General features: G+C 38.5%; 2 protein-coding genes across 2 annotated transcripts in view; both read right to left on the bottom strand.

Annotated features, from left to right (window-relative positions):
• Window positions 1-1,481: 1,481 nt before the first annotated feature.
• elovl6 (ELOVL fatty acid elongase 6) lies at window positions 1,482-31,002 on the bottom strand. The gene is made up of 4 exons (XM_036569280.1): window positions 30,715-31,002; window positions 11,331-11,462; window positions 10,322-10,473; window positions 1,482-3,045 (listed from the first exon to the last, which is right to left on the bottom strand). Exons 1-4 carry the CDS (start codon window positions 30,795-30,797, stop codon window positions 2,612-2,614), a joined length of 801 nt encoding a protein of 266 aa, XP_036425173.1. The 5' UTR covers window positions 30,798-31,002; the 3' UTR covers window positions 1,482-2,611.
• Window positions 31,003-54,777: 23,775 nt separating this feature from the next.
• The window catches only part of pitx2 (paired-like homeodomain 2), a 15,466-nt gene continuing 9,295 nt past the window's right edge, over window positions 54,778-60,948 (bottom strand). The window contains exons 3-4 of the mRNA XM_036569279.1: window positions 59,977-60,173; window positions 54,778-56,434 (exon numbers count right to left, since the gene is read on the bottom strand). Coding sequence (XP_036425172.1) covers window positions 55,895-56,434; window positions 59,977-60,173 — 737 coding nt within the window. The 3' untranslated portion in view covers window positions 54,778-55,894. The remainder of the gene's footprint in view (window positions 56,435-59,976; window positions 60,174-60,948) is intronic.

Raw genomic sequence — 60,948 nt, 5'->3', positions numbered from 1 at the left:
CTTTAAGACCAGAACAGAGCAGGATTACACAATAACTATGGCCACAAAACATTTCACTTAAAGCTGTTTGGTTGTCATTCGTCAGTCAGCTGTGCAGAGATCTTTGCATCATTGCTCACCAAAAACAGTGTGGACTGAGCAAAAACGTTCAGAATTTGTAAAAATATAATGAAAAAAGGACAAATCAGAGCGCTATCAGATATAAGCAGCTAAAAATTGTGAGTAAACCATAAGACAGAGTTGTAAGGGCTCCAAAGAGGGAGCTGCAATGTAAAAACTATAAGGATTGAAAGGGTGACATCAAAGTGAATGAAAAGTTAGGTGAGATGTAGAATGAGCTGTTGCTATTGGTGAACTACAATAGTGAACTGTATAATCTCTTTATATAAGTGAGCTATAAAAGATCTGCAAGAGTAAACTATTAGAGTGAGAGCTGTTGCTATTGGTAAGCTATAAGCATGATGTGTAATAGTGAACATAAGCTTAATATCAAATGAGTGAGCTGCAATATTGAATTGTACATGTGAGCTTTAAAACAAACTGTAAGAGTGAATTATAGGGAAAAAAGTTATAAGAGTGACTTGTAAGATAAGAGATATAGAAGTTATGATAAGAATACTTCTATAAATCTATTGGTGTGGTGCAAGACTGAGCTTTAAGAGTGAAATATGACAGAGTGAGCTACAATAGCGTTCAAAAGTTTGGAATCACTGTTAAATGACTGAAAACAATGATTTTGTTACAGATAAATGTAGAGCATGATTCTAATCTGCTCATCTTAATCAACTTCACAGCTTTCAGATCACTAAAAGAATGCCAAATAAAATTGTGTTAGATGTGTCCAGAGTGATGAATAGAGCCATAAGTGGCTCTAAATTGTCTGGAAAAGCTGAAGAAAGTTCTATTAATATGCAGAATGAATCATATTACAAAAGTGGAAATTAAATTTTAAGGCAGACAAGTTGACAAAAAAGCGAATATAAACAATTACGGTATCATACAGTATCAAATTTTGGCGAAAAGCATTACATATCACTGTTGGGATAAAACCTCGTATCTCCGAAAAGGTAACTTTATAGGATGAACAAAGACGTTCTTAACTTTTAATGAAAGTAAATGGATAAATAATTTTTTCCAAGTAATTTTTATTGGTCTGTTCATCATGAAATTTTAACACATCATAAAGAGGAACTGGCCTTTTCGAATGATGTACAAAAAAAAAAATGAAAAATGGCAAAAATGGAGATCCCAATAGCAGCAGTATGTTACTGCATATCAGACAACAAATTCTTAAACTGGCAAGTGATTGCAAACTTTAGCGCTAGTGTGTAAGAGTGAACTGCTGCTGTAAAAGCTATAAGAGTGGGCTGTAATGTGAGAGGGCTGTAAGAGTGGTCTCGGCTGGGAAGAGACGCTCGGTTCCTACAGGATCATCTACAGAAGCTTTAACATTCAATGCAAATGCACAACAGTACAACAGACACCATTCAATGACAGCTTTATTACAGTGTATGTAGACATGTTGCATGTTTAAATATGCTCAAAATTCCAAGTTCCTTCAGGAGGATCTGCTTCAGACCCCTTCGGCATTGGTCTTTGGAATAGATGACGGACACCGACCTCTAGCTGCAAGAAAGCACACCATGCCCCATAGAGGGCAGCATGGCCAATGACCCTTCGGCTCATAGAGGTTAAGTGAATCGCGTTGGGATAGAGAGCCGTGATGGTTGGATGATCAGTCTGGTCCAAATTGTCCTCTCAGCATCGTTTTGTTTTTCTTCTTTAGCACATGTTCGATGGCATTGAAGTTCTACGTAGCTACTTACGCACTTTTACGTCTATTGTGTTTCTTCTGTTTATTTATTTTTCGTCTTATTTCCTAAATGATATGCACATCAAATGGAAAACTGACCTGAGAGAATTTGGCGCTGCAATGCTGAACACGAAACATCCAGTGGCATTACATTTTTTTGTATTTTTTTTTAGCGCAAATGTTTCACCGGCCGTCCGTCGACATGGCTTTCGTACAAAACTACCTCTCACACTAGCGTCTAATAGATAAAAAAAAAAAAAAATTAAAATGGAACGCTAACAACATTAATGTTGACTTCAAGGACAAACATCGTAGACGTAACCACACAAATGTAGATTTCGTTCGTCATCTGTTTCGCTCCATCAATCATTCCCTTTGTTTTTTTCATTCTAGAACGTTCACGCTTCCTTAATCTAGGCTAGTGTATTTATTATTAAACTTCTCCCTTTTTTGTATTTATACATTATTATATTTTTTTAAATATAGAGAATAGCATTGGGCACATAAACATCACGTAAAGACACATTTTTGTTTTGTTTTTTTTCTTCAGTTATCATAGTAATAATTCATCAGTGCAGCTCAATAGAGCCCCCCGGTGGAGGGGAGGTTTAACTTTATGCGTTAGTAGTACAGTATGCACAAGCTTTAAACTGTAAAACCTCCAGTTCTTCATCGTTCTCCTCCAATCTTGTAAACCCTAACACGTTAAGACTCTCCTCACATTGGTCCACTTTTATACCCACTCACTCACTCACTCTCTCTCTCTCTCTCTCTCTCTCTTTTAACTTTTGGTGCACTTTACTGTTTCTTCTTGCTTTCCATGGATTTGGTCTTGGTGATGTAGGCCTCGAAGAAGAACTGACAGAAGAGCACGAAGTAGCTGAGGTACATGAGGGACGACCACACGATGTTCTGGACATGCGACGGACACTCCTGACCCTGCTGCATCCACGAGTAAACCAGATAGTTGACCACGCAGCCCATCACCATCTGTGTGATCTGCGTGATCGTGATGAACATGGCAAACTTGCGAGACAACTTGAAGCCTGCGGCCTTCAGCGCATAGTAGGAGTACATGACCGCGTGCACCAGGTAGTTCATGGTCATAAACCACCCACCGCCGGCCACCATGTCCTTATAGGAGTACCAGGAGTACAGCAGCACGGTGATGTGATGGTACCAGTGCAGGAAGATCAGCTTCTGCTTACGGAGGACGATGAATAGTGTGTCTCCTGGGAGAGAGAGAGAGAGAGAGAGAGAGAGAGACAGAGAGAGAGAGAGAGAGAGAGAGAGAAAGAGAAAGAGAAAAAAAGTGGATAAAGGGGAGAGAGAAAAAAAGGATAAAGAAAGAGAAAAAGAGAAGACAGTAATAAAGGAGAAGTAAGAAATATAAAGAGAGAAAGACATTAAAAGAAAGGGAGAGGTGGACAGTGATAAATGGAGCAGAGAAAGAAATGGAAGAGAGAAAGAACAAGGTGGGTGGGAGAGAGATAGAGATGCAGGGGGAAAGAAAATGAGAAAATAGGGAGAGGAGAGAGTGAGAGAGAGCGCGAGAGAGAGAGTAAAATATGAATGAGGGATAGAGAAAAGAAGAGAAAAGGAAAGTGGTAGAGTGATAAATGGAATAGAGAGAGTGTGAGTAAAAAAAGTGGGAAGAAAAAAGATAGAGAAAGAGAAAAGAGTAAAAGGAGAAGTGGGAAATAAGAGAGAGATAAAAAGAGAAAGGGAGCAGTAGAGAGTGATACATGTGGGAAATAAGTTGAGGGAGAGGGAAAGAGAGATAAATAGGGAAGAGAGAAATGTGAGAGAGAGAGAGAAAGAGAAAGAGAGAAAGAGAGAGAGAGAGAGAGAGAGAGAGAGAGAGAGAGAGAGAGAGAATATAAACTGTTAAACAATAGATAAAGACACTTAAAGAGGAAAGCACTGGACATATAATAATCAAGCATTGAAATTACCAGTTTTTGAAGTGGAACACCACCAATTTTCCTAAATTTCTGCATAATTAAAGGCTAATTAGTTAGCACAATGCTATTTGGCGTGGTATAAGCTTCCAATTATTTGTTAGCTACAGCAGCCTCGTAGCCCCATTGTGAAACTAAAAAAAGCAAACTTCATGTCTTGGCTGATCAACTACATTTGGATTTTTTCCAAAACTGTTGCCTTAAAGGGAAACTCCACAAATTTTCAAAATGTCTGCATAGTTAAATGGTTAAGATGAAAACAAACTCATTTAGAGTGTTTTGGTGTGAAATGCTTCGTTCTAGAGAAACTTACAGAGTTAGAGTTGTTCACAGTGGTGGTGATAGGAACCAGACATCCACCTCTAAAAGCTCCCTCACAGAAAGTTATTTCATGAAATGGTTATGAATACACTGCCTGATATCTGAGACATTGTTTTATGATAGTTTTTGAGAAGATTTTGGCCTTAAAATCCATTCATGGTGGAGGGACATATAACATGCAGGGTTTTGTGAGGCAAAATAGTCCCTAAAGAAATCCTATTATTTCAGATTTTCCACTATTTTACCATCATCAACATTCTATATAAAAGCTCAGAAGACACGTGTAGGTTCACTGTTGGTTTTGGATAGTAAATAAAAAGGCTATATTTGTAGTCATCCCTGGTTCCTATCAGCACCACTGTAAAGAGTCCATACAATCAACCATTTCACACCAAACCACTCTGAATCACTCTGTTTCCATCTCAAACACTGAATTATGAAAAAAAAAAAAAAGAGAAAATGAAGTGGTGAGATGTGCCAAAAGTGCAGGTTCTAAAGTTAAATCACAGCATATTTGTGTTTGTACATAGGAGATATTTTATCATGATAAAAATTAAAAAAAAAAAGTTACTGTTATGTGTGCAGTCTTGTTTTGCGAGGTGGAACTTGTCTTTCATATTTCTGCCATGCTTTTATAATTCTTCTGGTGAAACAAACAGGAAAAAAAAGGCCAGAAGTGGAAACTCTAACCTGTCCAAACAGAAAGTAAGTTAATTATATAACATTTAACTCTGGCCTTCTGAGGGTTAACCTGATATTATATTATGTTAACAGTTGTATGTATAAAAATACACCTAGCAACCAGTTACACATCTACTACCCTAATCTGACGTAGCAAAATCTTATCTCTGTCCCGCTCAGCAACTCTCAGATTTGTGACGCCATAAATGGGGCAAAGCGTGCATTTTATTTCTCATGCGTCTCACACAGCTGGATATTCTCCTCTGTTAAAGTTTATCGATGAGTAAACAGCAGCCTGGCAGAGCTTCTATTTGCGTAATGTATAAAAGGTTAAAGTGTGCCAACACAAACGTTACTGTAGATAAGCTGCAGAATGACTAATTCGGTCTTTCTGTCTACACAGCACTGAGAAATCTTTCTGATTAGAAAGGCACAATAAAAATAATTCAGGAATGAATCTTTATGATCACCATCGTCTCTCATTTCCTGCAAAAATGTGCTCTTAAACAGCACAGAGACTACAGACATGCCCGTACTTAAAGTGGAAATCCACCGATTTTCAAAATTTTTTCATAATTGAGTAGTTGAGATGTCATTGAATAGTGAAATGGTTCAGATTTCTTTACGGTGGTTGTGATAGGAACCAAGGGTCGCCATGACTACAACACAAATATAAACATTTCATTTACTTTCCAAAACCACCAGTGAACCTACAAGTGTTTTTAATATATAATGTTGATGATGGTAAAGTAGTGGAAAATCTGAAAAAATAAGTTTTCCATTTTGCCTCACAACACTCTGCATGTTATGGATCCCTCCACCATAAATGGAATTTAAGGCCAAAATCTTCTCGAAACTACCGTAAAACAATGTCTCAGTCATCAGGCAGTGTATTCATAACCATTTCATGTAATAAATTACAGTGAGGGAGCTTTTAGTGGTGGACATCTGGCTCCTATCACCACCACTGTGAACAATTCTGACTCGGTAAGTTTTCCTAGAACAGAGCATTTCACACCAAACCACTCTGAATGATTTTGTTTACATGTTAACCATCTAAACACATTTGAAAAATGGGTGTAATTCCCTGCTCAAAAGGGGAACAGCTTTCTGTATTAGGAGCTGCAATTTTCAGACTAGTAAAAAAAAAAAATAACATGCACAGCAAAGAATATGCTGTTTAAATGTCTTACAAACGTTTAATGTTGGAGTTTAAGCTAAACAGACTGTAAAAGTGAAAGTAAACCACTGTTAGTGGCGCTGGAGGTAAAAGGTGAATGTATATTGCTGAGTCAGGGCCCTAAGGTCACCATGTCCAATGCCAAGCGTGGGCTAGAGGGGTATAAAGCCCTCCAGCACTGGGCTGTGGAGCAGTGGAACTGTGTTCTCTGGAGTGACGGAGCTCCATACAAAACCTTTGGGATGAGTTGGAGTGATCCAGAACTGACCATTAAACATCAGTACCTGACCTCACTAATGTTCAATCAAATCCTCACAGCAATGTTTCAACATCTAGTGTAAAGCCTTACGGCATTTAAAATTGGCCATTTAAGCCTCACTTAACTTCACGGTACAGAACACTGTGAAAACATCGAGCTGTTTGCCTGACAGAACACACTGTACCTTCACACTGCAGGGTCCTGCAGAGCACACAGTCCAACAAAGCTATTGTTTTAAGCTTCATGGGACACCTTCATTGTTTTGCTTTACGGCTTTGTAAAGAACTCATCTTCACATGTGCACTGCTGAGGAAAATCCTCTGTGGGGAATTTTTTTTCTTTTTTTCGAAGCCATTATTATAAAATGTTATAATAAAGGCTTTTTAATTCTGAGAATTGCAGCGGCTATTGACTTTTTGTGGCATGCATGGAGAAGTTTGCTGATACATTTTTAATTAGCAAAATGTTTTAAATGAAACGTAATCGTGGAACACTTAATTTATGACTTTACAATACACACACACACACACACACACACACACACAGAGCACTTTAATAGGAACACATCCTTGTATCTTCATTTACTGTTCATTTTATCAGCTCCACTGACCATATAGGAGCACTTTGTAGTTCTATAGTTAGTCCCACAGGACCACCACACAGGAGGTATTATTTGGGTATTATTTGGGTGGTGGATCATTCTCAGCACTGCAGTGACAGCATACATACATGTACAAGTAATATATATGTACATACACACACACATGCTTCCTACATAAACAGTGCATATGGCTCATATGTTGGACCTCTATGTCCTTGCATTGTATTGTATAAAACAGTCTGTATGAGTGTGGACTCTTCTGCTGCGTCACTGACAGGCCGTGAATGTGTAAGTCATGGTTCATCAAGTAGAACTTGGCCCGTGGGGGGGGACCAGCGTTTGTGAGAGTATTCCTCTTTCTCTGGGGAGGGGCGAGCACAAAAGACTCACAGAGGCAGAAAATACAGCTACAATCCCTCAAGCACTGAGAGCACACACACACACACACACACACACACACACACACACACAGACACACAGACACACAGACACACAGACACACACAGACACACACACAGACAGTCAGAGAAACCAGCAAAGACACAGCATGTCAAAAGATCAGGGGCACCTTGCCTTACTATTCAATTATGTAGGCAAAAATACTGCAACAAATTGCAGGTGCACCAATAAACAAGCTGAAAATCGGACTCTATACTATACAGTTAGTGGTGGGCAATATGACAATATTTTATCATCACTGTGATAAGTGTCCCAATACGCTTTTCTGGGCATATCGTGGATATCGTCAGTACTTTAAGACGACTGATCAACTACATGTCTCGTTACAAAGTGTGCATAATTATGCTTATTTAATTTGATTTTGTGCGGTTTGTAAAACACTGATTAAAAATCATTGTAGTTGTAGGTTTATTATTATTGTATTTTTTTTCTCTTTTTCATTAGAGGTTCAAATTTGTCTGTTCAAACTTTTTCAATCTATGTAAAAACTACATACAACCTTATAGAGCACATTCTCAAATCAATCTGAAGAATGATTTTACCATGCAAATGGTTCTTTGAGTGTTCACGGTTCTATACAGAAACACTGCCTTTACTAAAGAACACTCTTGAGTAAAAGTGTAGGGTCATAATAATGCACATATTTTCAAGTTCAATAAGAGGTCAAGATGCAATTAGATTTTAGATTTTTCTGTATGTTAAAACTGTTAAAAAGAGACTGTAGCGCTCTAAACACAGACTGGTTTGGCTCAGATAAATAAAAATTCTCTAATAAAATTTCTTCTCTAAGTAAACCCTCAAAAATCACAACCTACAATTTATAAGCTCTTCAGAAAAAAGCGCAGTGATTTGAGAGAGGGTGTGTCCACAGCATCTCCACCCACTTTCCTGGGACTCTGACAGGCCACACCCAGACACCCAGATAACAGCTGACACTAGTTTCCATTAAAGATGATAAATACACTCGGAGAAAACCAACGGGCGTATCACCAGTTTAGTCACTGGTGATAAAAATTGTATCTTGGCAAATGAACTGATCATAAATCTAGCAGGTATGTCTAACATCCCTCATGTTGAGATTGCTTTAAGCTTGTTATAAGATTGTTTTACCTATTTTTTTCCTCATTTTAAGCATTTTTAACCTTTTTTTACTTGTTTAAGTCATTTTATTTAAAAAAGTTAAAAGCTCAAATCTAAACTCTTTTGGTCCAAATGTGCTTTAAAAACTTGAAAGATTTGAACTCTGACATCAAACAAGGGGAAGAAACCTACGATCCTCTGATTTTGTCACATCTTCCTTCAGTTTTGCAGTTCCTTGTAAAGAAAAGTGGTGAAATCCTACCTGCATTCTGTTTAACATGTTGCGTAATGGTACAGCGACGACAAACACCCATTCATTTGTATTAGAAATATTCTGAAAAGTCATGCGTTGCTCCCTTACAGTACTAAAATATGTAGAGAGCGCGGACAAAGGCATTTGTTTTAACAAGAAGTTCCAGGCTGTACGTTAGTGTTTAGTTTATGCTGATGAGCTGAAGATCCGGTTTGTTCAAAGACTCGTTCTACAACCTTCTAAAACTGGACATTCATAAAACATGAGAATAAGCATGAGTCACCAATGTCATTTAAATAAAGTTCACTTTCTGACTAGGATGTAAGATTTTAGCCCATGCAGAGTGCAATGATGAAAACATTTTCCTAAGATATTTAATAAAATTATATAAAGTATGTTGACTATACTGTCAATATATTGCAAAAAAACAACAATAAGTATCAATATTATGGCTGTATTCTGAATAACTGGTTGACAAAACTTGAGAGATAAGAGTTGAACTTCTTTTTAGAAATTTTATATAAAATTTCAAAGCGGTAAAGATTCTGATAACCGATATGTTTTAGATTTAATTTTACACTGTAGTTTTAGTTAAACAGTCCTTTACTGACTGATGATGGTAACTGCCTCATATTCTTATTTGGTAAGTGTCTTATTATTACTCACTTTTCTTTACAAAAAAGGGGTTGTGTTTTATAATGTTATTCTCATGGTAAAGGTGAGGTTTGGACACTGTATATGATGCTGCTTTGAGTTTTGAGCTTTCAGTATTTCCTTAACACAGTTAAACTGTTGCATGAGGGGTGCCTCATAATGGATTCCCTAGTAGCACAACTGTCTGTGCAGTAATGACACAGGCCAAAAAATCTAATTATCAGAATGTTGTCGTCAATGTTTTTGCTGATACCAATAAAACTGTGGGTCATCAACATCGGCCAATACATATATACAGTGGATCTGGCCGAGTTGTATATTATCCCTATGTATCAGCCAATACCGATACCAAGTCTATGTAACCTAACTAGCGGATATTAAGTACACACACACACACACACACACACACACACACACTATTAGGAGTGCCACAACACCTTATGGGGGTTGTGAGCTGATATGTACTGTGTATCGAATACATAAATTCTGCCACGTAGCTCTCAGAACTGAAATAAACTGGTTTGGTTAGCCTGCATTGGACAGAGCTGAAGTTAGCTTTTTACCCAATTTTTTTGTTCCACCTTAAATAGTGCAGCCGTTACACTCTGACTCCTGAGGAGAATTTCAATAAGAAGATGGCAAAGAAGCTAACTACAGCTTTATGTGCCTTAGATGGATGATCAGCCGAGCTGTTTGAAATGGCGAGTGGAGAGACTGAACTGGAGCTGGAAAAGGCAAAGTATTCCTCACGTTCAGCTCCTGTTCAGGAACATTTCCCAGTCGAGCTCACTAAAGACAGCGAGTGGTAACTGAACGGCGCCAGTGTGTGACTGTCAAACTAGAAGATGACCAAGACAAACTTTTGATGCTTACGACCTTCTTTTTAACCAAAGTAAATGTAAAAATATTTACTTGTTCAAAAACGTTAGAAATAGATAAACACATGCAGCAGTTTTTCTCAAGTCAATTCAAAGCACTATTTATTTCAGTGAAGGAGAACAGACTCTGCCTCAGCATTAAAGGGGTTAAATGAAAAGTGTGGATTACACAGCGCCTCACCGAGCTCGGGTGCTTTACTCAGCACGAAAGCGTACGCCCAGAACTTGCTGACCGGTCCATTGTAGAAACTCTGATCACACACAGACTGCTTCAGGCCTTTGGTCATCAGGATGTACGTCATGTAGCTCCCAGTTCGGATGGCACCAAATATACTAAAACAGCAGAAAGGTAACAAAAAAGTAACCAAAGCAGGCAAAAAAAAAAGTGTCTTCAGCAGATCACTAGGAGATAGATAAGTCCACATGGTTAGACATAAATGTGATTTATTACACATTTAGGGATGTGAATGAATACTCATGCACATCCTACGAATTATACCACAGACCTTGTTCAGACTGCCAGCCCAAATCTGATTTCTGTCACATAAAGATTGTATCCAGATTGATTTCTGATAGTCTGGACAGCAAAAACTCACGAATTCAGATTTTTGCAATTCTGATCTAAACCACATTTGGAGGTGGTTTCAAATGTGATTCCAATCAGATTTTTACAGATTCGTCTCAGTCTGGACGCTCTGGACGCTTAAAACGGATTTTGAAGTGCCTTTTGTATCGTTCGCAACGTAACAAACAACAACGTCAAACCCAGAGTGACGGAAGTGCTGGGATTGAAGAAAAGCTCAGAGGATTCATACTTATGCCAGTGAATTCTGAAGAGTTTGGAGGGAGAGCTGATGCACCTCCATCTCTCCTGCATCCACGTTTGAAATCTGCATCACCGCCGTAGCTACGTAGTTAATGATGCCTACATCGTAACCATGGCAACCTATAGAGACTGGTGATGTCTAGACACACAAATCCAATCTGACCACTTACAAAGCAAAAATCTCAAAAGATCAGACTTGAGATATAAATCCGATTCACTTGCAGTCTGAACACAGCTTTAGTTCTGACCTCAACACAAGACTGGCTATGCAACCAAACATTTACATACGATTTCTTGTAGATTAGTTTTTGTGTCGTCATTGTCTCAAAATCTAACAATAAAAATGAACTTTGCGAATGTTCACCTGAAGACGGCGAGAGTTAATGACCACAGCACCAACGGCTTCCTCAGCTCAAACTTCTCCCTCTGCTTCATCACGTGGCGCCCGCCGAGTATACAGGCCGCGTAGAGCGCAGAGAAGAGGAAAGATTTCTTCCTGCAGAGAGACAGAGAGAGAGAGAGAGAGAGAGAGGACAAAAACATGAAAAAAATGGCAAAATAACTTTTTTTTTTCAGTGAAAGAAGAAAATATATATATATATATATATATATATATATATATATATAAACACTAAGGAATTTTAGATTCCCAGCACCAGATTCTGATTAAATCTTCACTGTCACTGCACTCCAGTATCTGACAGTGTGATTTAGACAGTGTAGTTTAGTACGAAGGTCACCTTGTTGTGTAGCTGAGAGTATTTTTGGGAGGTTTTTTATTAGTGATTAATACAGTGGCTTCTCTGCCTTTGCTGTCCAACAGAGACGCATGGAGCCGCCTCGTTTTGCTGACCACCATTTTTCACACTACTGTGCAGACTTTCAAACTCAGAGACCGAATGTTTCCTTCATGAATGTACGTGCAAACAGCAAGGCCAGGAAGGAATTCTGCACCATACAGACTCAACATCACAGCATTTTCCCAAATGTGAAAACTGAACCCATTACATTAGCATTAATAAAGTTAATAGGTTAACAATAAGGTTAATAAATTAGCACTATTTAAATGAATAGGTTAACATTAAAAAAGTCAGCATTTAATGTTAGCATTAATAAGGTCAATAGTTTAGCGTTAACAAAGTTAATAAATTAGCGCTAATAAGGTAAATAGGTTAGCATGAATAAAGTTAATAAATTAGAACTAATAAAGTGAATAGGATGGCATGAATGAAGTTAATAAATTAGCACTAATAAAGCGCACAAGGATAGAATGAATAAAGATAAAGTTAGCACGAATTAAGATAAATAAAGTTAGCATCAATAAAGTTAACAGGTTAGCATTAATAAAGTTAAAAAAATTAGCATTATTTAAGTGAATAGGTTAGCATGAATAAAGACAAGAAGTTAGCATGAATAAATTCAATAAGTTAGCATGAATAAATGTAATAAGTTAGCATGAATAAATTTAATAAGTTAGCATGAATACATTTAAAAGGTTAGCATGAATAAAGATAAAGCGTTGTCAGCATTCATATACTTCATACATACGCATTACAAGAACTTAAGTTTCATTTTTAAGTTAATAAGGTAGCATTAATAAAGTTAAAGCTAAAAAATTAGCAATAATAAATGGTAATAATTTGGCATTATTACAGTTAACAAGTGCATCTATTAATGTTAATGCTACCTTTTACCTAACTTACACAGTAATGCAAACCATCATCACACAGAAAACACATTTACTGGAAAAACTTTACTGCTTATTTACTTTTTATGTCTTTTGAACCGTTTTCCTTTAAAACAATCCGAAACACCAAACAAGCTAAAAACAGTATCCTTGGGTGACACCAGTATCAGGACACCACTATAATCAATCAATCACAGACAGGAACAAACAATAAGGCTTTAATTCTTTATCTAAATTTGATCTTTCCTGATGTTCGGTAGCTGCATCGTCCACAAACGTTTTTGTTTTTTTGTTAACATAATTAAGCCTCTGTTCTATATACAGATCATTACAGGGGAGTACCGGCTGTATTTTAGAAGGCGGAAATGCCACTGTTGGCACATCTGACTGTTTACTTACAGCTTCTAAAAACAACACACTAAAAATAGTGATGCATTGAATTAGGAAAAAAAAAATAAAAAAAAAATCATAAAATGTACATTACTCTGCCAAAAGTAGGCAAACTGAAAGACTGATATATAGTAATATACTTTATTAATGTGGAAATGATGCACTCATTAGAATCAATTTTGCTACTGCTTTCAGAGCAGGAAATGGCTGTAGTGCAGTTAATAATGTGGTTGAAATCCCAGTTTCGGTTTACCTTTCACTTTCATTTCACTCTGAGTGCTGCATTAGAATAATGGCGAAACTGTATCTGATGGAATAAAGCAGTTTAAGCAGAATGATGGAGTAATCAGTGAGGCCTTGGCAGCGATGCCTCTCTTGTGCCGCCAAAACTCGAGCAGACGTGTGTCCTGACAGGCCTGCATCCAGCAGGAATTATAGGAAAAAAACTGGGACACCCACTTCCTGCCAAATGTCCCCTTTCGTTGACGACACGCTACTTTGTTCTCTTTCCAAGAACCACAGTGAGTTAGGTGGAGGAGCAGAACCCCCCGGGCACCTTTTGTTCTGTGGCTACAGTGAAAATGAGACAAACAGAGACACTGGCTCACTGAAAAGATCAATAACTTGAATTTAGATCCATGTCAGACCTACATTAAGACCTTTCTGCTTTGAGTTTTGATTTTTTTTGTCATTTTTGACAGTGCATCAAGCGTTACAGCTCTATCTACAGATTCAGCACAACCCTGTAAACGCACCTATACACCAGAATAACAGATATTAGCCCTTTAACAACCTCAATAAACACACTTATACACTAGAATAGGAGCCATGAGTCCATAAACAAACTCAATAAATGCACATATACACCAGAACAAGAGATATTAGTCCATAAGCAACCTCAATAAGCATTCTATATACCAAATTAGAAAGATATTAGCCCATAAATAAGCTCAATAAACATTCCTATACGCTAGGAGATGTCAGTCTATAAACAACCTTACCAAATGCACTAGAATAGGAGATATTAGCCCATGTACAACCGCAATAAATGCTTCTATACTGTAGAATAGGAGATATTAGCCCATGTACAACCTCACTAAATGCTCCTATACACTAAAATAGGAGATATTAGCCCATAAACAACCTCAAGTAATGCTCCTATACACTAGAATTAGAGATACTAGCTCATAAACAAACTCAATAAACGCACATATACACCAGAACAAGAGATATTAGTCCATAAGCAACCTCAATAAGTATTCTACATACTAAATTAGAAAGATATTAGCCTAAAATAAGCTCAATAAACGCTCCTATACACTAGGATATGTCAGTCTATAAACAACCTCAATGAATGCACTAGAATAGAAGATATTAGCCCATGTACAACCTCAATAAACTCTCCGATATGCTAGGAGATATTAGTCTGAAAACGACTTTAATGAATTCCACTATACACTAGAATTGGAGATATTAATCCATAAACAGTTGGTTTTGACCCTTGACTCTGATCCCCCGAAGGACACTATGAGGATTTTAGGGACACAGATTGTGAAGGGTCTCTGACCATCGCGCTGTATCTCTGCCTGTCAGTTTCTGATGTGAGAACACTGACCTCACTCTGCTTTCGAACACTGAGGCTATTCTGTACAAATGGCCTCCTCTGTCTTTGACATGTTACAGTGTCGTCCTTTGTTAAGAACGCGAGGGGGCCACAAGAACGAGACTTCAGAGACTGCAGTTCTGCACTACCTACAAGCATTCTAGTTCAGGCTGCTCAGTGGGGTGAGCAATATGGAAAAATATAACACAAAGATGTGGAAGTGGAAATGCATCAAGTACTACCAACACTTTTTAACAACAAAAGAAAATAAATACATAAATTCTAATACATGATCATTGTTCAGATTTAGTGAGAGATAAAGTAGACAAACCGCTAACAACAAACATATTAGCTTCTGGCTACACACAGCTGTATATACATATTTCCAAGGTTTTGTCCACATGATACACAGAATACTCATTAATAAACAAGTGGGATTTGCAAATAATCACTTACAAATTCTCAGTGATACATATTTACCCATTGCTACCATTGCAAGCAGATTTTCTCACAAGAAGGAAAAGTTAACACTGATTCTGAACTCTCAGGATGAGGATCAGAAATAAAACTATGAATGCTAATCATAAGGATGTATCAATATTGGAATTGTGGGCAGACTCAAACGTGCATATCTACCATAAATTTTTATAAAACGTAGAAATTGGGACTAGCACTCTCAAAAAAGATGTTTTTTCAAGTAAAGGCAAAGGTTCTATTTAGAACCATGAGTTCTATATACAACCCTTTGCATGCTTAAATGGTTCACTGCCTAGTGAAATCGCTCTTCAGATTGTTGGAGAATGTGTTGTAAATGGTTTGGTATAGCACCATTTTGAAAATAAGTATATTAATTATATACAGCACTAAAAAGCGTTCTGCTATTGTTACGATATCCAGCGTGTACCAATAGAAGAACCCCTTTCGTGCTATACAAAACCATTTTCCAAATGGTTCTACATATACCACATTCTCATCAATCTGAAGAACCATTTAACCATGCAAGGAAGCATTTAAGTACACTTTTAAATAAGAAGATGATTCTTCATTTTCTAACACGACTGGAATCTGTGAAAGACTGTGGAAAATGAAGTCAGCGTAAGTAATTGTGATTCGATTCAGTGTTCAGACACTGGCACTTTGAAAGGCCTTAAACAGAATACTTGTGCACATCCCTAATACTGTCTACTTCAGACTACACTACACTGCCACAAGCTCAAAATCAGATATAAATCTGTATGGAGAAAGCAAAATGTATGAGATACCAGCGAGTAGAGTTTAGGCAGAAATTGTCCTTGGACTCTAACACAATGTGTGCAACACAACCAAGCAAGTGAGGAGCTGAAGAGGTGTTGTGTCCCTTCACAAGCCTCTCCCAGGAGATCTCCCTGTGGGAGGACTTCACACGTTACTGTGGAGGGCGAATGAGGGTCATAGAGGCCCTCTGAGCTCCTTCAGGGCTAGCCAGCTCTACCAGGCGTCAGAGAGAATTCTCGTCAGTCCTGTTCATCCCCGCCTCCACGTAAAGAGCAGGAATCCAACACGGGGTTCATATTCACCAGTATGCTGCTTTCACAAGCATTTACATTAGTGCTAAACAATGTGGTCAGAGCACCAAAGCATGATTCTACTGCTCTGTGTTATGACTGTAATGAACTTTGTGCTCATAGCACAGAGCTCTTATTGCAGTCTTCTGTGTTACCAGTATCTCAAAGACAACACTGATAACTAACAAACGATACACTATATTGTCCAAACGTCTGTAGACATGGTTTCTTCTGAAATGAAGGGTATTAATAGTGAGTTTGTCCTCCTTTGCTGCACTAACATTTGATGGCAGCCACAAGAGCATTAGGGCTCAGGAACTGATGTTGAATGATCAGTTATGGATCTAAAACGTCACTTCAACTCATCCCAAAGGTATTGGATGGATGTGCGCCAGTGTTTTGTTTCATTTATAGTAAAATTAACTGGTATTTACATCCTGCCACAGACCCAGTATTAGCTACAGTACTGATTACTGACAAAATGGAATGGTTAATTAAGTATCTGAGTACTCGTTTACACACCTAGTTCAGGGGTGTGATGCTCGATGATATCAGAATCATGTCTGTATTAGCAGGTAATTGGTTTATGACATGAGATGATGCTTAGATTTAACATGTAGAGTTTCCCCACACATAGGCTATAGTTGGGTGCCCCCCGCCAGGTATACTGACACCCATCCAAGTATATGTTTCATTTTGTCCAACATATTTTATTGTTATGTATAAACAAAGGCAAACTTTGCAACATCACCTGCTTATGTTTAAATATTAATGTGATACATGCACAAAAAAATTACAAGATAATACATTTCCAAACCATATACGCCTAATTTGAATATCCACTCAAGCACAAAAAAATACTGAAATAAGGCTTCAAAGTTTGTGACCCCTTTAGAATTGTCTATATTTGTGCATAAATTTGACCTCAGATGTGTTATATTGGACAATTTTCCTCAATAAACAAATGACCAAGTCTAATATTTTTGTCTCATTTGTGTAATTTGGTTCTACTATCTACTATTAGGACTTCTGAAAATCTGATGAAGTTTTAGGTCAATGCAGAAATACAGAAAATTCTAAAGGGTTCACAAACTTTCAAGCACCACTGTATACATACATATTTGAATACCCTATTACTGCAATTGTAATAGTTTACAAATACATAATAATAACCCATTATAATAAGATTAATCCATAAATTATAATACGTCTAATCCATCCATCTCAATTTCTGTATTTTATAAATATGTATACTTTTTCACGGCAGATGTTTGTGAAAAACACTGCACATCAGCCCTGAATCCCGTACTGGTGCATCCCTGGTACAGGGTGGAGATCTGGAGGTGAGCACAGAGAAGAACAGAGCAGAGGTTCTGTAAACATCTAACAAAGACAAAGTAGGTCTGCAAATTACAAGCCCGTCAAGTTTCAGTCCACATCTTCTGGTGCTTGTTTATTCACTGGTTTTCCCAGCTGCGTAGCAGACTGAGATTAATGATGGTGTCTACCTGCGATGGAGAACGTCTGTACGGAGCTGCTTAGCTCTCCAAGTGCATCTTAAGTAATTTAGAGCGCAAACAAACGGTGCAAGTTATCTGCAGACTAATTGCAGTTTGAGACCAGTGATGTTAGCAGAATCTGCTCCGGCAGATCCGAACAGCCGGTGGGTTTTACTGAACGCAGCACAATGAAGGGAAAAAACTGCAGAAAGGCTGAGAGCTCAGTGCAGAAGAGCAAGAATCAGCACAGATTTCCTGCCAGCACACAACCTGTGCAGCTGGAAACACGTACAGTTTGGGCCTTTTTCGCCGACTCTAAAGCTACAGCTGAAAATCTCAATATTGTATTACATAGCATGAAGTTATGGATCATCATCATCCAAACTGACCTTGAAATACGACATAGTTTGCAAAAATAACAGCATTAGCTTCTGCTATCTTCACTGCTCGTCGTTCCTGCCATGTCCATAAATTTCCAAAAAACTTAAAATACTAAAAACCCGTCCTCACCTGGGGCGTATCCACAGGTAAGTCTGGGCCTACTGAGATTAATCACAGGCCCACCCAGTCAGATGGGAAAAAATATTTATAATTGTTAAGGTTATTTAAGATATTTTGTTTTCTGTGAATGCTTAAAGGCCAATGAAATCATTTCACTCTCCGCTAAGCTCCGCCTTCTTTTCGTAGAAACCTAGAGACCTGCACAGGACGTTTTTTTTTTAGTCCTGCTCCCAAAAGATTTCATCCAGTTCCCAGAGAAAATCGGCGCCTTTTATCCTGCTCCCACCCACAACCTTAACATTTTGTCCTGCCCCCACCCGCAGACCTGTACAACTGGTTTTCATCTGCATTAGTCATGATTGAAAATGACTGCTGTAGGTCAGACTCGCCTTTATTGAGAGCACTTTCCACCGCTGTGGCCTTCTAACAGTCTGAAGGCTCTGCCATTTCTGTAGCCTACAAGAAAGCAATTCACATGATTCAAAACATCTGTTTAGAGAGAGACTATTACTTTTCATTATTTAGCTGTTAGATATTATTCATACATGCTAATTATTAAGTGAATGCTATAATTCTATTTAGGATTTTTATCCATTTGCAGGATTTCTCTACATGTATGTGTTGTCCCACTCCCACCTGTACTTGGTTGTTTACCTGCCAGCTCCCAAATATGACGAGGCTAGTAATGTTAGCTAAGGTAACAAACAATTAACATTTGTCTACATAACTTAAATAACAGAGTTTCAAAGACTTATTGACACATTGAAAACTAAAAACTGACCGAAATGCCCATCCATAGTGTTTAATCACTGGCAGCATGATGGGAGCTTTTATTTTGTTATTTTTGGAGATGGAATGCACAAACAAGGCTGGAGCTGAGCGGCTGATGGGATGCTTTATGATGGCAGTATCCTGAGGTGCACATCGCTATCTTTCTCCACACATCAAACTCAGCCATAGCCTCTGGATTAGAAGATGCCAGAAAGGAAACAGTTGCTCCTTTGGAGGTCACATAACTCAATCCGACCACAGTCTGGGAGATTCTTCTTACATATGTAACTGTTAACCTAATTAAACCACTGAAACCTCAAGTATTGTATGCACTCCAGTAGACCTCAGCCAGTTCCTGAATTTCTGCACAATTCAGTGTTTGAGATGTAAACAGAGTGATTCAGAGTGGTTTGGTGTGAAATGGTTCAGATGTCTTTACAGTGGTGGTGGTGATGGGAACCAGGGGCCACCATGACTACAACACAAACAGACATTTTATTTACTATCCAAAACCAAAAGTGAATCTAAAGTAATGTGTTTTCTTAGGGGACTATTGTTTCACAATGTCCTGCATGTATCCCTCCACCCTTAAACGATGAAAAGTATGCATTTTAGACCAAAATCGGAAAACAATGCCTCAGACATCAGGCAGTGTTTTCATGACCATTTTTTGTAATAACTTTGTGAGGGAGCTTTTACAGGTGGACGTCTGGGTCCTATCACCACCACTGTGGACAATTCTGACTCTGAGTTTCTCTGGAAAGAAGCATTTCACACTGGAACACTCTGAATGACTTTGTTTACATCTCAACCATTTAATTATGTAAAACATTGTGAAAAATTGGTGGACTTCCCCTTAAAGGGCCTGTATCTATACTGTTACCGCAAACTAATCCTATAAAAAGTGCTGTGATCGATTAAAGGCCTCGTTTGCATATGGTAGGGGGCTCATTTGCATATCGCAGTCATCTTTGACATTAGTATCACAAAGGCCACTATCTTGTAGCCCAATATGAGTCACTCCTTTGATGTTCAGTCAAAGCCACTGGCCGCACTGCACAGAGATGGGAGTTGACCTGTTATGTAACTCTGGCGGTCCGTGCATGATTCAGTCTGCAGCTTTCACTACAGCAGCTGAGCAGCTCTGCTGGTTCACAAAGCTTCTGCTGGATGCTCTCTCCCAGCCGTCCGGTGTGACCGGATCTGGACAGACAAGCTATTTCATTCTCTTGACAGGACACGACTCATTACAGAAACTTTTGGTCGGTTGTGTCGGCTGAGGGCAGGATATAAATACGCCCAGATTAGAGAATGACCTCCAGGCACCCATCTGAGACTAATTCTCTTTTACTAACCTGGAGCTCGGGACGCCGCACAGGCCCACGCTATGGACAGCATTAGTGGTCAAACATGAGAAATGGAAGATAATTCAGTTATTGCTTTCCATCTTTTTGACTGTGAGGTGACATAACAGTGTTTATATAAACTTTTTTCCCCTACCTGGATTACTCAGGTAAGGAGGTAATAGTTTTAGCTTCTTAATGGCTTAAAGTGAGGGTGTATTAATAGACACCTGGATAAAAATACATCACTCAGTGATACTACTTGACTTTTACAGTTTAAAAGTTTAACACCTCTGGTCAAACCATGTTTTGTCTATTTTCTTAGTTAATACTCTTCTACAGCACAGGCCACATTTTACCCCCCTGACCCCACCCATATATTTAATTCAGTAAATAAACAGCAATTGTGCAGTAAAATGTGCGTCTTCTGAAGAGGAAATAAATTAGTTTCACTTAAAATAATGTACTTTGACTGGGGGTGCCCAAACTTTTGCGTGTGACTGTACATCCACTGTTTAAAGGGCCCATAGCCTTAATTTTTCTTGTTTTTTAATTTTGCAGAGGTGATGTTTGTGAAGGTTTATGTACTAATATCAGTCATAATGCATGTCTGCATGACCGTTTTCTAATAGAAATGTTTGTTACTGTGTCTTCAAGACGGATGCATGTAAATTAGCCTGTGCAGTCCAGGCTGAAACACTCTTCATAACTTCAGTGTGAACAGACACTAAACTGGGTCAGGCTGAATAGTGGGGAAACAAACATCACAAAATCAATTTAAAATGTGCTGTTTTTGAAGCTCAGTTTACATACATGGGCTGTACAGACTGTGGAGTGAACTGTACGTTTGAATCGAATTTTATTAAAAAAAAAAAAGTAAGAATAAGAAATTTTTATATTTTTTTCATGATACAGGCCCTTTGATAAAAAAGGCTTTTGTGACATTTCCACATTTATAAAACTGACAGCACTGTCTACATTACAAATATGTAAACAAATTCTTACCTAACAAACCAGGATTTGCTGTTTTTGTCAATTAAACTGAGGAAGCTCACAGCACAGCCTTTACTACTAAGCGCTAGGCTCAGACATTCAACAGCACTGCAAAGAAAAAGCATGTAGTGTAACCTTGAAAAGAAAGATATGATTTACGTTACGAGTGTTATGTCTGCAAAGGATGAAGAGCTCCGTGGAAATAAAAAAATAAATGTCTATTATGCTTTTTAACATTTCTATAGCATTTTCACCTCTGTATAATACTGCTACAGCCACAATTTACAAACATTTTCCTATCTTGAGACTTGAATACTGAACTCAGAGTGCCAAACTGCAAGTCTGCTTGTATTGTTTTGTACACAACATGTGTTTGGTTGCTTCTGATTGGTCTGAATCTCCATGCAGTTCATGAGTTCTGTGTTACTGGGTTAAATTTAAAGCTTAAAACCTAAGGCAACACAGTTGATAATGTGGACTGATTGTTGATAATGTGACAGCGAAGCTGGAAATCATACCCTTCATGATTTCGATATAAAAACGATTACTCTTTCATCCCTGCTATGATTATTTCTCATATGTGCTGAATTAAAGATCCTTTTGTGTCTTTACAGTTGGCAGTACTGATGCACACACACCCAGTCTGGAGCCGTGTAAGTATCTTCCAGAATCAAATAACTGTCAGTTCACTAATGCAGAACACACTCAAAAAGCCTGACCGTATAATGCTGACCACAGCAAGTGTGTTTAAGCTTGTATATGGCAGTTAAACAGATCAGTATCTTTCACCTTGAGTCTGTCAGCAAAGCCCAAAAGGCAAACCTACATCTCTCATAGCTAAAGTCATACACAATCGGCCGACTTGCAGTTTTAGTCCATCACTGTTTCACTTACTCCTTTTTTCAATGTTTTGACGCTGAAAACGTTGCATTGGGTCTATATTGTTTGTTTACAGGGCTGGGCAATATGACAATATATATCATCATCATGATAAACTATATCACACAAATGTTTCTTCATATTGATGAAGAATGTGCTGTATATTTTTGAAAACGGTTCTATACAAGGGTTCTTCTGAAGTTACTATGTCAAGACTATAACAATAGAACAACACTTTTTGCTGCTATATAGAACCCTTTTTAAAAAGGTTCTATATAGAACCATCTACAGCACATTCTTAATATGAAGAACGCTCTCATGATGCAAAGAACCCTTGAAGAACCATCTTTGATGCTACAAAGTAGGGCTGGGCAATATGACAATATATATTGTTATCATGATAAATTATGCTGCAATACAATATGCTTTTCTGAACATATTGTGTATATCAGTAGTACTTGTAGAAAACTGACCACCTGCACGTTTCATTATAGAGAGAGCAAACTTAACTGGATTTAGTGCAACACAGTATGCCAGATATTAAATAAAATTATTTTATTCAGTTTTTCATAATTTCTTTTTGTAAATGTAACACTAGTGTTCTAGTGTTACACTAGTGTAACACTCTGTTCCAACTGATCAGACATCTGAAAAAATAAATACTGTGACATATCGCGTATTGTAAAAATTTCGTAAAGTATCGCAATACTGTATTTTTGCCATATCGCCCACCTCATTTTGTTCATAGGATTTTGGTTACATTGTCTATTCCTTTATTTATGTTACACAACAACAATGGTGATCTTCATTTTTGACAATTTTTTTTATTTTATTTTTTCAATAAACAAATAGATAGATAGATAGATAGATAGATAGACAGACAGATACAGACATACAAACAGACAGACAGATTGGTAGAGAGATATAGACAGACCGATGATTCCCAAACTTTGAGAAGAACACTAATCAATAATTCTACAATAACAGATGTCCTCATTGGCTAGCACTGTGCTTAGTGGTGGGAGGAGAGGGACGACCACCCTACCCACTCTGCAATGCTCTCTTGGACTCTCAGTTACGGATGGCTGTGGCAGCGCTGTCTTAAAGACAGGGCTGATGCTCAGGTGCACCGCTTCTTTTGAAAGTACAGATTAAAATATGTAACATTTACAGTATGTGTAAGTTTCCTTTTAGTGTCATTTCAAAAAAAGAAAACAAAACAAAACATCCAGACATCCTTTTAGCCACAGAGAAGCATCTTTTGAGAAGAATAAGCACATTACATTTTTATTATTCCTATTAATGCAAACTTAAGTGTCATTTAATACTGTGAAATCAATATTTTTGGAAAGTATTGCGATGATGGTTGTAAAACATTTAAAATGGCAGTTTGGCCCAGTAATGAGCAAATAATGTTATTTCTATTGTGAATAGAAAGTACTTTAAATGTGCTCTGGATTAATATTTAGCTGTAAATAAATTTTTCCTGGATTCTAAATTTTGCAGTGTATTATCAATGGAGAATATGGAGAATAGACATGCACAATATCAGAATCACAGATGTTTAGATTTGGCCAATATTTCACGCTATAATGTGATGTATTTACTGAACTCCAGAAGAGCAGAATGTTTAGGTGGGTTACTGCACTAAAATATCCGTATTTTATTCATTTCTCTGCATTTTTAAGCCAGAAATAAATGTACTATTTCTCCGTAATGCTGATCCAGATAGATCTAGTCGCAATTTCTACATTCTATGAATGTTTATGTATCTGCAAATATGTACATGAAAAATAACAATTTTAACAGCCCACAACTCCCTTATGGGTGCACTACTGATGAAAAAGACTGATTTCACAGGGTTGTGATATGATTTTTTACAGTAGAACATTTTTGATCTATATCTGTCTGACAACCTCAATTACATCACATCACATCACATCACTGTAACATCCAAGGTTCAGATTATTTGTTTACTTTCATAAAATATGCATGAACCTTTTTTTTCTTCCTAACAAAGCGGTCTTCTCCTTCTCTGTTATCTGATAACTGGTACAGATCGATGCAAGAGTAGCTGAATTTCCTGCTCTGTTCCTCTTTGCTTGTCAAACTGATGGCCTGCGGGACACAGGACGAGTAAAACAACCTTCGGAGGAGTGTGACACAGTATTCTAGCTAAGAAAAAAAATCCAGCCCACCCATTACCTCCCCTCCCTGTACCCTCCTCCAACTGCTGAGAAAACCAGCCCTGAGAACTGCCCCTAAAGCAATATCTCCCTACTGACAAAGCACATCAGTTTACTCCCATGAGTGCTTGCAAAGGAAAGCGGGCAGGAAATATGCAGACTGCATTCTAAGCAAATGTTATGCTTGTTGCATTTGTGTGCATTTCACCCAACAGGAGCAATATTACAACCTTTAATCTCCACCTAGTGTAACTGTTTCCGCACATTTTTAAAGTTCTGCTCTTTAAAGGGCTCATATTCTATATTTGTCTTGTGTTTTCTTTTTTACACTTATATTTATGTGGTTTTATTTACCAAAAACATTCATAATTCATTTATACATAAACACTTTCCAAGCTTTCATTATCCCTTAGAAATAAACAGGCTGTTTTTGTTACTGTGCCTTAAAAACTGATGTGTAAATGAGCTCTGTTCTGACTGGCTGCCTGGGCTGAAACACTCCTTATTACTTCAGGGTGAATGGGTGGGGCTAAACTGCTGTTGACTGAATAGGCAGTTAATCTGCAAATGTGTTGTTTTTTGTGACATAACATTAATTGTGAATTCAAAACAGGCTCTTTTTGCAGATTAGTTTCCATATATGGACTGGGAAGTGAATGGCACATTTTGACAACTTTAAAAAGTTTACGTATTACATTAAACTCAAAATAAATTAATTTCTAAACATAAAATTTTTAAAAAAGCGTAGAAAATTTCATTTTCCATGATATTGGCCCAATAAATCAATTAAGCTTTTGTCAGTGCACTAACTGCATTTCTTTACTTGTACTAGTTATTTATAGCGATGAATAAATACAATAGTGTTTTCACACTGAAAGCCTGGTATTTTTTACAAGTCATGTGCATGATTAGTTACACACATCATCAAGGGGGAATTCCACCAATTTCTTAAAAATTTCTGCATAATTAAATGGCTGAGATGTAAACAAAGTTATTCAGAGTGGTTTGGTGTAAAACGCTCCATTCTAGAGAAACTTACTCAGAACTGTTCACAGTGGTGGTGATACGAACCAGAACCAGTCCACCTCTAAAAGCTCCCTCACAGAAAGTTATTACATGAAATGGTTATGAATACACTGCCTGATGTCTGAGACACTGTTTTACTATAGTTTTGAGAAGATTTTTGTGCTGAATGCAATATTTTACCTACTTACACGTCCCAGGTGGCTGCTTTCTCTGCCCGTGGCCCAGCATGAGCCTCAGGGCGGCATTAGGAGAGACTTGTCAAATGCTGCTGACAAACAGGTGGGGCTAGAACTGGGATACTTGCAGGACGTTGTGAAGCAAAACAGTCTTTAAAGAAAACATATTTCAGATTTTCCACTAATCATCAACATTCCATATTAAACTCGGAAGACACGTGTAGGTTCACCGGTGGGTCTGGATAGTAAATATAATGGCTATATTTGTGTTGTAGACATGGTGACCCCTGGTTCCTATCACCACCAGTGTAAAGGAATCTGAGCCTCTTCAATCAACCATTTCACACCCAACCAGAAAAATTTGAGGAGATCCCTTTTAAATGATCTGTTAATGGGAAGCTAGCTGGTCATGCCATCAGTTCCTCAGCTAAAGCATTTAATAACCATTTGTTACCTCCAAACAGATAGAATACAACAGCTTTGAACTCTTCCAGTCATTTATCGGTCACAGAATGACAAGATGTCAGCACAGTAGTGATTTCTTATCTCTCTGGTAAGTGTACAGAATTTTCCAGAAACCTTCACCTGCAGAGTTATGTCTAGTCACTCTGCTATTCCTTACTAACAGGAAACGTCAAACATTTTTCAGTCAGGCTGCCTTAAATAGCTTCAACCCAGTCACTCACTGATGCTGTTGTGAACGGGTTGCTGATGGGAGAGCGTGTTGAAATGTCACGTACAGAATCACGACAGGTAAAACGAGGTTTGTTTCAGAGAAGGCCTAGGGTTACTGCCTGCCAAAACCTTTTTTTCTAAGGCACACCAACATTATCGGTCAATAAATGACCAAGATTTCAGCACAGCAATTTGCTGCTGGGTATTTACTGTTGTGCCAAGCACAGGGTCAAGCATCAGGCGATGAAGGAATCAAATTTACTTAGTGCATTAGCAGTGCTGCTGTGCGCTTTGTCCTCAGCGTCATTACAGGCATAGTTATCATTCTCCTGAAGTGGTGTAATCAAATCTGCAGGGTTTGTCCCCCTACAAATGTTGCACAATCACGAGCTGGCAGCTTCAGTCTTGAGAAAGAGAGTGTAGGTGTAGGTGAACTGTCCCCTGAAACCAATCACAGGTTTCAAAAACGTAGTTTTAGACAGGGACATCTTCAAATTTGCACAATTTATCAATATAAACTTGTCTCATGTGTCCTAGTGATCTGAGATATTGATAAAACTCAATAACATCTGATTTTAACACTGTATGATGATATATGAGCATTAATACAGTTAACGGGCCAAAGCTTCCCAAGTGATATGATGTTTTGCTAAAATAATGTCTTATAAATCTAAAACAGCCTGTTTTCTTTCTCTATAATTATACTAAATAAAATCTTACACAGTAAATGTTTACAGAAAGCAGACTAACTAAGGATGACTCAGCAATTAGACAATATATTATTTTGATTTTGGCAGATCTGTATTGCATTTTTATGAGGTAAATAACACAAGCCAGGCAACATGAGTGCTGTTTTGAATGCTATTGCTGCACCTGTATCAAAATGCTGTAGTATAATCTTATGACTTGTGTCCATTACCTCTTACTTTCAGTGTAACCCTTTACTTGATTCTTGTTATTTAAATAAAGAGCTGATTTGTTATTTAGGACTGTAAAATGCCAGACTGGCTCATTAAAGAGCAAATAATATTATTTATATATATTTTTTTTTACTTTTTATGTTTTATTTATTTTGTACAGGAAATTAGGGGTGGACAATATGACAAAAAATTTCATATCATGATACTTAGACATTTTCACAATATGTATCACAATATTTTGACGCAATGCCATTAAAATCTCACAGATTTATTTTCATTCAACATTTCACATAAAGCACCGCACTACACTCAATGTTTTCTTTGTAATAAAGCATGCAGTAGGTCCTGTGACAATACCTCATAGTTTTAATGGGGATAGAGTCATTAAGAACTCGATAGGTGTGTATAAAAAGGCAAAGATTTTTGGGATCCAGATTGTATTGGGAGAAAAATACAGACTTCAGACTTAAATATAGACTATAGACTTTTATTTTGACTAGGGAAATGCTACTTTTGTCCTTGGTTGAGGCCTTAAATGGGTGATTTAGAGATTTAAAGGCAAAAAGTGTGCAGCAACCCTAAAAACAGCATGACTAGCATATATCCATACTTAAGAGGAAAAAATGTATTGAGATTGTCTCAAAGAAATATGGTAGATCTTAATACTGCAGTAATGAAGGATCACTGACGTCTAAATTCTCTCTCAGGAGAAAAGAGGAGATTAAACATAAGCATTTCATTGTAGGAAGTTCTGGTGATGAATGAGAACAGCATGAGTTCTTGCTCTGCACTGACAGCCTGCTGAGAGAGCTCTGTGATATAGAATAGAGCTGTAGAAGAATATAATGAGATCTTACACGTTTCTTATGGAAATATTATTCAGCTAAGACTGGGGTGAGATGAGTCAGACACCAAAGAGTTCATCCATACCTGTGATAATATCTTGATTAAAGTGAGAAATCTGAGGGTTATTTCTCAGGAGTTGAATTTCAGAAATAGGAGAAAATGGCTTAGGACTTAAATACGTCTAGGAGAAGTACATGAGATTAAGAGCAGAACTACTTTAGAATATTCCTTTCCTCTATATGAGCTACAAAACAAGGACATGTTTTAATAAATACATATAAACTCAAACGTTAATCCTTCCGAGAGTTACTGTAATACTACAGATTTCACTGGTATGTGAAGTGACAAACCATAGTTGGTTAGAAATGATCTAAGGCTACACTCTTAAAAAAGCTGGTTCTTAAAGGGTTCTTCAGTAAAGGGAATGGCTAAGCATTTCATGCTTAAAGCGTTCTTTTCATGGTGAAATGGTTCTTCAGATTGATGGAGAATGTGTTGCATATGGTCCTATAAAGCACTTTTTTGAAAATGGTGCTATATATCAGAGGTGGGCGATATAGCAAAAATTTTAAATCATTACATTTCTTGAAATATTCATGATGCACAATATGTTATTTAATTTTTCAGACATTTGATCAGTTTTAACAGAGAAAAAAGAACCAGTAGTGCTACATAATAAAAAAGATTTTCAATAACTGCAAACACAGTGGTTTTTATTCAATATTTGGCACTAAATCCAGTTAAACGAGACTAATTTTCTCTCTCTATAATGAAACACGCAGTCAGTCAAGGTTCTACAGGTACTCATATACATGACATGTTCAGAAAAGCGTATTGTATTGTGACGATTTGTCACAATAACAATATATATTCATATTGCCCAGCCCCACACTTACAAAAGATGGTTCTTCAAGGGTTCTTCATTAAAGAGAATAGCTTCATCTAGAACTGTGAACATCCAAAGAACCATCTGCATGCTTACAGGGTTTTTGCATGGTGAAATGGTTCTTCAGAATCATGAAGAATGAGTTGTATATGGTTCCATGCGGAACCTTTCCGAAAAAGATTCTATACAGCACCAAAAAGGGTTCTATGTTGCAGTGTCAAGCATGTAACAACAGAACCCTTTGCTGCAATATAGAACCACATGCAACACATTCTCAATCAATCTAAGGAACCATTTAGGCATGCAAATGACTCTATATGGAACTTATGGTTCTAAATAGAACCAATTCCTGTACTAAAGAACACTTGAAGAACCATCGTTTTCATAAGCGAGTGGTGTACAGCCGTGAATGTGAGCGGTTTCGCCCCCCGACGCGGCCAGAGCCACGCTGAACTGTGATTGGTCAGAAGTCTGTCAGCAGACATCAGATGACGCCTCTGATTGGTCGGTGGCGAACGGCTTCACACACAGGCTGAGGCGTTCCGTCTCTACACGCTGGCAGGAATTACAACAGCGTGAAATGTGGCCCAAAAAACCCATCCTAAACCTGCCCGATGTGTGTGAGTGTGCGAGTGTGTGTGTGTGTGTGTGTGTGTGTATGAGCGGTGGATGACACACCCTTCGGGAAGCAAAACCCGCACGTGCACTTAAATAACATCACCAATGTAGATCATTTTAAGGTCGTACTGCTAGAACTGTTTGATATGTGCTTCTCATTCATAATCACTGGTGAACGAACACACAGAGGCTGTAAATGCGTCTCATCTGTCACAACGAGGCTCATCACGTCACTGGGAGGAGAGGGGGAGAAGGGGTGGTGGCGGGGGGCGTCTCTAGCTAGAGCCAAAAGGAAAGTCTGCCAGATTGTAACAGCTGCACCATTTAAGGTGGAACGGAAAAATTCGAACAAGAAGCTGGCGAATAGGAAGCTGACCTCAAGACTCGTGAAGATGCTACCTTAGCTTCTCACGCTTGATTTGCATTCATAACATAAGCTTATGCACTAAGGCCCTCTCATCTTATCATCACCATCATCATCATCATCATCATCACTGAACAGACCAATGCACAACATATTTTTCCCACTGAAAAACAAAGGAGAGGACAGAATGACCCGCGTTGGCACCGAGCACAAGGACATAAGCAGAACACCACCTTGGAATCTGATTAGAGAAGGGAAGCAATGCTGAAAATAGAGAAACGCAGGCGATGCACATAATGCAAACAAGGCTAAAGGAACTGGGCGCTGGGGGCAAAACCGAGCATGCGCATTTCACCAGTATAGTGTAGTAACTTAGTGTTTCAAACGTCTTATTGTGCTTTTAATGTTAATTCAGTACCACTTTTACTCCCTGATGCTGGTGACGTTTTCTGATCAGGAGATCTGGGCTGTTAAATGATCCTAACTGCTGCTGGCATTGTCTGACGAGGTGATTTAGGCTATCATAGTATCCCACCTACAGTTTTAAGGCTGGGGGCATATTCTGACACGGTGACGAAGTATCCTATCTACAGCTTTATCCAGAAAGCTACCTGTAAATATAGGGCATTTTGACAATGTAGCACAATTCGAAAGAACTGCCCCTCTCATGGGGTAACAGGAAGTGCAAGTGATGGAGAAAGACACAACAGACACCGGCTTTAGAGGTTTTAGAGTCTGGGAGAGTGCCTGAAGCCCCCCTAATCTATTAATCTGGGCTATAGCTCGCGCTAAAACGCCAATACGAGCCGCTCGCGGTCGCAGTGCGCTGCGTTAACCTTACCAGTTCTCCTGCATCCATCGGATGGCTTCGTCCTCATTGAACTGTCTCTCGAATTCATACTCGTGCAGAGCCAACACGGACATGATCCACCACTGCCGGAGCTTTGGCCTTCACTTCACGACGAAACAGCAGAAAAACGTGGACGGGTGTTTTTTAGGGTAGTGAATGTATATATACGTATAGGTATGTATGTGTTTGTCTCTGGTTCAGCTGCAGCCCAGATATTGCATCGCTCTCTCGCGTTGTTCTCGAATGTCAGCTCGTCCGCCCTCTCCCTCTATCTTTCTCCCTCTCTGGGGGAAGAAGCTGGGTCCTAACGCCGCCTCTTTCCTCTCCTCCCTCGGAGGAGGAGGAGCCTGGACCGACCTTTCGCACACATTCACCAGCCAAATCATTTTTTAATAAATGCGCGATGCAATTCGGGCGCGCGCACATTTGGTGTTGTGAGCAAAGCTAGAAAAGCTTCATGCATATGCGCGCGAGACTTTGATGCTGCGCTATAGCCTGGCTAGGCCCACATGATGCTTTCTTTATCTCCCCTCGCGCATCAGGATAAAATCTTAACCTCAGGCTGAAAATAAAGCCCAGCAGCACTCAAATCATCGCAGTAACGGCTCATGTCCCAGTGCATTGTCCGTTTTAATGACATGATGTGCCTTTCACGTGCCATGTTAAGTAAGATGTATCACATGGTCACCAATTCTGGTCAAGATCTACCTTCCTGCAGAGTCCAGTTCCAGCAACAACGTGCAGCACCTGCTCCAGCTGATGAACTTCTGAAGAAGGCCTTGAGTGGTTGCCTGGTGTCTAAGAAGGTTTTGGCCCAAAACATTTTTTTTTTAAAGTCTGTTCATGGCGGAGGGATACAAGCAGGGCGTTCTAAGTTTCAAAGGTGTTAAAAATAGTCACCAGTGTAAACTTATTTCTTTCAGATTTGCCACTGTTTTACATTCATCAACATTACATATAAAGACTAGGGAAAAAAGTTCACTGGTTATTTTGGATAGCAAATAAAATGGCAATATTCATCATCAAACCATTCTGGATGACTTTATTTATCTCCATCATTAAATTATGCAAGCATTGACCAGTTGAGTGGGATGCTCTCGAGTAGCCAAGGTCACCATGGCCAATGCCAAGCATGGGCTAGAGCAGTATAAAGCCCCTCCAGCTTTGGGCTGTGGAGCAGTTGAACTGCGTTCTCTGAAGTGATGGAGCGCCATCCAGTACTTTTGGGATGATCCAGAACTGAGCATCCAACATCAGTAACTGACTAATGCTCTTGTGGCTGCCATCAAATCCTCACAGCAAGGTTCCAACATCTAGTGTAAGCCTTCCCAGAAATTAGAGGCTGTAGTTGCATCAAAGGGGGACAAACTCACTGTCAATACCCTTCATTTCATAAGAAACTCTGTCTACAAACTTTTGGCCATACTTTATGCTGTCTGTCCTCAAGCCAGGAAGCCCATCAGCGCTTATCTCATTGCAGTAATGGCTTGTGTCAATTTGCATGGCCATCGCATTGTCCATTTCAGTGGCATAAATAATGTGCTTACAACGTGGCATATTAGGTTAGATGGCTATTTGTCCAGAATATGCCACGTTGCTTTCAGCTTGCATAGTCAGGTATAATGTAATACATGTTGTAGCATGCCAAGGTCAAGCCTAAGATCACTTTGTCAGGATAACGTCTTTAATCCTATGAATAAATGGACAAAACTAGAGATACAAACACTATAAAGTCAGTGAAATCATCTGTGAATATTAGATCATAAAAATCTTTGTCATTTTTTTTTTCAAGATAAGTTTTTATCTTTTATCTTATCATTCATAATCGGTTGTGCAAGAATTGAGCAATAGGGCTACAAACTGACCGAATTGCTTCACTGTGGTAGCAGTCTGGCACGTAGATGAAGTCACATCAGAATCAAAATGTTATTTATATTTATTTATTATATTAAAAAAAGTGTTTTACAGTAAAGTCCATAAATATTTGGACATTGACAAAGTTATTGTTATTTTAGCTGTCTACCACAGCACGTTGGACTCGAATAATGAATATGAGCTCAGAGTGCAGACTTTCAGCTTTTCTTTGAGGGGATTTACATCCAATCAGGTGAACAGGTGTAGGAACTACCAACATTTTCTTAATTCTTAATAGGGTTTCTTTCTTGGTGATGCTCTGCCGGACCTTTACTACAGCAGTCTCCATTTCCTGCTTGTTATTGGGCTGTTTTTACCTTCAGCTTTGCCTTCAGTAAGGGCACTCTATTGGATTACTGTCAGGTGAGTGACTTGGTCACTGCAGAACATTCCACTTCTTGAGCTAATAAAAGTCTTGCTTTAAAAAAGGTTGCTATAAAAGGTTGCTTTCTCAGCATGCTTTGGGTCATCATCATCTATCTGCACTGTGAAGAGCTGTCCAGTGAATTCTGAATCATTTGGCTGAATCTGAGCAGATAGTACAGCTCTTTACACTTCAGAATTCATCCGCTGCTTTTGTCAGCAGTCACATCATCAGTAAATACAAGGGTAGCACCACCATTAGCAGCCATACATGCCCACAACACTACCGCCACCATTCTAGACAGAGGAGGTGGTATGCTTTGGATCATGAGCAGCTCCTTTCCTTCTCCATACTCTTCTTTTCCCATCATTCTGGTACAAGCTGATCTTTGTCTCATCTGTTCATAAGATGATGTTCTAGAACTTGTTTTTAGACATGAATCTGATCTTTTTATTTTTAGGTTTACCGGTGGTTTGCATCTTGTGGTAAACACTGTGGTGAAGTCTACTGTTGATTGTTGACTAAGGCAGGGATATGTTGACCTCCTGGAGGATGTTCTTGATCTGGCCAGATGTAAAGGGGTTTTTCTTCATCAGGGAAAACTTCTTTTGTCACTCACGACAGTTGTTTTCCATGGTCTTCTAGGCTTTTTGGTGTTTCTAAGCTCACCATTGTGTTATTTCTTTTTTAAAATGTTCCAAATAGTCAATGTACTGTTTTCTCTTTTACTAGCCACATGTACATGCAGCCTGATAATCCATTAACAATCCTAACAATCCTAATCCTAAAAGACTAATAGCTCAATCAGAATATAATACGTCCTTGTATACACCTCAATCAGAATAGACTAGTCTGATTGAGGCCATTCGGAATACAATTTCTATCCGATTGAACGAGGTGTCTAATCCTGTAAATAATCTGTTAAATAGAAGAATAACAGCCGTGTAAACACCTGTATCTGATTACATTCCCAATCAGAAACTTTAAGTATGTTCTGCACATGTGCGTCGCATCATAGTGAAAGTTTATAACGTTCAACATGGTGTCCAGGCCTTCTTTAATAAGTACATTTGAAGTATGTTTTCCTGAGTCTGACATAATTTTATGGACTCACGAGATGGTCACTGTCATGGTAACATCTACAATAAGCCGTTCTCTATGCATGCGTGCAATTTTGGATCGGATTACGTGTAGTACTCTCAAATTAAACAAGAAAGTATACATTTTGATTAAATTTACTCCAACTCCAAAATATTGTGGTATCATAGACAACTATGATAATAATAACTTTGGTAATGTCCAAATATTTATGGACCTGATTGTATGTAAAGTTAATTGAGTATTTAGTGGAATGTCAATCCTTTCAACTATGCCTCACATTAAACACAGGCCTGAAAAACTAAATTACCCCTGTCATTTCATATTGTGACACAGGTACAAAGAATATTTGTGCCTCACCTGATTGATGACCTCAGCCCTGCATATCTCACTGCGTTTGCTTTTGGGGAAGGCGTTTGGAAACTGCTGTAGCAATAACTTCACTGATAAAGCTGTTCCCCAAACAATGTACCAATCAGCCAGCGTGGCAGGGCACACTACATGACACCACAATGTCGGATGTTACTTTCTGAGTCTATTTTAGTTAACAACAAGGCTAAACCATTTTTTTATATAGTGCTATTCGAGAAACCCAATGATGCATTGCATCTAAATGACCAATAAAGCACACAATAACAGTGTTGAAACACTCAAAAGAGGAACTGCACTGATTTTTCCAAGGCATGACTAAATGGTTAAGATGTAAACAAGGTCATTCAGAGTGGTTTGGTGTGAAATGCTCTGTTCTAGAGAAACTTAGAGTCAGAGTTGTTCACAGTAGTGGTGACAGGAACCAGACATCCACCTCTAAAAGCTCTGTCACAGAAAGTTATTACATGAAATGGTTATAAATACACTCCCTGATGCCTGAGACATTGTTTTATGATAGTTTTGAAAAGATTTTGATCTAAAATGCATTTTTTAGAACTCATTCATGGTGGAGGGACACATTCAGGGTGTTGTGAGGCAAAATAGCACCTAAAGTAGGGGGCGATAATTCTAGATATTAAGATAATTATGGTGATACAACTTTTCCTCGATAGAGCGATAAGACATGTTCGATAAATGTTCGATATAATACACCATTCTCACACTTCCACGTTCTAGCGACAGCCCTGGTGGCGTTTTCTACTACAAGGAAAGCGACACTACTCTGCTGTCGTCAGGAGAGGGCGCACTTCCGAGTTTTCTACATGATTAGAGAGGGAGGGGGCCACGAGTAAGATGAGTTTTTAACGACGTCTGAAATGTGAAGTTATACGTTCCCTGTTTGAGTGGAGCAGCCGGTGATCTGTTTTCCTGTGACCGAGTGTGAGAGACGAGATCAGTGGAGTAACTGTACTGTCCTACAGCGAACTCGCCTCTTTCCTAACATCCTAACCAGCTTTAGCAGCGTTAAATCACAATCACAATCCTCACAACTACAGCGCTGTTACAGCGCTTGGACAGCCATATTTTAGTATTAGTGCATTCCCAAGCAACGAAAGTGAAAGAAAGAAGTGTGTTCATGTTAGTTACAGCCCTGATTTAAACGAGAGTAACCTGAGGAAGCTGTGAGGCATTGGAGAGCGGGAAAGCGCTATCTTTCCAGGCTAGCTGTTTTTAGCATCTGGCTAACTTGAAACGCTCCGTCACTCGCACAGCGCGGTGAATTGATGATACTGTAGATCAAATAAGAAACAAAAGCACCGCTTTCAGTTTAAACATACCTAAAAGCAGGACTCCGTTTGTTTGGTGTTAGATATAAGGCGGTTCACCCCTTAAACTACTACGATGTCGCTATCTGGTGTTTGAATACTGTGGTATGCTCTGACATCGATGTGGTAGGAGTGATGGTGTGAAGGCAGTGTGATCCATCTCTGACATACCGAGCCAGGTAATGTTTGCTGTTCGTACTGAGTCGACGTTGTTGAGAAACAGTTTATGACTACTACAAAAATTGCGGCCATGCTGATAAAAACAGCTCACCAGACACTTTCTCCCACTCTCTCATGATAGATTTGTGAAACGTTCCACTGTTTGTTGAGTGTTTGTCGTGTTCCGCCCATAGTTTAAAACAGCAATTAACCACCCAGGAGCAATAATCAGCCTTCAAACCTGAAACAAATAATGATTTGACATTTATCACAATATTTATCGATATTGAACGATATGAATTTTGTTTATCATGATAACATTTTTGGCTATATCGCCCATCTCTAACCTAAACAAACCTTATTATTTTAGATGTATCACTATTTTTCTGAACTTGTCCTATTTGTATTGTTACTGCACTGCCCGGTGCAGCCAAGAGGAGGATGGGTTCCTATTTTGAGCGTTGGTTTCTCTCAGGGAATCTTGGTTCTTCTCACTGGTTCTTCTTCATGCTCTTAGGAGTGGTTCCTCTCAGTGTTGCCCTCAGTGATGCTTATAAGGGGCGTGCACCCACGAATCTGGATTAAAGCTGCTTTGAGATGAAGGCTCTTGTAAAAACTATATAAATAAAAATGATATCATCTGAATTAATAATAAGCACTCAGACATGTTGCTGTTCATACTTTTGCCCCACAGTCTCTGAAACATGCATACAAACCAACTTTTTACCTGATTTCTGTAGTTCAGAATTACCTATGACTTAAACAGTGGTTCTCAACCCAGACTGGTTTTTCAATGAAAAACAAAACGGGACACCAATCAGAGCAGAGGTCATTTGCATATCACAGTAACAAAAACAGCCAACAGTGGCCGTGTAAAAATGAATTATGACAGTTTTTCATGCGTTGAAAAAAGAGTTTTGAATTTACATGAATCAAATGTGCTAAAAGGTTGCACATGAGCACAGTTTCTTCCAAAGTACAGAAACTGAAAGACAGCAATTGTGTTGATGTATGTGTTATTCATGTGTATCCGGCTGACTCATTTGAATCATGCTAATATTTTTTCCAGTGTACATAACACAATTCAAACAACAAACATAGAGGAAAAATGTGAGACATGACCCTTTAAAGGGCCCATATCATGGAAAACTGAGGTTTTCTCACTTTTATGAAATAAGTGTTTGATGCAACATGTAAGCATTGTTAATGTTTCAAAACATACCCAGTCCATACATTTATGTAAATGTAGCTGTAAAAACAGCTTGTTTTAAGTTGTGTTTCAACTCAGACTGCTTTTTTAATGAGGGTTCAGACGTGCCTCCTGTTAGAGAGATTAAAGCTTCAGCTGAGGTTCCTGCATTAGCAGACAGCTTCCGGCAGTGAGCCACTCCCTGCTTTGGAGCTAAATATTTAACCTCTACCTCATTTTAATGGGCCAATTTCATGGAAAACTGAGTTTGCTGTAGCACATAAAATGCTGTTAAAGTTTTGACATGCACCCTGCAAGCCTCAGTCCATACAGTGTATATGTGAAAAGTAAGCTGCAAAACAGTTCTGAAGTCACTGTTTTTGTGATGTCACTAAAAGCAGCACATTTACACATATCTGCTTGTCCAGCCCTACAGCAGTTTGTTCCTGCCCACACACACTGAAGTTTCAGGGCAGGTCTCCACTGCTGAATTAGATTTTAGGTAAAAATAAAATCTCCTTTGTAGTAAAATAAAGCTCTGCTGATCGTTCAACACAATTTTAACAATAAATGGACTTAAACGCTGGAGTTAAGGTATATCTGCTAATTCACACTTTAACCCGTAAGGTTGGCATACAGACTGCTGGTCATCATAGCAATGTAGAAAACAATCTCACCTAGCTAGTAGCTAATGAAAAGGCAAAGAGAAAGATTTAAGATGAACATCGGTAATTTGGAGACAAATGGACTTGCATTTTTGAGCACTCAGCTGGTTTCCTGATGTGTTTAATCTGTGCAGAGAAACTGTCAAACACTAAAAAATGTTGAGATGTTTGAATTTTCCTGTTCCACCTTAAATGCTGTCTGAGGCGCCAGAATGTAATTGCTGCACCTTTTAAGGTGAAATGGGACAATCTGAACATAAAGGCTGGCGAATGAGAAGCTGACTTTAGCCTCGTAAAAATCGAACATTGAGACACATTTTACAAGATATTATTCTACCTTTTTGCGGAAAAATTTCCTGCTGGAGATGCAAGAAAAGCGGCTATAGCTGAGCTAAAGCTTTAAGCAGAGCAAACTAAGTGCGTTTTCATTTATATTATTTTTTTTTTGCCTATACCATTACATTAGGACATACTGTGATATATTTACAGCCAAGATGGTAAAATGAACATAAAATGTTGTGGCCCCCAAGGAGGTTTGGTTTTTGTTGAAAGGACAAAATCGCTCTTCCTAACATTTGGGTTGCCGACCCATGTTATATGGAGTGTTTCAGCCTGGACTACTTTTTGATTCAGTTCCAATACAGGGCAACCAATCAGAACAGAGCTAATTTACATATATCAATCTTAAAGGCACGGTATCAAAAACAACCTGTTTAATGTGGAATACATTCATGTAAATTCATAAGTGTACATAAACCTACACATTCATAAAATTAAGATAAAGTAAGTAAGATATAGGTCATTTAAATTGGGTGTTTGCACAAGTAGACGGTAACAGTGCCCCAGACTGGGACTGATAACCACTAGGGTATGATGTCAATATCTCTGTAGGTTCATAATGGCTCCAGCCAGACATCTGAGTTCCCTTTTCCCAGAAGTCATTAACCCCTCAGACTCTCCCTGTGGAGCTCCAATAGCTGCAAGCTAATTTCAGCTCTGCAGACTGCAGGGATATCATGAGTATAAATCCGTATAAACCACAGGTGGACAGACCATCTTCTGGAGGACTAGCAGTGCTTGCTTACATGTAGCAATATTCATATGTAACTCTTCAATGATTTTTTTGAAAATGCCATTCATTTTTTTCCCCATAGATATAAATGGAGTAGTTCCCAATGTGACCACAGAATTGCATCATAGCTTCAGAATTCTATTGCCACACACTGCCACATGCGTACTCCACCCTTGGAACTAACAAAGCATGTAGACAGTAAAAAGTTACACAGAAGCGCTGAGGAGAGGCATAGCAATAGTGATTGCTGTAATGCTGTTCTAGCCATGTCTGGTTTAACCAGTCAGAAGAGAATCTCATTCAGGAGAAGATGGTGAGGAATGTTTGGGAGTATCCAGGGAGCTAATAGGTTTGTGTTGTAGCAACTGCTTACTGTGCATTGGAAACATGAATGGTCCCTCATAGTTTGTCCCATTACCTGTCCTGAAGCACTCCTGCAGTTCATCAGCTAATTTTCAAACCCTTGATGAGGGGCATAATTGGTGCTACTGGACGTGTAGGTGCATATATATTATTAACAAAAGTATTGGGACACCTACAAATTTCACCTACAGGAGCTTTCATGACATCCCATTCTAAATCCATAGGCATTAATATGGTTGGTCCCCCTTTGCAGTTATAACAGCTTCCACTCTTCTGGGAAGCTTTCTACAAGATTTTGGAGTGTCTGTGGGAATTTTTGCCCATTCATCCAGAAGAGCATTTGTGAGGTCAGACACTGATGTTAGATGAGAAGGCCTGGCTTGCAATCTCTGTTCTAGTTCATCTCAAAGGTGTTTGATGGGGTTGAGATCTGGACTCTGTAAGGGCCACTCAAGTTCTTCCACACCAAACTCACCCAGCCATGTCTTTATGGACCTTGCTTTGGGCACTGGGGCTCAGTCTTTTGGAACAGAACAGGGTCTTCCCCAAAATGTTCCTAGAAAGTTGAAAGCATACAATTGCCTAAATGGCTTGGTATGCTAAAGCATTAAGATTTCCCTTAACTGGAACTAAGGAGCCTAGGCCAACCCCTGAAAAAACAACCCCATAGCATTATCCCTCCTCCACCAAACTTTACAGCTGGCACAGTCAGGCAGGTAATGTTCTCCTGGCATTTGCCAAACCCAGACTCATCCATCAGGCCAACCGATAGTGAAGCATGATTCCTCATTCCACAGAATACATTACCATTGCTCCAGAGTCCAGTGGTGGGATGTTTTACGAAAAGTGGCGAGACCCCTTTCAAAACTTGGAACCCTACATTTCTGCACATAGTCTGCCATTTTCATTGCTGTTGCTCCTTTGTTGTTGTTCATTTTTCACGATACCTGGGCTAGAATATGGGCTGGTTTGTGTAAATTTTTGGGGCGAAAATATTAATGAACCAAGACCGTTACGGACCATTTTGGCAGTGGCCTGTTTTACTTCCCTCCTTTGCAAATTCAAAATTTGTATTTGAAGGAGGAGACAACAGTGTTTGAGGTTCACAGTGGGTCAGTTCCATGTACCAAACTCTCCTTATTCAACTCCGCCAATGTAAATACAGTTTTCCTTTCTATTACACCTTTAAACACAAACAGTCACATAGGGTACAGAACGTTTGTTTTGTCTTTACCCAAAGGTCTACAGCATCAGCATCAGCCTGAAGCCTGAGGCCGTTTCCGTTCTGCAGCGTCTGTACGTCCTGGAGGTCGTTACTGCAGGGTTGGCGTTTTTCTAATCCTGTTTGCTTCCGTCATATTTATAATGCTGAAAATGCAATCACATGCTTCTGGTGTGGCTGCAGCTCAAGGACAGTCGTCATTGTAAATGTGCTTGCTCCCTCGATTAATAAATGTACAAAGGAGTAATGGAGAGAAAATGGTATGGAAATCAATTATGCAAGCTAAAACGTCTTCAGAAGAAAGATACCACTCACAGCATCTTCACTAGTGAAAATAAACATTAGCTCTTTGGAGTGATGCCAAAGATGAACCACTTTTAGTTCCTTAGAGGAGATAATTCTGCATGAATAAATGGTTACAATGTAAACAGAGTCATTCAGCGTGGTTCTGTTCTAGAGTCAAAATTGTGATAGGAACCAGACGTCCACCTCTAAAAGCTCCCTCACAAAGTTTTGAGAATGTTTTGGTCTAAGACATATTTTTAAAATCCATATAGTGTGCAGGGCTTCATGTAGGATGTTGTGAGGCAAAATAGTCCCAGAAGAAACTTAAACCTTCAGATTTTCCACTATTTTACCATCATCAACATTACATGTAAAACTCAAAAGATGTGTGTAGGTTCACTGGTGGTTTTGGATAGTAAATAAAATGGCTGTATTTGCGTTGTAAACATGGTGACCGCTGGATCCTATCACCACCACTGTAAAGGAATCTGAACCACTTCACACCAAACCACTCTCAGTCCCTCTGCTTATATCTCAAACACTGAATTAAACAGAAATTTGGTGGAATTCCCCTTTGAATGAGCTTTCAGTGTGTCAGTGAATGGAAACTGAAGAACCTATGAAAGACTCTACATATAATATTTGAGAACATTTTAAAATATACATATTACATATTCAAAATTTGACCTCAGAATTGAAAGTCATGTTGAACTGGAATATATTTGAATTGTTAAAACTTAGCAGTTACTATAATTAAGTCTCCTGTACAAAAGAAAAAAAAAGCTTAACCATAACCTTTTGTGTAGTGGCAACCATTGTCTGCATGTGTAGGCTGGTAATGACATGTTTTGCGATAAAGCCGCTATAGTGTATTGTGGGGGCTGGGCTTTAACATCAGTTTTATTTTGCATAACGACTAAAACCACACACTGTACCTTACGCTGAGCTAGGAAACAGCAGGAAATGCATATTAGAAATTTACAAATGCCAATACAAATAAAAAGGGTTGATTTTTCAGTGGAATAAAATAGACTTAAAATGTAAATGTTGCAGGATCGATGCTGATAGTTTAATGCCTTTATTCAAACTCAAAGATACAAAAAAGAAACATCCAATATGTAAAGAAAAAATAAATAAAATAAATGAGTTGAGTTCAGTTACACTATGCAGGTAGGTTCATCTGCAGGACAAGGGTCAATGACTGAATCTAACTGACTTTTTTTTCTATAGATGTGACATCTAGTGACTGCACAGTAGAACTACAGCAACCCTGGTCCCCTATGTTTTGGTGTGTGTGTTTAGGGGGGTGACAACAAAACAACGTGCAACGTTCTTGAGTCCAATATGTAAAATTCAAAAGCCCTGGACTTTAGATTTATAAGTTGGGGTTCTCCTCAATAGTTTCCAAATTTAATCTTCCTAGAACAGACCTTTACCGATTCTTCCAAGTTTGTCACTGTGCAGAATCCCTTTTCCCCTTGTTTCCGGAATGTCCCCCAGCACTTCCCTGGGAGGACTTTTTTACTGTGCAAACCGAGGGAAAGCTTATTTAAATTTTTTTATGATAAGATTTTGTCTTTTAATAAGGCAAAGATTTCTGAGGCCAAGACAAGATGGGAGGCAGAGTTGGGTCTTAAGTTGAAGGAGAGATGGTGGACTGAAGCTTTAACTCATCTTCTTGCGCAAGGCTGAGCATAATGCGGCTAAAGGTTATCCATAGAGCTCATCTGTGCAGTACTAAATTAGCACAAATCTATCCCGAGGTTAAGCCAACCTGTCCTCGCTGTGACGAGGGCCCGGCGACCCTTTTTCATATGTTTTGGTCTTGTTGCAAATTGGGGAGATTCTGGGACTTTGTATACTCTACTCTTTCTACAGTCTTTAATAAACATCTGAGCAACCACTTAGCAACACAATAGCAACCACTAAATATACAAAAGTAACCACCTAGCTACAGCCTAGCTGCCACCAACTTAGCAACGACCTGGAGTATCATAGCAACCATCTAGCTACGCCATAGCCACCACCATGGATGCCATAGCACCCCATGGGATACTATTGCAACCAACTAGCAACACCACAGCAACCACCTAGCGACACCTTAGCAATCAGTTAGCAATAATCAAGCAACAACCTAGGATACCTTCGCAACACTTTACCAACTGTCTGGCAACACCCTAGCAACCAGTCTAGCATTTTTCATGTTCTCCAGGAAAATGCACTTTTGTAGTTTTTATAATAACCTTTAATATTTCTCCTCTGTACGATATTCTTTAGTACAGTCTTATATTAATCTATACAGTTTTTGTGTGGTATCCTGTAGTAAACCATATTAATTGTCTGGATTCACTAAATCATACTCAGACTCTTATAGGATCAGATACTGTAGGCCTTTTTAAGAAGGGAACATTTCTTTTGCTTTTTTTTTGCATATAAAAATAGAAGCTGAAAAATCAATCAGGGCCCTATTACAGTTCACTCAGCTTGGATTGCAGCACTGCACTGGACTGCATTCAGCAAAGCAAACATGTTTCTGTACAGTACAAAGACAAGGTTCTTTGACTTCTAACAACAGAACGCCATTTGTTGATATAAACTATTGTTTTAAAGTAAAAGTAGCAAAAGGTTTGAACTATTGAAGCATGCAAAGACCTGTTTACACCTTAATAGTCGTCTATATAAGCATTAGTTCTATTAAAGAACTCTTGAAGAACCTCCTTTTAAGGGTTCAAATTAGTTCTGTACACCTTCTGGAGTTCTTCTAACTGCAGTTTTCTATTTATTAGCTTTCCTCACAGAAACAGAGAGGACCCTGATATATGTCATTGTTCCGTCCATTTAAAGCAGTTGTTAGAGAGCTTAGTGATAATGCTTCACTAAACATGGCGCCCTTCATTAGGGACCTGTGGTGTTAATTAGGTGAGTTTGTACTGACCCCTGCTGGACAAGAGCAAGTACAACACTTGTTTGAAGATGTTGAAATGCAGATCTGTGTGTCCTGTTTTTGGATTAATGCAGGTATTAAGTGATGAAACTAAACCAGCAGGTGTGAGTGATTAATTACGTGCATCATTTATTTAATATGTAATCAATTTAATATAAAAATGTTTATTTTAAGTAAATTAAATAATTAAGTAATTAAATGATGTGTCTGCATCCTTGAGTTTTACAGCCCTGTCACTTATTTAGCCATAAAAAAAATAATATGGTGTAGCATTAATGTAAGGTAGCATGGTGATGAAGAGGAAGTGACATCATTTAAAGGGCCTGTATCCTACATTTTTTCTTGTATCATATTTTCTTCACATTTACAAAGTTTGTGTGGTTTTCCGAGCCAAACATAGTCAATAAACAATTTTAAATGACCATTTTCAGCCCTGCTTTTAAGACTGATGAATGTAAATGAGCTCTGTTCTGATTGGCTACTCATTCAAAAAGCATGGAAATACATTTTTCACCTTGTAGAAAATGAACCCCTAAAAGTCAACCTGTGAAAATAATTCTCAATATGTTGTTTATTTATCATGAATTTAATGTTTTTGTATTGGGGTGGGGCTAAACTGCTGTAGGCTGAATAGGCAAATGTATATACGTGTTGGTTTTTGTGACATCACAAAAACAGTGAATTCAAAACAGGCTGCTTTGCAGCTTCATTTCCACATATGGACTGTATGGATTGGAGAGTGAATGGTATGTTTTGAACAGTGTTTATGAGCAACATTAAAGTGTTTTGCTACAAATAAGTGAGGAAAATATTTTTTTTCATGATATGGGCCCTTTAAGGTAACTGACACAGCTTGTATAATCTCAAAAGGAAAGCGCTGACCAATAGAATGGGACGCTCTGGAACAGCAGCGCATGAGCCTAAGGTCACCGTGTCCAATGCCAGCATTGGGCTGTGGAGCAGTGGAACTGAGTTTTCTGGAGAGATGGAGCTCCAGCCAATACCTTTGGGATGAGTTGGAGTGATCCAGAACTGACCATCCAACATCAGTACCTGACCTCACTAACGCTCAATCAAATCCTCACAGCAATGTTCCAGCATCTAGTGTAAAGCCTTCCCAGAAGAGTAGAGGCTGTTTCTGTGAACTCACTGTTAAAACCCTTCAAACACTAGAGGAGCAGGTGTCTACAAACCTTTTGGATCTATAGTGTACGTATCATGCATTGTGAACGTCTTTAAGTACCATGAGGTTATATTTTTGCTGGATCACCCGCCCTGGGATGTATCACCTCTCGGCACTGGTTACATAAACATTACTGTAACCGACTGAGCTGCTGACGCCTCCCCACTGAGTCTAATGAGGAGGAGATTTAGAGAAAAGAAACACTGCAGATGGCTTCCTCAGGTTTATTCCACTGCCAGCGGGTTCAGACGTGCCTCCTGTTAGATAGATTAAAGCTTCAGTTGAGGTTCCTCCTCTGGTTCCAGCATTAGCATACAGTTTCCAGCGGTGAGCCACTCCCTGCTTTAAAGCCAAACATTTAACCTCTACCTCACTTTAAAGTGTCCAAACCATGGAAAACTGAGTTTGCTGTAGTACATAAAACACTGTTTCCACATGCACCGTGCAAACTTTGATCCGTACAGTGTATATGTGGAAAATAAAGCTGTTATGAATTCACTGCTTTTATGACATCACAAAACCAACACATTTCCACCTATTACGTCTACAGCAGTTTAGTCCCGCCCTCTTACACTGAGGTTATAAAGAGTGTTTCAGCCTGGAAACACTCCTCGTAACACCCATCAGAACAGAGCTCTTTTACATATATCAGCCTTAAAAGCACAATAACAAAAATAGCCTGTTTAATTCTTAGAGATGAAGTTAGGTTGGCTGAAGGTTGGAAAATGATCATGTAAAGATGAACTAAGACTGTTGCTACATAAAACCAAGCTAATGGCATAAGCAGGCCAAATAAAATACCAGGCCAATGTAGGACATTACTGGCCTTGACAAAAAGGCTTATGTAATGTTCCCTCAGTCACAGCTTATCAGCCTAGATATGTTTGGTGTCTTTAGTTTTACAGTGTTGTATATTAAAATATAACACTGAAGTTATGAGGCTAATATAGTTATGGAATCTTGTACCTCACCAATTAGCATTGTGCTAACTGCATTACTAATTTGTTGCATTTCTGAGATGTATGGAAGCCCTGAAGGGTAAGATTAAAAAAGGGCTAACAATTAGCATGTTGCACAAGCATGCTAATGCTACCTTTTTTCACCTGGTTCCTGAAGGGTAAGGGGGAAAAACAACCACCTCTGCTCATGTAACCTGCTAACTATATATCGCTGTTGTTGGAAGAAAAACTCGTGTCACCATTATTAACATTTTTGAGTTCTTGACATAATTTGAAAATATCTGTTGCTCTTTACATTGTGTGTAAAATTAATGATGAATGGACTAAAAAAACAACCCAAAATGACTTGGAAAAAATTCTGGTTCCATTGACCTACATTAAAAGTAAAGTAGGTTCTTTGCTTCTCTTGTAAGGTCATCATTTTGGGGATAACAGCGAATATATTATACAGTAGTGGAAAAAATACGAGGGAGAATTTTTTTGAGGTTTTTAATAGCTGAAAGTGTAGCAATTGTAGTCATGCTAGGAATATTTTCTTGGTGTGTTTGGTATGTTACACAGCTGGAAAAAAATAAATAAAGTGGAATGGATACTCGGCAAAAACACTTTAAATATTTTTTTCATCTTATCCTTCAGGAATTCTATAAGGTATCTCTCACTGAAAGAAGATGCAAGCAGCTGGTTTTAAATCCAGAATAATAAATCTAAATATAGCAAGAGGACAGCGGGTCACTGTAGGCCCACTGACGGCAAAGCAGGCGGCCCACTGGCGACTGCATCCAGCTGTGCACTGGCTTTTTGCTCATCATTTTCCAGGCTGTTGATCAGAGTTTTACACAAAGTGCTGCTTTTTCATCACTGAAATGCAGTTTGTGCAAAAAAGCACAGAGTGAATGACAATTCAAAATGCCCTGAATGCAACCAGTAGATGGCGTAGGTCTGCGCTTTCTATCCTCATTGTTGTGCTGTTACATCATTTTGACCACAGTTTTATATCTTTCCAATTTGAGATTTTGTATCTAATATGGAAAGTGATACATAAATAAAATGTACTATTTTAAACCTGAGTATGTGGTTTCTTACTCTGTATGACATGCTGTTATCTATAAACATGGACAAAAGCATGTTAGCATAGCTAAAACAATAGCAGCTGTTCTGAAGCCTGAATTTAGTCCATGTTTATAGATAACAGTGAGTCATACTGTGTCAGAAACCATATAATCAAGTCTATTAGAGATACTGAACAACTCTTCCCTGTGTGGTGATTTAGGCATGCTGTTAGCACCATGCTACATGGTGAGCATTAAACAGAAGGCTTATTCAGCTTTATTCAGTAACTGCTATACATTGTACACGAACAGGACCCACATAGGACCCTTAGAGTTTAACGGGTTGAAGTTATAGGTAGAGGTTTATGTTGAAAACCTTTTATTTATAATTTTTTATTATTACTTGCCTAGTGATTCAATTATTCATGCTTCTTAGGTTGGAATATTCTGTAAAAGCACCCCTCTGGAGAACAGCACTTCTTTCCCTGTGCGTGTCCAGTGGAGCGTGAGATCACTTAAGTCCAGCGGATCTTCTAGACGGGTCAGCCAAAGTGCGCAGTGCCATACACTCAATGATACTCATTCATTCAGTCATTTCTCCACATATGTTGGCAGTTCAGTCCAAAAAAATGCACCAAGATGTTTAACCCTTTAAAGGCAGGTGATCCTGAGGAGTCTACTCTTATTTATCATTGCTTGGATTTACTGTGTAAAGAACACGATCTAACAAAACGAAGTTGAATTGTTTTTTTTTTATTTTTCTTGTGTCACAATCTACCATTTTGAGCTGGGGAACACATGAATAGGAATATGCTTCACATTTTGGTGAGTATTCTCACTCAGATTCACCCGCTGAGTCCACAAACTCACCTCCATGTCAAATTAGATATTTCTATATCTGATTCTGTATCTTTGTGATAATTCTGCACAGAAATACAGTAAACACAATAAACATTTCCTGAATCTGTAGAGTCGCCCTTTCCATTCCATCTTATCACGAGATCGTACGTGACTCACATCCGGAGTTATGAGGCTATGAAGAGGGGCTGAGATACACGTCATCTGCCTCTCACCATGTGAAACTGGTGGATTTGTGTGTCTGTCTATAGTTTGTGTGAAACTGACCAATGGACACTGACCCATCCATACCACTCTGGATGACTCTGTCTACATCTGAACCATTTAATTAAAAAAAAAATAATAATAAATTGGAGAAAAAAATACATTAAAAGAATAAGCACTAGAGGAACTTGGGTGTGTTTTGCAGGAGCTGTACTCTTGTTAGCAGCGGATTTTGCCAAAAAGTGTATCCTCATTATAAGTTCTTATCTGCTAAACACAGTTAAGACTGTATTCAGTATTCAGCTGTCAAGACTCTTTCAAAAGTGTTCTGCCAAACATTTGTGTGCGTGTAGCGTTACTGATTCCACAGAGCTGATAACGCTCCTGTCGTGTGGAATTCCTAATCGATTTAGAAGTAAAAACATCCATGATGTTTCTTTTTAATATAAGCTGAGAAACCAGGAAATGTGTAAGTCACGCAATCTCCACTCATTCACACACTACTCTCTCTCCCTCTCTGTCTCTCTCATCTCTCTTTCTCTGCTCTCTCTCTCTCTCTCTCTCTCTCTTTCTTTCTTTCCCTTTGTCTGTCTCTCTCTCTGTTTCTCTCTTTCTCTCTCTCTGTCTCTCTCATCTCTCTCTTTACCTTCTCTCTCTCTCTCTCTCTATTGCTTTCTCTCTCTCTCTCTCTCTCTCTCTCTCTCTCTCCACAGTCTTATTTCTGCTCCAGGCTTTGACAAATCAACCTCAAACACAACCCGCAGCATGCAGGACTGTCAAATAGATCCCAAAACATCTCTGTTTACACTGTATGTGTGTGTGTGTGTGTGTGTGTGTGTGTGTGCGTGTGTGTGTATGTGTGTGTGTGTGTGTGCGTGTAGGTGTGTGTGTGTGTGTGTGTGTGTGTACATGCACATGCATGCACTAACACTGTTACAGCTGTGCAGTGCAGGTCTGGCTTTCTGCCTTTCTCTTTCTTCTCTGCTCATTCTGACTTTTTAAAAGCTGAGCAATGGCCACAAGCATTAAAGCGATAGACTGATATTCCAGTTTACACAGCTTTCCATTTTTACCACAAATATAGTCGGAGCCAGGACACGTCTGGTGTCTGAACTTTGCTTCTTTACACTTAAGCTACAGTAGAGGTTATTGAAAAAAAATCATATGTGCATGCGCAGTTCACTTTATTGGTTTTAAACTAAAATTGCAAATATGCCAAAAAAGCTGTTGCATGATAAATAGATGAAAAACCTGATTTAAGATTTTACAAGATTCCAAGACACAAAACGGAGTCAAAAAGATGATAGTTGGCTTAAAGCTATCAACAGAAGGGAAGGCTTCCTAGCCACAAGGACTTTATGAGATCCTTACAGTGTCCCATAATTTCCCATTCTCTCTTTTTTAGACATCTCAGAAAGTTTACCCCCTTGAGCAGCGTTGTTTTCCCTCAGACAATGTAATGCACCTGTCTCTACACAGTGTGTGTTTAGCTGTGCTCATGTGCTTTAGTCCATGTTTATAGATAACAGTGAATCACACAGTGTCAGAAACCATATAATCAAGTCTATTAGAGATACTGGACCCTCCACACGGTTTAAGAAGAGTCTATGATGACTTAGACATGCAGTTAGCACCATGCTAACTGCTGGGATATAAGCTTGCATTACTTGTTAGCTACTGGTAGCCCCAGTGCTAAAATTAAAGAAGCAAATTTGTCTTGGCTGATTGATTACGTTTGAAGTAAGTGGAGAAACTGTGTAAAATTATATTTTTTTGTGAAACTACAAATGTATCGCTTTAATGTGCTTTAATGTAAAGCTCTCATCAGATCAGAGTAGCTGCAATAATTCACAGCTGCTGGTGATCTGACTGTGGGGGGATTAAGGGGGTGTTTGGCATGAAGAGCTCGACCAAGATGAGCGAGAGAATGCATAAGGTCAGCCCACCCTGACCTCTCTCTCTCGCTCTCTCTCTTTCTCTCTCTCTGTCTTTCTCTGTTTTAAAAAAACTCTCCCTCACTTTTTTCTCTCTCTTTTTGTCTCTATCTCTTTTCCTCTCTCACTCCATATTTTCTCCCCTCACTCTTTCTCTCTCTCTCTTCCTCACTCCCTATATCCTCTCTCTCTCTCTCTCTCTCTCTCTCTCTCTCTCTGTCTCTCTCTTCCTCCCCTCCTGTTTTCTCCTCTCTCTATATCTCTATTTCTCTCTCTGTGTCTCTCTCTCTTCCTCCCTCTCTATTTTCTCTTCTCTCTCTATCTCGTTCTTTCTCTTTCTGTCTTTGTGTCTCCAACTCTATTTTCGTCATTTTTTACTTTTTGTATGATTTGAAAACTCAAATTTCCATATTGACTGTGTTAAAATTACAATTCCAGCAGAAATCTTAACAGGAATGCTCCAAATTTACTTGGGGAAAAAAAAAAAACTTGTCCCATTGACTTCCATTACGAATGTTAAGCATGTTTTCCTCATCTAAATAGAGATCGATTTGTTTCGGACAGTGTTTATATTATTATTGGAGTAAATCTTTGTGTCTCCACGGCAGCTTCACAGGAGAAGAAGAAATTCTTTTGTAACTGTTGATATAAGTTAATGTCAAAGATTTTATTACGTCATTTTTGACCATTTCTGTTGGTCTATTTATTATGAAACGTTCACACAATGTAAAGAGAATAGAGACGTATGCAAAAGTTTAAGCACCCCACCCCCGGTCAAATGATGTGTTTTGGTGTGAGAAGTGAACATGCTCTGTACAGGGAACTTAAATATGATATTTTTCTGCTAATTTTACATCACAAGTTCTGTTTACTCGATGAGTTTAACATGTTTTAAAAACATAAAACATAGTCACAGGCCATCATTTATGTTTTCCCCCAGTATGTCAAATTCAGTAAATAAACAGTAATTGTGCATTAAAATGTGCAATGTTAAACTGGGTTAAATTTGTAAACAAACAAAAGAAAGATAAAACATTTAGGAGTTGTGTGAAGTAGTATGAAGAAGAAATGTTAAAGATTCTGAGTCACTATTTAAATTTAAGTCAATTTATGACCTTGGGGGCAAAAGGGACGGAGCCATTATTACTCTGTTTATTGATTTGTCAAATGTTTTTGCTTGTCTGTCATGTCTTGTCCAGTTTGTCCATTTGTCTGTTTGTCAGTTTTTCTTCTGCCTTGTCCATAAGCTATCTCTCTCTCTTTCCTTTCACTTTGAGGGGTGAGATGGGGAGGTAGTGTGTGTGGAGGGGAGGGACTACATCAGGTTATCTCTGTATGACTATGAATAAATGGTGAATCATGTAACATTAATAATGAAATGAAAAAGAAAAGTTAATGTCCCTGTAAAGGGGTGGTGGTGGTGTGGCCAAGGAATACTGGCCTGGGCAAAGGAAGAAAATGCAAAATAGAAGCATTTTCACTAGTGGTTGAAGATTTTTGGACCCCATATATATATATATATATATATATATATATATATATATATATATATATATATATATATATATATATATATCATACCATGCCAGTGTGGGTGTGTATTGGGATGTATATTGGGGTGTGTATTGTGTATACTGGGGTGTGCACTGGGGAGTGTATTGTGTGTGTATTGGGCCTCAGACGGAGGGGGAGGTTGTTATCCTGTGGAGCTCGTCACTCAAATGATTTACAGTTTGAGGGCTGAATGAGTTTGTTCTGTAATGAAGCTCTAAAGAGGCTGTTACGCAAGATTTCCTCCCACTCTCACTGATCACTGCAGCAGGACGGGACTTTCACTGCAGCGCACGCTTGTGTTTATTTTATTCTATGCTCATCTCTCCTTTTTGCTTTACATGACTCATAATATTTCTCTTGTTTTTCACAAATAAACTATTGAAACTAAATCAACCCCAATGACAGCTAGAGCATCAGTGAAACTGAGAAAAAAAATTTCCATCTCTGTTCTGGTGTAGTTTTGTTGTAGTGAGGATGATGCTGAACCATGAATAATAGTGCTGATTCTCATACACCTCATTCTAATTTAGTCCTAATTTGGTCCTAATTTAACCTAAGTTTGGTCCTAATTCAGTTTGGGCCAAAGCTGCAGTTACTGCATTTTGCCTTTGTGCGGCAGTACAGGACTTTTACTGCACTACGAGGGTGTGCACTTATTTATTTATTTTTCAATGTCCACATCTCCTTTTTTACTTCATGTGCTTCGTAATAATGTTTGTTTGCCCCAAATAAAGCAAGTTTGTGTCTTGCACACAGACAGATGTTACTCCCTGTGCTGTGTCTCTGTTGTGTTTGTTCAGTGTTCTGATGTAGTTTCTGTGCTGCAGTGAAGTTTCATTCAGTCCAGTGTGGATCTAATGAACTAAACAAACAGATCGGTGAAGATAAAAGAGCTACAACAGAACAACAGCTTCACAGACTGAGATAAACATACAGCACTGTGCAAAAGTCTGAGCACCAAAAATGGTTCTTCTCTTGTTATAAGCTTGAATCGTAACAATAGCAGAACCATTTTGATGCTATATAGAACCATATACGATACATTCTCCATCATTCTGAAGAACTATTTCACTGTGCAAAGAACCATTTAATCATACACATGGTTCTTTGTGTTTTAAGGTTCTATATAGAAACGCTGACTTTAATAAAGAACCCCTAAAAGAACCATCCTTTTAAAGAATGTTTGTTTATTCACATTCACTCTAATGTTGTAGTGTTATTACTGGAACTATATCACACACTCACTGTTGAGATAAATGGTTTCCACAACTGCTTAAAACTTTTACACAGTACTTTACACAGTCATATCAAAAGTTTGACAACGCTGGGCTTATTATGCTTTGGTGATTTGAGTGAAAATAACTGAACCCGTCCTTTACAGGGAACACACTTAAATACGGCACATGACTGCAATATGTGTGTATAATAATATATGATGCTACCCAAACATCCAAAAAGCCCTACTGAAAAAAGTTATATTTGGCAGTCTTTTCTAATTTAAAGAAGTGAAAATATAATTTTTATAAATTTAACACGAATTTCAGAATTTCTGTAGTTGGTAATGTACCCTCATTTTGATTTAGTGTCTGTGCACACTCGAGCTGCATGGACTCTACAAGTGTGTGTAAAAGCCTCTGATCTTAACATGGTCAGTGTCACATTGTCTTAAATTATAAATAATCATACAAAAAATCTTGAATTCTTGAATTCTTCATTTTGCTTGTAATTACTTTTTTAAAATTATTTAAAATTTGAAAAATTACAGTTTTCACTGTGGTCTCAGATTTTTGGACCACTCTGTGTATACCATCAGTGTCAGAACTACTTTTACAGGACTTTACGGGAATTAAAGCAAAATCTTAACTTTCTATGTAAGTTAATATAGGAAGATTTTATTGTAAGTTATTTTAGCCCATTTCTATTTCTCTGCTTGCCATGAAATAAATTACAACTTTTAAATCTTCTAATTATGAGACAACAAATTGAGATTCAAGTTTTCAAATGTAAAATTAATAATAATATTTTAAAAAGTAATAATAATAATATTTGGGAAATACCTTGGTTTGTTTTAATGTTGTGACTCTGAATGTTCCCACTGTTCCCCGTCCCCATCATTTACTGCTGATTTAATGTGTAAACACACAAACTTCAGTTTGGAGGGCAAAATGCTCAGCATTGTTTGTACAGTAGAGCAACATTTTGGGTTTTATTATTTTATTTCAGTGTAATTGTGTGTGTGTGTGTGTCTGTCTGTGTGTGTGTGTGTGTGTTTTACTTCAGACCCAGTGATCACTGCAGGCCACTCACCCACACATACAAAGAGTACTGTGTTAAATTAAGGGCACCCCACCTCATTTATTAAATTTCCAGTCAAAACAGTCATTAAGTACAAGTTATTACAAACTACACAGAAGTCCTAAGAACTAAATCTAATATCAGCTGTTTGAGTGTTCAGTGTCTCACTCTTTACCTTCATTACAGCTTCCATTCTTTTCAGGAGACTCACTTTCAGTTTCTCAAAGAAATCTGCAGACACACCTCCAAAGTTCAGTCTTAGGAGTTGGTTGCTCATTTTCTGAACTAATCCAAACACATTCAGTGATGTTGAGGTCTGGACTGTTTTGACTGGAAATCAAATCAATGAAGGTTGTTGAAGTGCTCTGACATATGCACAGTACTGTATGAATGTGAACCACAAATTCATAATAAATGTAACTCAAATCAATTAGGAAACGGTTCAGAACATTATATTTTACTTCCATTAAATAAAACACAATAGTTTATCATCATTATCATTATTATTTTTGGATGTTGAAAAACAAACAAAACCAAAATAAACAAAAAAAGAGAGAGAGAGAGAGAGAGATAGAGTCCGTACCAAACAAGTTGTCCACAGATTAAACCCCATGTGATGGAGCAGATTTGCCCAGGCTGTCTATATCCTACAGCTACATCCACACAGACACGTAACCACACACTTACTATATACATCCCCCTTATTTATCTTAATTTTTTTTTTTGCAAGCAAGACTGTTAGGTTTATTTATTTCTTTATTTTTTTTTACCACATGCTGTTTTAAAGTGTGTTTAAAGAGCTACAGCATTCACTCCAATTGGAGATGATGATCTTTAGACATATATACAGGCGCACAGGCCAAAAAGAAGCTCATGTAAGGAGGGGTTACATCCCACCCCCAAACCAGCATCCAAATAGGAGAGTTATCATAATAAAAACTCAAGCAGGAGAGACTTTGCTTCCCTTTGCATTAAATTCCGTCCATTCTGGGTCATCAGTGGTGCGTTTATTTATTCTAGAGCGCTTATAGAGTCCTGGGGCTGGGGGGTGGGGGGTGGGGTTAAAGAAGTAGCGGGGGGCATTATACTTTGTCCATTTTTGTTCATGGTGCTCCATCAGCAGTGTAGTTCTAGCTCCCCTTGTTAGAGGGAGCAGAAGTCCTTCAGAAGAGTTGAGGGGTAAAATTGGTGGGGGGTGAAACTGGAGGAGGGGGGTAAATATCTCTTGTGGTCACCCACTTTGGGTCACCTTGCACCCTCAGTGTGGATATTCTAGTGCCCTTTGAGAGAAGGGGTAATATGGGAGAGTTATGGCTTGGGAGGGGGGGGGTAAACTAGGATAGTAAATGGGAGTTAAAATGGTGGGGTAAATGGAGGAGCCCAACAGTGAGAGCTTTGCATTCCATTTGGGCCATGTAGGTATTTGAGGTGTAGGTAGTCTAATGCCCTATATAGAGGGTAATGGGGAGGTTTCAGGGGGATATTTGTCCCAACCTCACAATAAAAACTTTGTCCTAAACTCCATCCATTATAGGTCATGGTGCACCCATCAGTGTGAGTGTTCTAGTGCCGTTTTAGTGAGGCAGGGTATTAAGGTAAGGTCCTTGAGTTTGGAAGGAGGGTAAATTGTAGAGGGCCAGGGTAAACTGGGGGAAATGGAGAGATAAACTGGGGGCATGTCCCAGCTCTACATTAAGAGCTTTGCTTCTTACATTAAAGTCTATCTACTTTGGATCAAGGTACATCATCAGTGTGCTTGTACTAGTACTTCTTTAATAGAGGGGGTGGGAGTTAAGAGTCTTAGGTTTAGGGGGTGCCAATTTGAGGGTCTCAAAATTACAGTGAGAGCTTTCCATTTGTGATAAACTCCAACGCACCATCAGGGGCCTCTGAACAGGCCCTAGAAGTGGGGATAACAGAGAAGAGTCTTGGTGTTCAGAGGGGCTAAATTGAGGGGCATAAATGACAGAGAGGGGTGTTCCCAGCCCTACACTGAGTGCTTTTCTTCCCTTTTACGTCCATTGTGGGTCTTGGTGCGCCATCAGTGGTGTTTTTTGTTCTAGCGCCCCCTTTATACAAGAGGTAATTGGTGAAAGTCCTGGGGCTGGAGGGTGTGAGGGTAAACAGGGGGTAATTTTGGGTTTTTTCCCCAGTGTCCAATCCCTAAACGGGTCTATCCACTGCGTACTGGCACGCGCTGAGGTTGGACGGGTTTTGCACCCCTGCATAGCCAAAGCTGGAGTGCTGCTTGGCTTTCAGTCTGAGACTGGCCAGACTGGAGTTGCATGTGTCCCGGTAGACATAGGGCGGCGTAGGGGGTGCGTAGGGGCAAGCAGGGGCAGAATTGAGCGAGGGTCCGCCCAGGTTGTTCAGGGGGTTACCGAGAGGCGTGTTGAGGCCCGAGGTGGGCACCATGCCCGAGGAGACGCTCATGGAGGAGATGGAGGTGGGTGGAGAGAAGACGGCCTGAGAGCTGAGCGGACTCACGTTGACCGAGTTAAAGAACGGGAAGCTTTTGGCTGACAGAGAGGCCGGTGCCAGGCTTTTGGCTGCCCAGTTGTTGTAGGGTGGGTAGCTGGCATACATGTCCTCATAGGGCTGCACCAAGCCATTAAACTGGGCACCGAAGCCGCCCTTACACAGCTCCGCTTGCTGGTTGCGCTCACGCTTGCGCCACTTGGCTCGCCGGTTCTTGAACCACACCTAGAGCAGAGATGCAGAAACAATATTAGCATTAATAATGGGACATCATGCATATTAATCATACTATTGCAGTGAATGCATGTTAATATAAACTACTGGTTTTAGCACCAGACTGGTTGCTTTATAAGCGTATATCTTTGGAAAATACAAATTTTGATAATGGGAATATATGCATATTCATTAATGCCAGTTGCTGCAGTGAATGTCTGATGAAGCAAAACAATACTAAAGTCAGATTAGTTGCTGCACAAGTTTTAAACGTGAATTTGCATTATAAGAAAATACAGGTATTAAATATAAGAAGATTAGAATGCATGCATATCAATTAATATTAATCACTGCAGTGAATGCATGTAAATGTAATTCAGTTAACAAGACTGCCAAAACTGAATCTGCATATAAGACATTATAGGAATGTATGCATATTCATTTATATCAATTACTGCATTCAAGCTAATTTATATCAAGGACTACAGTGCATGCATTTTAATGTAAAACATAAGTGAAGTCAGACAAGTTGCTGCATGAACATACACAAATAAAAAATACATATATGTGTTATGGAAATGTATGCATGTTAATCAGTGCAGTTTATGCATATTAATTTGTAGTAAGTAGTGCATTTCATGCCTATAAATTACAGTAGTAACTGCAGTGCATGAATATTAATGCATACATTAATACAATCAATTACATTGGGTGCTTCATTAGTATTAAAACTGAATCTGCACTATAGCACACAACTGAAATGTACAGATATTAATAACCGCAGTGCATGCATATTAATTCAGTTTAATTATTGCAAAGCATGTGCACGATCGGGCTGGTTGAGGCACGTTTACACTGAATCGTCGCGTGCGTGTAGCAAAGTGATCAAAAAACTTTTTAATGCTGACTGTCTTTTCTCTATTATTATTATTATTATTATTATTATTATTATTATTTTTATGTGCAGCTAAATATTTCCTGTAATACTTCAATGCATCGCAGTGAATGGATCATTAATTAATATAAACTCTTACTAAAGTCTTTATTTAAAGTCAGCGCGCGCGCTCCACATGACACTTTAAGTCACAAATGCATGAACAGGACGTGCAGTTTACAAATAAAGATCAGCATTTAAAGCTAAAATTCAACATTTAATGTCACATAAAGAACAAAGAAATTATGCTGCATGCCCTTTTACCGCAATACACATCCACCACTGTTCGTTTTAGCGCTGAGAGTGGCGCAAATGTACAAACTGCGGTTATAAACAAGGCGCAAATTCAGTTTACAAGGACGTAAAAGACAATTCAGCTAAAAGCTGAACTTGCATGCATCGACTGCACGTTTGATTTGTATTTTCAGAAGAGATTTTGCAGACAGTGTTAAAAGCCAGGAGACTCGGTCGGGTCTGAACTCTCTCATTAGTCCGGCTTTATCTCTACACGCTGCTTTATCCCAATACACATCCTTCTCTCGCCTGTTAGCGTGTGTATTAGGGTCAGAGAAGCCAGTCAGACCAGAGTATTAGTCTACAGCTCAGTCTGCACAGGCGAAAACACATGGATACCAGTCACTGCAGTGCATGCATGCTAATGTAAACTGGTAATAAAGTCATCCATGCTAATGTAAACTGGCAATAAAGTCTGAACTTATACACTTTAAAAACACAAACGCAGTTTACACCTAAATAAGGGCGCTAATTTGTCGAGAATTTGAGTCTTTTGGCAGATTTAATTCATACAAACGTTAATTATGGTGTGTCAAACCTGAATTTGCAGAAATGCACGTGCTAAGCATTTGAGTCCTTAGCATGAACAATATATGTAATATATGTAAAATTTAAAAAAGAAATGGTCAGTGGTTTTTATATGTTAGAACTCAATCTGCATTATAAAACCCTAATGCGCGCGCTGAAAACGCAGTTTACACGCAAAGAACGAAAAATAAAATTGTGAAGTATGTAATATTTCACTATGTCAAAACATAGTAAAAGTCAGTCAGCCTTGTTGTTGAGACCGATGCACGCGCTGCAACAGCGGTTTTCATGCAAAAAAATCCCAAAATTGTAAAATTTATGGCATGTTTCATTTTTTTTTTTCATTCAATTTTTTGCTGATTAGTTCCACGAGCTGTTAAGGCCACAAATCAGCTCTCTCTCCTGGCTGCGCTTGCAGTTTTAGCCCAATACACACCCAGCTTCATGTGTCACACAATAAACTCTATAAAACCCAAATCTACACATTGCGGTTATAAAATTCAGGCAAATTCACTTCACACGCAAAAGCGATAAGTGAATAGAGCTGCATTGTGATGCATACATTCATTAGCAGATTAGTTAAATAGATTATGCAGTCTGCATCAGTGTCTGTCTGTCCGTCTGTAACCGATCTGGAGGTTTATCAGCCCAATACACATCCAACTTTAGCCCGGAGCGTGCGCGTGTGCGCTATTTCTGCCCCATAATGAGCTTCTCAACAAACAGCGACGTGCTAATTTATTTGCCTACATACATTATTTCAACAATTACTCACACGTTCGCTAATTATTACAATTCTTCGCTTCCTTCCTCAGTGGTGCGCGGTTCCATAACAAAACAGGAATAAAAGCCACTAATAAATCGCTAACTTTCTGAAAAAAAAAAAAAAAACTTCATTTGATTCAATTAATAATAAAGCTTTAGCTAATTTATTCAAAATATAGTCATACATAGTGAATTACTATCTATGCACAAACTGAATCAGAAGCGTGTATAAATTGTGGGCGTAAAAAGTTAATCTGAATTATCCTTAATACGCTTTACAGGCTCTATAGATTAGCGCGGGATTTTTTTTTTATATTTTTGAATCCTAAACAGCTGGAAGACTTTGGAATGTAGAATTGTCTGAAAGTCCAAACTAAAAAAAAATGACCTGAACAATTCACAGAGTTCACATTCTGATTCGGACGCGGGCTAGAATTTTACAAAAAACTTCGCATAAATTTGATTTTGTAAATCAATCAAACCCTGTCCGCGGAATAGTATTAGTAATTTCATTTGATTAAAACTCTATCTGGACTCTACACACTCAGGTTGAAGTATATTTTTGTGTTTATGTATTTTAAGATTAAAAATAAAATGTAAATTATAGCGTTTGTAAATTTTACTCAAATAGCAATCGCCTACCGCGTGCTCACATTTAGTGCGATATAGGTCTATTTTATGCACAAATATTTTAATAACCCTTATCATAACCCCGTCTTTAATGTTGATATATACTATTTTACTGCATGCATTTGTTATTATGACTCAACTCTGCTTTTAAAATCAAATATGTGTTCGCATTATATATGTTACATATTCGTGTATTTTAGTAACATTGTTGTAATATTGATAGTCTTGGTGTGTTGATCTGATCTCTTCGCGCGCGCTCATGTCCGAGTGAGTTAGTACTTTATTGTATACACATCTTACTGACTCTCACTCTAAACTCTAGCCTCAGTTAAGGTCAGAAATAGCATTGACAGAATATTTTATATCATGTACATATATTTTATATATATCTAACGCCTCTTACCCTGACTCTGGCCTCCGTGAGGTTCGTCCATACTGCGATCTCCTCGCGCGTGCTCATGTCCGGGTAGCGGTTCCTCTGGAATGTGGCCTCGAGCTCCTGCAGCTGCGCGCTGGTGAAGTGCGTGCGCTGCCGTCGCTGGCGCTTCTTCTTACACGGGTCATCGCACGGGTCATCCTTAGAGCTGGATTTATCCTTATCTGCAGAGAAGAAGCATTTAAACCTGCATTAAAATCATAACCTCATCATAAGGACTATGCTTAGAATTAGACTTTTCTATAAACTACCAACAATATGATATAATAATACTAATATTATCACACTGGTCATATTTAGAGCTCAGTTTACATTTGGCTATAAAACATACGCGCAAATGTATGTTAAAATTATACAATTGTAAAATTATATAATTTTAAAATTATAAAATTAACAGAGAGGTCATCTTTAGAACTGGACTTATCAGCTTTAAAAGACAGAATAATACTACTGTTATAACTGGTCATCCTCAGAGCTACCCTATGCATAAAGAAATGTGCATACACTTATATTAATATTATAAAATCAGTACTTTCTCAGAACTCTAGATATTCATTTTTATAAAGAAATGCATTAGCATATACTTATAAGCACCACTTATACTTATCTGTGAATAAATATGCATAAAAAATATAACACAATCAACCGCGATAGACAACTTAGACCCAGATTTATCTTCATTTTACATTAAAATATTAAAATTATTGTCACAAAACCATCACTCTCATCTACAGAGCGCCTTACTGACACAGAAACACGCTAAATTAGCGTATATAACATACGGGTCTTTTAGAGTAGAAGCATCATCATCTTCATCACCATCAACAACAACACCATTGAATGCTAACTTTATTAGCATACATACAATCCACTTTCTCTTGAAATTACATACATTAAAATACACTATAATCACGTGCGTTCACATACATACATACATAC

This window comes from Colossoma macropomum, unplaced genomic scaffold, assembly GCF_904425465.1.
Source record: "Colossoma macropomum unplaced genomic scaffold, Colossoma_macropomum, whole genome shotgun sequence".
NCBI classification, from domain to species: Eukaryota; Metazoa; Chordata; class Actinopteri; order Characiformes; family Serrasalmidae; genus Colossoma; species Colossoma macropomum.
The sequence above is the reverse complement of the archived record's forward strand: the minus strand, read 5'-3'. Positions and strand labels throughout refer to the sequence as shown.

What these genes read in the sequence shown, in the direction of transcription:
- elovl6 (XM_036569280.1), bottom strand. Translation starts at nt 30,797, where the DNA reads ATGTCCGTGTTGGCTCTGCACGAGTATGAATTCGAGAGACAGTTCAAT. An exon ending in TTAACTCTCGCCGTCTTCAG is followed by an intron (nt 10,474 to 11,330) that starts GTGAACATTCGC and finishes CTGCTGTTTTAG; the next exon opens with TATATTTGGTGCCATCCGAA. An exon ending in GAGTAAAGCACCCGAGCTCG is followed by an intron (nt 3,046 to 10,321) that starts GTGAGGCGCTGT and finishes TCTCTCTCCCAG; the next exon opens with GAGACACACTATTCATCGTC.